The sequence below is a fragment of the Schistosoma haematobium genome, chromosome 1, assembly GCF_000699445.3.
Source record: "Schistosoma haematobium chromosome 1, whole genome shotgun sequence".
Lineage (NCBI taxonomy): Eukaryota > Metazoa > Platyhelminthes > Trematoda > Strigeidida > Schistosomatidae > Schistosoma > Schistosoma haematobium.
This window is the reverse complement of record NC_067196.1, coordinates 74,402,612-74,474,700: the sequence shown is the minus strand read 5'-3', so window position 1 is coordinate 74,474,700 and position 72,089 is coordinate 74,402,612. Positions and strand designations below refer to the sequence as shown.

Below are 72,089 nucleotides of genomic sequence, written 5' to 3'. Positions count from 1 at the left end.
GCAGCAGCGAACAAGCTGGTCTCTAGCTGAAGAAGAAATTAGGAAAAGACGCTGGAGGTGGATAGGACATATATTGCAAAATCCACCAAACTACATCACGAAGCAATCCCTGTCTTGAAATTCTCAAGGCAAAAGTGGAACCAATAGACCAAAGGACGGACCTGGTCGAGAATCGGAAACAAACATTGAAAGAATGATTAGCTCTTGGCAACAACTGGAGAGGAGAGGCCAAGACAGGGTCGGTTGAAGAATTCTAGTCTACGGTCTATGTTCCATGAGAAGTTGGCAGGGGTAAATAGTATAGGGATAGATATATCGTATTGTTTTATATGAACAAATGCCACTAAGTATTTGGCTAATGTTCATGTTTATCCTTGATCACTCAACAATCACTAATTAGATCTACAGCTATTCAAATCTGAAGTTAGTGATGAGCATAAACATATCAATATAGAAGTAACATAAATAAATTATAAGACGTTTTATGGTTAATTAAGCTTTATTTTAGAACACAGTTGTTCTACTTAACAAAGATTTGTCAACATTCAAATCTAACTCAAACGTCTTAGCAACCACTTCGAATATGAAACTAGATATTTGAGTAGAAACGAATCTGAAAATTTATATGCCTCGTTGAAAATTAGTAAATTGTTTGTTCTTGGAAATTAGTCATCATATTTATAATTCTCACCTATATTTATTCTTCTCATATTCATGAGGAAACCGTTACAAAATGGAGAAAGCAGAGGAATCTATAATTTATTAGACTTTAAAAAACGATATACATGGGTTTTCAGTAAAATAGACATTATGAAGTAATACTTAAAAGTGGTAAAATATAGAACGTGTATGTGTACACTAAATTCTGAAGTTGAAATTAATAATAATGTGATAAATGCTTAAAACATCAATTCTATACAAGTCACTGTAAAATGGGAATGAATAATAACAGTGTAGTGGCTTTGCTTTGTTAATCAATCACCTTTCTAACCTTTATGATATAAATTTCAACGGTGTTTGAAATCAGAAGGCAAAGAGAAAAGGCAACTACAGTTTTTTTGGCGAATAGCATACATCGCAAAGCTATAAGCACATCAATTGAATTTGAATCAGAGGGGCGAATATATGTATATACGAGCGAATACATAAGCAAATTTATAGTCAGATTGCATAAGGGCGAAGCAAGGCAAAGCAAAGGCTAATAATAGGATTTGAGTACATATGTACATGGGGAGAAGAATGAATCGTCAAGTGATATTTAAGCTATCAAAATTTTCGCTAGAGTCTGTCATGTGATCAAGCGTATACGTTTATGCAGATATGATAGTGATCATAATAGTACAAAGAAATATGCGAATTATCACTGTTCAAACAACATTGTCTGTTAAGTAAGTTAATAAAAGAGATTAACCAAAATTAACCATAATCGAAATTGGTTGTAGGATAGTTGCTATAACAGTACTCAATATATCCAGATTGTATATCAAAAGTTATTTATATGTTCAAGTGACGATCATTTATAACAAGGACAAATGATGTGGTACATTTTAAATTTATTCTTCAAGACCTTAAATACTTAAACGAAGTAGAAGAAAAATTAAACTTTATGTAAATGTGTTTATATCCAAAACTGAATACTGTTTTAACATATCAAGAATATGTCATTTGTAAATTCAGTCTTTAATCAGTACACAAGTTCACCAGTTTGTTGTGTAACACATTTCTAATCAATAACCCTTTCTAATCTATGTTTCACAAGTTAAAAACTACAGGATTTTAATGAAATAATTTGAGACAATCGTTTACACAATTACATTTTCTACTTTAAATCCAAACAATTTCATATTAATATACAATCAGTTTAATGATGTGCTTAAACAAAATCAAAAATCAATTCGAATTCAAACTATCCCAATCTCCCAATTTTGGGTAAGCTGTCATTTTATAGAAATGGCACAAAAATCCCGAAATTTCAAAAAACTTTTCTATAGCGGCTTCCCCATGCAGATTTAACACATATATTGAAAACAGAATATCCAATAGAGAAATAGACCACCGTTTGATGATAGTTTACTTCTCAAGATTTGGGGAAATTCCCTAAAATAAGATTAGAATGCACTATGTCTCCTTTTCATTTTTTGTTCTTTATATGTTTATATGAATCGTATTTATTTTAGACTTTCAATGTAATTCATTATTCTTACCCAAGCTCCCAACTTTGAGGAAAATTTGGAGCTTTTGTGCCATTTCCCCAAAATTTACAATAGTGGCTTCCCCAAAATTTCCCCAAAATGGGCCAAGATTTCCCCAAAATTGGGAGCTTGAGTATTAACATAGTTCATGACTAAAATTTTTTTTCATTTATCATATACACATGTAGTGTCGGTTATTATGTTAAGCCCATATACCTTATTCTAGCATTTGGACAGCACATTCTATTCATTCTACTTGAGTCACATTCTGACCTTGTTATTTATTCGCTTATCAATCTTGACTGCTTTTATATGAGCGTATATGTGTGTGCCCTTCTTATCCTATTAATCACATGTCTGTAGCTTTATTTTGTCTGACTATAAATATTGAGTAACGCTTGACTAAAATGGAGTTGGCTTCCCAGCCATCTTCCATACGTGTCACTTTTGCTTTGCTATGCTTCATTCGCTTCATGTGCGAAATATATGTATTCTCAAGTCAATTCTCGTTATTCGACTTATTCAATTCCGTTATTGGCTAACGCGATTTAAATCGATGATTATATACGAGAATATGCGATATATGTATTTTTTTTATAACAAACATTCATACGATCTAATTAAAGTCAGATCCACGGACCACTAAACACATACATATGTAGTTAAAGGTATATTCCTTTACTTTTTTTTCTCAAATCTTTCTTTGATAATGATAAAATATTTAGCTTAATTGATTAAAATCTACTTAGTGATTGCATGTTATAAAATTAATCAATTTTAACCATTTGTTTAAATAAATCTTATTATATTTAAAGATTATTATCATTATCATTATTATTATCAATGATCCATATTGTTCATGAATTACTTTCTATTCAACCAAATTATTTTATGTCATTAAATCAAAACATTTGAACATCTGTCTTATTGAAGTTGATGAGTAAAATGATTTCAAGTTATTTACAGCTGATTAGTTATCTCACGAAGTAAAATAAATAATTATATTAGTTAAAATAACACCATTATTATAATTTTAATAAAGGGAATATTTGTTTCTAAGAGCACTTCTGTTATTTGTCTGTTTGTTTGTTTGTTATTCAGAAACCATAGAAAAATAAATAATTAACTATCGAGAAGATAATTTATTGATTTTATGGTTGGATTCATGAGTTAACTGAAGCTAGATCACCATGGGAAACCTGGAAATACTGTATGGCCATTTCGTCCTATTGTGCGACTCCTTAGCAGCGCCCGTTCACGATCTCGCCTCATGTGATTCGAACCCAGAATCTGTAGGTCTTGCGCGTCCGCGCTTAACTACCTGATCATTGAACCGATATTCAACGGTGTTAATGTCCAAATTCAAACAAACCACGAAATTGCGCCACCGTCTATCATTGTTCTCAATGAGTTACTATCTCACAACTGACTCGGTTCAACTCCACTGGTCACGGTTTCTCAACAGAACTCTAGGAAATACATCTTGCAGCCAGACACTAGTGAGCATACGATGACTATTATCAGAAGGGGTTTTGTGGAGATATTGTTGTATTGCATTTTTAAAAAAAAAATGATTTTAGAGATATACTTCAGTTTATTGTCATAATGAAGAACTGAAAATGTGATAATGACAGATATAAGGGAAGTGTTTATTAATTCGTATTTTGATGTGTATTATTGATGAATAACAAGAATGGAAGAGAAGAAAATTTATAATCCTACTCCTAGCTGAATTGTAATTGTCAATCGCTGAATGAGAAGAATAGTATACCTGGAATTTGTCAAAATGTTAAACACTAAGAAAGTTGGTTTCTAGTAGCACTTTTTCATTTAGCACATTTATTATGTTTGAAATTCATATTTTTAAACATAGTATATATGCTCTTTTTTCTAGACAAATAATGTCACTAGATGATATAAGCTATTAAACTGTTAAAAAATAGTAAGCGTTAGACAACTGTTTAATTTTACGTTGATAATACTTGGCAGTTCGCAACCAACAGTTCGCGTGGATCATTTTATTTAGATAATTAATTCTGAATCCAGTCGTTCAAGTTTTCTACTTCGGTTATTTTGCAACACAAGTCAAAGTTTCAAATGTGGACTTTTGCATTCCGACGCCAAGACATAACTATTAATGAATCCTCTAGAGACCTGAATCCTTACTTACATGAGGTTGTGTCTTTACACTCACGATGAATCCTGATAAACGAAGGAATGTCTACTTAGTTATTTCTAGTTTTGTAACGATTTCCAAGTTTTTATTTATTTATCACTGCTTTTACAACTGTAGTTATTTTTGATTATCCCAAGAAATGAATAACTTCTGTGCTTTATCTAGTGTGCTGAATGAATACATACATTGCAAAATCTCATAATTTAAAATGGCATATAACATAGACTTAAGTTAATCAAATTTAGTGAAATTGTTTGAACGTTCAATGTTTTTTTTCAGTAACCGAACACTAATGTGAAAGCAAAAACAATATGTGATACAAATACCTGGAAACACCTATTGACACTGAAAAGTAGGTCTTTTCAATTGTGCAAGTTCAGTAATAAAAACTAAGATAGCGTGAAAAGTAAAATTTGGATAACTCACATTATGTGTTAATAGTTAATAAAAACGAAAGGTGAATAGATGTTTGATATTTTTCTCGCTATCTTTACTGAAATCTTGACTGTAGTATTCTTGCAAAATATATTCACAGATGTATCATCAACGGACGAAAAACCTACTGAACGAAATGCGCTTACCATTTTATTTTCATACTAATCAAAAAGATTAAGTAGCATAAAATAAGAAAATATTGAAATAGGTTACACGTTTTTCCGTATGTAAAGTTGATTCTACTACTAATGCAACCACAAATGATTGACCCAAACAGACATGTTTTATAGTAACTCACCATCAATTAATTTATACTTTGAAGAAAGTTAACTATCATCAAACGGTTGTGTATTTTTCTATTGGATATTCTGTGTTTTCAATATGTGTTAAATCAGTGTGGGGATTTGGGGGGATTGTTATATTTACACAGATGAATTCACAAGTCGACTTAAACTAAGCCACCACTGAAAACCTAGAAGCGATAGACGGCCGCGACAAGCGGAGTCCAGTCATGTCGGGCGTGAGACAGGTATCTACCTCAGACAACAGATTATTTGTTCTTGCTCTTTTCAAAATGATAAAGGGAACTATGTGTATGGAATAGATTAAGGGTTGAGCAAGATCATGTACCGTTTAAAGTGCAGACATTAACACTGTTGGATATCGGCTCAGTGGTCTAGAGGCTAAGAGTTTGCGTGCGAGACCGAAGGTCATGGGTCCGAGCCTCACGTACGGGGTCGTGGATGCGTACTGCCGAGGAGTTCCATACTAGGACGAAACGACCGTCCAGTGCTTCCAGGTTTTCAATGGTGTCTTAATGTCCCTGTATCTGGCTCCATTTAGATCTTATGATTGATTATTATTGAAATATACATTGCGCCATATCCTCTCATAAAATTATCGAGTTAACTCGCATTAATAAATAGCGGAACTAAATAAGTCAAATACAAGAGTGAATTTTTAAATACATATATTTTGTACGCTCATTGATCTTAACAGACAGCCAAGGGGACGGAGCAAAGGAAGCGAAGCAGAATGACGTGCGGTGGAGAACGCATATGAGCCAATTCGATTTGATCAGCCGTTAATCGATATTTATCGTCAAACAAAAGTAAATTAGAAACACTTGATGATTAAGATAAAAAATACACACTCATACGCTTACATAAAAACAGTCAAGGTTAATAAACGAAAAACTGACAGCGTAAAAATATGGTTTGAGAAAAATAAATAGATTGAATTGTCCAGAGGCTAGAATAACCTATGTGGATTTAACACGTATCTACGACCGCGTACATGAGGCTCGAACCAATGATTTTAGATTTCGCGCGCAAACTCTTAACTTCTAGACCACTGGACCGATATTCAACAGACTATTAGAAAAACTGGTAAATAGTTGATAATCATATCACATTTCATTTCATCATATCATTGATTTACAATAGAATGTTCATAGTTTGTTAAACTGTTTTTAAGAACAATAATAATTTCTAAATTAAGTCTTTTTATCAGTATTATGACAAGTGGAACATTAGATTTTCCAAAGTTTTAAAATAAAATTTTTCTAGTTTCATTTTTAAATTATTCAGAAAAGATTTCATTTATATATAAATATATATAAGGCTTATCTAAAAATGATTTGATTATTACTATTAAAACTATTATTATTCATAATAATAATAATAGTAATCAGTCTTTTGCCTGAATAACGAACAAATAACTGTTTATAGGAAGAATACAGAAGAAAAATTCTGTTATGGTTCATTATTCCTTTTCTTTTTCTTCTTCTTATACAACTCATCTATTTCATTAGTTCATTCTTTTTCTCATTTAGTTTTATTCATAAACGATATTTTAATTTTAAAAATAGATAATAAAATGTCTTAATTCACCCATGCAGAACATATTCATGTCTTATTATTATTATTATGTAATATGATTGTATAAAACTAGATATAAACTATATAATGAATCCATATTAGGGATACTGTATTTAGACGAACGTTTTCATTAGTGAAAAATATAAAAACAAGTGATCATTGAAAAAAGGTTTATCCATATCAATGTATATATATAACAAATTAATCAACTATATATAGTTCAATATATTATGTATAAAGAATTTCATGACAAGACAAATCAATGAATTGCAAAATTTCAAAGTAATTTTTTTGTTTTATTCACTTGGTGTTGTTTCACTTATATCTTCCGATTGTTATTTAGGACTGCAATTGATCAGTATCTTATTGGCATATGTGCATCTTTTGCGGACTGCCTTGATATAACCTTAAGTCACAAGCTTTATAAGCAAAGATGGATAGTGGCTAGCAATGGAATCCACGACGCACATTTCATCTTATTTGGGACTTGTCAGCTGGATGTACCTACATCTCAGAGTTGATGATTGTTTGTTTTTTCTTCTTTATATCTAAATAGAACATCTGAAAGTAATCCCAAAAAAATTTTTCTTTAAAATTCATATATTAGGAAACTTGTAAAACTGAATGTCTCGAGTTTTTCGAAATAAAAGAAAGATCACATAATCTTTATTTAGTAATATTTTTGTGATTAGTTAAAGAAAAATATCAGGTAAATTTATACATTCCATAGGAATTTTTTATTCGAGTGAAACTTGACAAGATTTCACATTGTAATTGGTACATGACACTTTCTAAAAAAATAATGTAAATTCATGAATTCGTGGATGAAACTTCAATGTCGATAGAGAATATTTGTTTGTTTGACTCAATATATGAATACTGTCAATGAATAAAATGAAGATACGTTCAGTTGATAGGCTAAACACAAAATATGACCCATAACTAAGAGTATATTCAAGTAAATTATTAGACAAACGGAATTAGTGATTGTGATATTTTATGAAGCAAATAAATAACTTGTAATGTTTGTAAAAAAGAATTTAACTTTTTTTCGATAGTGTGATAAGAGATGGTAGAGAAGATTTGTAGCTCAGGTGGATGATTTTGATGGAGTTTTGTTCTCTGAGCTGGATGGTTTGGTCATGGAGCTTTCATCGTTCTTCTGGACGACATCATCAGTACAAACTTCAGATAGAAGTAATGAGATGATTACCAGAACTATGTTATATTAGCGCAGTACATTTCGAGTAATCTGATCACAAATAATATACTTGTTAAGAACATTTACATATAAAAATAAAAGGTCAATGATACTAGAAATGGATAGCAAAAGAAGACAAGGATAATAAGGAAAATAATGTGAAAATAATTTGAAACCTCATCGCTCTGGATAATAAGCTCAAAATTAGAGTGTGTGTGAACACGTACCTAAATAGTTGCAGAAACAAATAGAATCAAATGACCCAATAAGAGTAGAGGATCTTCCTCTATTACCAAACATATAATTGAAACAGGTCATAAGATTGATCTTAACATTTCTTTTGTGGTGTTGTACAAAAGTGTAAAAGGGTGTATACTAAGGTTTATTGAAGCCTTAGCCATACGAACATTCAAAAAGAGTTTGTTCTTACCTTAAAACTACCCTTGTAATATTAGCAATTATCCGGAGTGATTGGGTTTCAAATTGCTTTCACATTATTATTTTCTTTATTATCCTTATCTCCTCTTACCCTCCATTTCTAGCCTCGTTTACCTTTTATTTTTCATATATAAATGTTCTTAACAAGTATAAAATGTGTGATCAAGTTGTTCAAAATGCATTGCACTAATATATCACATAGTTCTGATAATCTTCGTCTTCTTATTACATTATCGAAATTTATCAAAGGGACTAATTGCCTTCACTTTTTTGCAAAAATAGCAAATTATCATGATTAGAATGCTTAAACAATAGTTGGTTAACATAATTATTGGTTCGTTATCGTCAGCTTATTTTCGTTACTAAAAAATTTCATTTTCATATTAAACATTGAATATTTAACAATGACTGAGTAAATTAAATATATACAACTATATAAAACTGAAACACTATTGTCTCACTTAAATCAGATGAAAATGTTACGGAAGAGAAGAATAAAACTGATTATTATTTAACTGTTGAGAATGGCTACGGTTCATAAATTCAGTTTTTCAGTAAAAGTAGATAAACAACAGGACTACTGGTAGAAACTACTTATTTTTGTCTTTTAAACTTAGTCATTAATTTCTTATCACCGATAACGTAGGATTTTCAACTAAACTACAGTTTAGTTAAACTCACTTGGTATTGTTTACTTGAATATTCTCATTGATGTTTAGCACTTCAATTTATCAGTCTCTTATTGGCATATGTGCATACTGTGCGTATTACCTCGATATTATCTGAAGTCACAAGCATTCTAAACAAAGATGTATAGTGACTAGCAATGGAATCCATGATACGCGTTTCATCCTATTTGGGACTGATCACCTGAATGTACCCGCATCTCAGATTTGATGTTCACTGTGGGACTCGAACACAGTGGCTATCAGGACTCATTTCATTATTTCATATTTTTATAAATTAACAAAGGATAGATTTAATTTAGTTTTATCTTTATTGAAACAACGTTAGAAAGTTATGAAAGGTTCTTCTAGGACAATATGCCAAAATATACATTTATATCGACAAATAACTGTGATGTTTTCATTAAAACAATCAATACATATTCACTTTACAAATATTGTTCAAGTTTATCATTATTTTTTCTCTTATTATTTAATACTTAATTGGTAACTCAGTATAAGTATGAATAACCTGGAGAAAGACACTAAAATCTGGATTTGAATTAATGAAGCGATTGATCAATAATTCATTTAGGTTAAAATAAAAATTTTACTTTTATATAGAAGCAACTGTTCATTTATAAGATCTATGTCAATAATATTAAGAATTTTCCATCAAAAAGTACATTTTTATAAATTACTTTAGTACGCGGAGATTTGTAGCTCAAGTGGATGATTTTGATGGAGTTTTGTTCTTTGAGCTGGACGGTTTAGTCGTGGAGCTTTCATCGTCCTTCTGAACGACATCATCAGCATAAAATTCTACCAAATCATCCAGCTCAGAGAACAAAACTCCACCTAAGCTACAAATCGTCTTCAGAATCTTGAAGTGAATATAGTTAAGTGTTTCGATCACTCCATTTCTCTCAGAAATCTCAATCGTGGTGGGCATTAATTCGTAAAGTACAATTGGCTTTTGCCAACTTCGCTTATTGTCAAGGCGAAATAGCCATTGGCTAATCAGAGAACAAGTATACTGCTCATCAACACTCTATCTTCTACTATGTAGCTGGAAAACGTGGTCCTTAAGAATGGAGGATATTCGTAGGTTGTTAGTATTTGATCATAGGTATCTTTAAGGCATCGCTCCTATATTTTGAGACTACCTAATTAGTTATGAGGTTAGTTGCAGAGTACTAGGTAAAGAGGGCAAATCGATTGATGATGTAGTGAATCTTCATTGACTGGGATGGTTAGGATATGTATTAAGTAATTATATCCAATGACAAATTTAGGGTCGGTAAGAACCAATCAACGTCAAGGTGTACACAACAAGCTGTGAAACGCATGTGGAGAAATTCGAACACTTCACTTCTATCTGAAGTTTGTACTGATGGTGTCGTTCAGAAGAACGATGAAAGCTCCACGGCCAAACCATCCAGCTCAGAGAACAAAACTCCATCAAAAAATTATTTAAGTACGTCTTTGGTTTTAGTATCATCGAATATGGTCAGTTAATAGACACTTTAAAAAATTGTAAATAGGAAGCCAAACATTTATACGTTCAACCAGATGGTTGTCCATTAATAAAGGTTCTCAAACGAATCGTAGTAACAGTTCTGAATCGGTGAATAATCCCTATTCAAATAGTTGGAATGAAATATATTTATTAAAAATTATTTAAATGTTTTACTGTTATATGAATAACTGAGAAAACTTCCTTGTAATCAAAAGGCGTTTTGAAGAGATTTTGGTAATTTTATAATTGAATTCATTAGTCGATTGAAGCTAGAGAACTATGGAAAACCTGGAAGCATTGGACAGCCGTTTCGTCCTAATGTTGTGTTCTGTGCCTGACTCAAGTACCTAACAAAATAGATTTAAATTTTCTGGACCAACGTTGTTTGAATTCATATATCTAAATATCAGGAAACTACCTGAGGGTGTGTAACTCAGTCCTTCCATGAACAGTCCCTTTTGAACAGTTTTTTGAGCACTAATAAACTTCTAGAGAAGTCGCACTGCGAACAAATCAGATATTAAAATAGAAGGATTTAGCTGTTATGATGTAAAAATATATCTGTTTTGGGTCTGTTGTCTAGCAAGACAATGTAAGTTGTGCAGTTTCGAAAACATATCATTACTAGATACATTCAATACACCTATTACTAATTGACGATTCGTTTACAGACAACTTGCATGGTCAGTAGACACATTTATTGAAAAGTGACTTACCAGTTAGCTATATCTTTGTGTTCAGAATCTGTTTGGAACATAAATATATCTAAACAAACGGTGTATGTGAATTTTATGGAAATTCACGCCTTTATTGGAGGCCTAATTTTCATAAGTCAAGTATCGGCTAAAAAATAGTCATGCCCTTGGGAACGTGAAACTTTCAGTAGCCAACATGGAATACATATGACCTAAGAAAAACCTCAGATCAAGAAATCACTTGCTATTTTATCAATCATAGTGACTTTGTGCTATTAAATGTCAGTTACTAACTCCCCCTGGTGCCCCTCTGTGGCTACTGTCGCTCCCAAGCCCGGATAAAACAGGAGGGTTGGGTATGGAGTTAACGACCCCATCTTGTGGAAAACTAACTCGCTAAACAACGCTAACCAGAAAAGAAAATAATTCAAATGTCAGTTATTATAAAAACCTTTCTAGATAAAACCGGAAACTGTAGATTTATCAACAGATATTTACCATGAATAAACCTAATGAAAATGATTACTTTCTATTATTTATTCCGATTATCATTGAATCAATTCATTATTGACTTAAAGGTAAAGTAATATTTCCACACTAATGTCTGTCGAAATAGATAAATGGATTAAGAAAATTTATTATCCTTCTCTTTCTTGTTAGCCACAAATGGAGTGGATTCAGCAGTGAACAAACATTTGGAATATTTCATCATGTTTGTTTACAGACGTATTTAACCCTGATTTACCTGTTATTAAATTATTTAAATTATTTTTGTCTCAATTATAATCGATAATGAGTTAAGAATAAATGTATTTCTGTTATATCCCAATGAATGGAAAAACAGTTTTCCTGACGTTTCGTGACTTTGTGGACTTCAGAAGAAGAAAAGTGGCTTACATTAAGTCACGAAACATCAGAAAGACAGTTTTTTTCACTCATTGGGATGTAATAAAAATTTTTATTTATTATTAACTTTCTACCCAATGTTCAATTTATTTGAAACTATCAGGTCCAACCTTGACATTAATAATAAGTATTTTGTAATTTAATCATCATTCCTCATATTTTACACTTTAGCCTATTTAGGTAAATATACCTTTACTGTTATTTTCATTACTATTAATCAAGGGCATACAAAACTCTCAGGTCGTATATTCGTGAACATTACTATACACAATTAGTCCTAGTGTTACCAAACTATACATGAATTAATGTAACATTCATAATGATCATTGTATAATAATCCAACTAATTGTCAATGTTTTACTTCACTGTTTTTTTTCTTTAGATTTTTAAATTGTTTCAATGATCACTATATTTATTTTGAATTTATTCTTCAACTTTTTCACATTTTATACACATTTGATACTTCATTTAATTGTTTTCTAATTTATCCTTCATTCTGTAATCCCATTTTAGACACTAGAACACATTATTATATAATCTTTGTTCTATTTATATTAAAAGAATTTTGTGGAGATTATAGTAATTTCAATGGTTGAGGAGTCTCACAATAGGATGAAATAGCCGCCTAGTGCTTTCAGGTTTTCCATAGTGGTCTAACTTCAATTAACTCATGATCTCAACCATTGAAATTATTTATTCTATTTGTTTTTAAAAGAGATTATTTTTTTAAATCGTTATAGATGCGATTTTACAGTTTAAGTAAATAATATCATTCAAATAAATAATTTCGTTTTTTTTTATTTCGTCTTTCATTCATCTTGAATAACATAATCAGATAGTTCTGTCATTGAATAATTGGTATCATGGTGGTGTAATGAATTCATAAGTTCAACAGCAACAACAACAGAAAAATACTTTTTTTCCTAATCCTATGTATAATTAATCCAACATAGAAAAAAATCGTTCCCAAAACTTGTCAGAAAGCTATCAATAGAAAAGTTATTACGGTTCGTCAGTATGAAGATATCGGGCCAACGAAAAGAAGTTAAAATGTAAATGTAAACTTAAAAGTGTTTTCTTTTTTTTTGAGAAAAAAAGAAGAGCATTTAAGGGTTCATTAATAAATATATGAAGTTGACAATTAAGATCATCAATTAATTTCTTTTGATGTGAAATTAAGTATATTTTATGGGGAGACAACAAGTTATAGATGAACCAATCAGATAAAAGATAATAGGTGTTAGATTTTGGTGCCATACCGTTTTGACATTATAGCTGATGTTAGTATGTGCTGAAAACCCTGAAATCTAATTTCTAACCTTAAACATCAACTGTAAATTATAATTTTAATTCCTCACACAGGTTTGTAATTTTCATTTAGTTCTAGTTATTAGATAGACAGTTTCGAAGTCACTTTAACGTTGCTCAAAGGTTATCCATAAATTGTAGTTTCATCCTACTAGAAAAATCTTTTAATGAAGATGATCAGACATTAGCTATGAAGTTAAAGAAAATACTAGAAGAGTAACAAATCCGTACAAATAATGTGATTGTTTATAAATGAACTTATCAGTTTTTTTGAAGAACTAGCTATTTGAATTTATATGTGTAATTCCTTAAGACTATTATACGTATACTGTTCGTAATGAGAAAGAATGATATTAAGAAATCTATTGCACTTCATATACCTTTCAGTTTGTTTACGTTTATTTTTGTCAAACCTTTCAATTAACTTATTTAAGTGTCATTGGAATGGTAAATGCCTATTTCTTTGTATTATTATTATCATGTCAGTATGAATATGTATACTTGATCATATGTTACAGCTTACACATACATTCCCCTCTTATTAGCTTAAATGTTAATTACTTAAATCACTCAACAACTCATTCGTCTTTCTGTATACGTGTAATTGAAGTGTATAAGTTCATTCAACTCTCCCTTTGCCTATTTATTCGCTCTCTCACATTCACTCTCATTTGCATTTCTGCTCGAATCAGTTTTGTGTGCTTGTATCTTAGTGATATGCGATCTACAATAATAAACCATTGTCTCAGACTTCATTGTTCCTTCATTTACACAGCAATCATTCATTGCTCTCGTTCCCTTTTCTTTAATCTTCTTAATCTTCTGCTGCCTGGTATTTCACTTTCGACTGATAATAAATACTACTTATATATGTCAACATCAGTAGTACACACTAAACAACATGACACTTTAAAAAACATTAATTATACTAAGATATTTAAAAAAAAATTATTTGAAGTATCTTCACATAATACTGATTTACACTTACTTCAACAAACAAACCATATTATTTCTTATTATTATATGGTAAACTTATAAATAATTAGTAATTGTTGATATTTTTGTAGTAAGCCCATTCAACTATTTTACTATTTGTCTGCTCATTGTAATTTAGACACTTAATTTACTATGTAAATTTATGTGTGAGTATGATTGAGCGCTTATCTGCACTTACTACATTTCAAGTGAATGAATTGAATTCATATTCAATTTGTTTGTCTATTATCATGTTGAAATTCATAACAGTCATTTATTTGCCTGATATCTATCTATATTTATTTGTAACCATAGAGTTCTTTTCTAGTTTAAACTAATTAATCGGTAATAAGACGGTTTAAACTGGACGTTTATTTAGAATATATCTTTCTATTAAAAGTAAAGCAGTGCATAACAAAATGAAAATATATTTAGAAATATTTAATGTTTTACTTCTATTTCTATCATTTTGCACAACTGACATATATAGTTTTTTATCCAGAATCTTAATGTCTATGGTATAATATTTGGAAAATGTAGAATTATATGCTGATTGTATGCCTTGGCTGTTATTTCTAAAACATGAATATATATATATATATATATTGGACTCAAGTGGTTCAGTTTTCTATTATCATTTTTTTTTACAATGAATGCCGACAATTGACGGTTTCCGTTAATTCATAATTTCTTTTTTTTTTCAAATTTAATATGACTTAATTGTAGATAACTGAGGAAATGATGTTTTCATTTTTGAAATGAGTCAATATTATCATAATTATTACTGAATAAGATGTTTTGTTTGTAAGAATAATGTGTTTTCATCTGAATATGGTCTCTCTTATAAAATGATAGGAACTAATGAATCGTTAAATGATTGAGGATGATTGTTAAAAAGTTGGTTATATAATGATCCTGTTAAAGATTTTCCATAGGGAACGGATCTAAGTTTTATAGTGAGATCATCACCTTTGACACGGTATGTTGGAGTACAATAGTTTAAAGTTTTTAATGGAATTTTGTTCTCTGAGCTGGATGATTTGGTCGTGGAGTTTTCATCGTTCTTCTGAACCATGTCATCAGCACAAACTTCAGATAGAAGTCTTCTAGTTTAAAGTTTTTTCCAAAGCTTTTACATTTGCAGAACTTCAAGCCAACGGAGTCATTTTTTAAAGGAAATAATTAACCATATGAAAGATTTCAAATGACCTAGTTATTCTTTTTTAACGAAACAAAAATGTTTTGTACTAAAAAGAAATACTCTTTACTATTTGACATTGTGATTAAGTTGTCACTTACTTCTAATATCTGCAGAAACATTCAATTGTTAAAACATTTTGTTTAGTCAAATAGCTTAATTTATTCGACTTCAATTTTCTTAAACTGATACAAATTCTTTCGCCTTCATTACATTAAGTAGATATGTGATGTGAGATACTTATATTCACATAAGCAGTATATAACGATAGTCTGGAATAGGATGTATTTCAGTAAATGATCGAGAAAGAAAAGTAATTGGTATGAAAATACAGGAACAATGAAATCTGAGACGATGGACTGATATTTACAAAAGAGACAGTCAAGTTTAAGACAATGGATTAATATTTTGCAAATTAAATATTTACTGTATGGTTCTCAGATTTTAGTAAGATATTCTGTAATTTTGTGTTCAAATGCATTTGGTTGTCCCCACTCGTCTTCTTATTCACTACATATAAACGTTTAAATAATTTATGACCTTTATTTCCTTGTTACTTTTAGTGGTATATTTGATATTGATAATCATTATTATGGTAGGTTTTCACGAAAACTAATTTCACTTGTAGAACATCTTATGATTCTTTATTCTAACCGATATATTTTATTAACTCTATTAGACTTGTGATAATTAAACAGTACGGCATGAAACACATTGATTTCATACTAAATTACTTCAGTTGTTTGCGCTAACTCTGATAAAATTTATTTATAAAATATGTACTTTGGATATGTTTAAGGTTAGTTAAAGAACTAGATAAAATAAAGTAAAATTATACAATCCTCAGTAATATGAACATACAGCTCCAAGTATGATTAAACCTAAGATCTTCATCAATCACAATGTTTAGGATATGTTTAAACTAATAACTGGAATTAAAAGCTAACTAAATCAGTGCTCACAGTTACATGAATTAGAGATGAGGATGGCATATAAAAATGAATCTTAGATTTGAGCTTATTCACCACTATATCTGTATACTCCAGGTGAGTACTTGATATGCCATGATTACAAGGCAAAATTTCGTTATTTTCTTCTAAATTCACTTCAACATTACTTCCGTTTTTAATTCTATATGATGATTCAGTGTAATATTTGTTTTATTTTCAGTGTCCTATTTTACTCAATACACTTTAGTGTGATAGTTATGGCATGATATTGTATGATATTCTTGCATTAAATGAACGTGAACTATGTTCAGCATGACATGTTATGTACAATTTTGCTATCATTACATACATATAACTTTTTGCAGGTGAATGATCAAATGTGTTTACAACCCAGTATATAAATGAGTGCATTTTGGGTTATTTTGTGTTAATAAATCTTCACTTGTACGCGTCTTTCATGTTCTTACTTGACGTTGTAAGAATTGCAGTGGTTACTTGTTTTTTTTCAAGTACAAGGAATAAGTGATGCGGATATAACGGTGCTTATCACCAATCCAGATAAACATAGAAGTGAGTAGATTGACCCTTATCAAAACCAATCACTAGTATCTTAAACACTAAAATAGAGTAGACAGCATGAACAAACCATAATGTTTTATACCTGGTAGTATTCTTGTGAATTCTAATAAGATAGGATATATCATTAATTAGTCAACGAATACATCATATGTAGTGAATTTACACTAAATGTTTATCATTGAACTGTCTTATATCTGATCTTTAGCGTAATGCATTGAAAGGGAGTGATTTCCACTTAACTTAGTTATTCGTAAGACCATTACTTCATAGTTTATAATATACTTTCTTAACATATTTTTAAACACGAATTCTTTTTTAAGCTGCAGATTGGATTTCAATGTAAAATGTCTATCAAGTGTCAAGATTTCAAGGTTAGTTTCTGCAACGATAATAAATATAAAAGAGTAATAATGTTTCATTTATTTTTGTTGCCAAAATGAAAAAAAGTGATAGGGTAGTTTCTTATTGAGGAAAACAAAGCATATATCTATACAATAATAACATGAATGATAAATAACTTCCGATACTTGTAATACCGTTATAAGTCCATAAAACACAGAAGGAACAAAAATTGATCGAGATTTCTTAACTAAGAATACGTTGTTTGTTCATTAGTAGATAAATAATTATTATTTGGAAATATTCCCGGATGTTCATTAGTATATCAATCTTACTTCCGTATTTTAACTAAGGTCTATAATGCATTTGTTATTAAAATGTTACAAACCAGTAAAAATATCTAACCTATTTACTTGTGCTTGGATAGAATTGTGTTATATTTCAATAGTTTGCGATGAATAAGAGTAGTAGATAATTAACCAATAGTTAGATGAGTAAAATCGAGAATCATTGGCCATTTCACGAGTTGTTGCTATGAATAGCATTAATTTCCTTTTTGAAGTGTATGCATAGTTAAAAATAGCTTCTATACATTTATTTTAGTACTTATTTACTTACTCATGCCTGTTAGCCCACGAGAGAGCATAGGCCACTTGTAGTCTTCCTAAGTTCACTGCCAGTTCCAGGTGCGGATAGAGGAGAAGGGTTGGGGATGGAGTAAGTGGCCCCACCCCATAAACAATAACCTTGCTAAAAAAGCTCTCACCAAGAAAAATCATTTAAACCATCTTCGTTAGCAACAACGTCAAATATGATCGATTGATCGAATGATTGTGGGAATTATTGATTTCATAGACTTTTACATGCGTTAAAGATGTTGTACTGTGCATACTGATATAGACGAGCTTCTAAAAACAACCAATAACATTTAATTGTATTGGAATGAGGTCATTTAACAAATATGGTAACAATCCACCTTATGTCCATGTCATCAAGTATAACAAAGTAACTATCTGTTTTAAGAAGGTTTAACATTGTCATAAACCATCACTGTTTTCACAAGAAACATAGGTTGAGTAAATAAATGCTGGGACAACTGGAAAACAGATAACAATTTAGAAGAATTAATATGTGCTTTGTCCAAGTGGTTTGTACATCATAAAGTACATTTCTTCATTATTTCAAAATGAACTTCATATTCAGTTTGCACGAAAATTACAAGATATTTAGCATTAGCACAATAATAATAAACGTATATTGACACATAACCAACTTTGAGGTGAGTTTTAAAAGTTTTCGTTGGAAGTTATGATCTTTGTTACCAACTAAATCAGCATTATAGTGGTTACTTGACAGTGATGTTTGGTGGTGGGGACCATGCCTCATTCTGAAAATATAGATATTGAAAAATCTAGATCATTTGATTATATCATAGTAGTTGAAAAATGTTGTGCACATTATGGGACCTAACGGCGGTTGATTCGATCACATCTACAGCTACAAGTACATAGTCCAGAATATGGTTTTATTTCTATTATTTATTATTAGCTTTATTCACTATTATATTCCTGGTACAATATAGAATTCTCAGCACAAAATATTTCAACAAGTTTCCGTTTCTTACTTCCTGATCGATCCAGACGACAAATATTGAGTGGTCGCTAATTAAATGTTTGCAGTTCAGGAATCGACATGTGAATAATGTACATTCTTTTCTCTGTATATTGCCAGTAACCACGATATTTCTGATTGAGTTTTTTTTGTAACTTGTACAGTGGAAGGTTGTAAACCTTTCATAAACTCACTTTGATAGGTTATACGATTAATAAACATAATGATATGTTAAAACAAACGAAATCAGATAATTTGTTGAAATATCTATAAAGCAGAAACAGGTAGCCCAAATGTTCAAACAGGACACCAATTTCATAATATTATCTAGTTTTCTCTCGTTTTAATTGATTATCTAGATTGAATGTTTCCTTATGAAATCGAAAATACACCTCATCTGTTATAACATTGTATTTGTTTCTAAATGTACGTTTCTTTTTATTTCGAACAAATCCAATATTCGCTTAATCAATTATTGCCAATTGAAGTGTTGTTAGTTGTTACCATCGTTGGAACCATTGAAATAAGTGAAAATTCAAGGAAAAACTAAAAAAAAAAAAAACTAGTCAACCACTTAAATTACATTAGAGACAGTGAATTATATTATTCTGATTATTGATTTAAGAATATTCAGTTATTTCACATATATCAATTTAATAATATGTATCCCACTTATTCACATATACTGTGTATTATTCATTTATAGAAAATCCTAGTATTATTTACATCATATTTTTATACATTACCAATGTGTTGTATTTGTATGATATTATTATAGGATTTTCAGTTTAAAAGCACTAAATGCATAACTTTGTTAGTTTAGAAGATGAAAAGATGGATGTATTCATTGATATAGAAGTTATGTAACATGAAATATGAAATATGTTATCGAGATAAGTGGATGTTTTCAAAGAATTCTAAACATTTCATATAATAAATTGACTTGGTATTGTATGTTTGAATCGTCCCATTGATGTTAAGGACTGCAATTGAGTCCCAGAGTGAACATCAACTCTGAGATATAGATACATCCAGCTGACGAGTCCCAAATAGGAATAAACCCACGTCCTGGTTTCTACTGCTAGCCACTATCCATATTTACATTTTATACAATAGGCTTAAGTATTTTTAATCATCTTTTAAATTGTACTCAAAGTATCAAATACACGAAATTAATTGTTTAGTTTTGCTACTTCTGTCCAAGTAATAGGGTTACAATTTTTCTTCATTCATAATAATTGGCAAAATTTACTTCACTAATTGGAATTAATCTTCATACAATAAGTATTTCTGCAAATGAATCCTATTTAACGAGTTCATTTTCAAACCTGTACAGCCATAAATATATATATTCATCAGTTACATATTAATAAATAATTATATCGGTTAGAATTCGATTGGTTGTTGTGCAAAAGTTGACTACATCATTTCAAATAAACTAGTTGAAGTCAAACAATAACACAATTGGATGGTGGCTCAGTGGTCTAGAGGGTAGGAACTCGCATGCAAGGCCGATAGGTTTTGGGTTCGAATCCCGCAAACGGGATCGTTAATGCGCACTGCTGAGGAGTCTCATAATAGGATGCAGCGGTCGTCCGGTGCTTCCAGGTTTCCCCTGGTAGTCTAGCTTCAGTTGACTCATGAATTCAGCTATTAAAAAATGTAAAGGTCTCTTTGGATTACAAACATTAACCATTTCAAGAACTTAAAACCCCAATTATTTATTATGATACCTAGTGTGATTATTTCAGTCTATTCATCAAAATATTCTGTAAATTAGATTAATGATTGTAAAAACCTGACGAGAATTCACACACTACATTAATGAGTTTATATTAGATTGATTTAATAGTTATTCTTACTCTCTTAAAACATGATTGACTTATGGGACTGCAATATAATCAATAAAAATAGGACACAACTGACCAAACATACAACATAACATTTTAATAGTGTTATCGATCGACATTGTAAATTATATTAATACAAAATTAGATAGAATTATTTATCACTTTTACATCCAAACCTTCATTTTTCATGTTACGTCTTGAAACAACCACTAATTTTCTTTTCAAAGTAACTAAGGCATTTTACAAATTCAAGATTGAAAATTAATCTCTGGATATCAGAAAATTCTTAATCAGCTTATCTTTGAATATTATATGAGATACAAACTTAAGACTCATTACATTGATAACTAATAGTTAGTAATAGTATCACATATACCAACGAAGGTTAATCAAAATTCATATAAGATTACAAACAATTCTATAACTTATTGTTATATCTAGAGCTCAGATTCTTAATGTGCCAAGTATAACTTGAGCAGTCGAACGCAAATGAGTAGACAGAAGACAAATGGAAGGAATACTATTCCAAACAGTGTCAATTATGGTACGAAACTGTCAGGTATTTATAGTTCTCAGTAAGAATGAAATCATGATTATAGTCCTCCAATCCGTGTACTGGGGGTTATTAGCATTTGTCCAATAGGGAAGCTACACGTAGGGATTCTGAAATAGCCTTCCAAAAGATGATTGGATAGGATAACCTGGGCTCTTTCTGAGCTTCTTAGAGCTTCTCCGAGTTCACCCATGGACCGTCTTCACAGTTATACCCTTATTTATAGTGATATAAACACGATACACATTGAACAAGTTACTGATTATTTCGACTCGAACACTTAGTTGGTAACGCTGTAGCATTTGAAGTAAAAGATATTTGTTTTGAGTCTCAATATCAACACTGAGATATAGACACAAAAAAATATATAGTCATAAGTAAGATGAAATGTTAGTGCAACATTTCAATGTTAATCATAAACCATCTATTTTATAAACAAACTATTGTTCACTGAATTATACAATATCTATTGTACATCATTTAAGGACAATAATCTTTTCCAATTTCCTTTTGTTATTTTTTTTTCTCTGTTGTGTAATTTTTATTTAGGAATTCATCAATAAGTAATCCTTGTTACCGCCTAAGAAAATAACTTTAAACTATTACTATCTGAAATAATAAGCAAAACTATAGAAATAAAAATATTTTTTTGTAATTAATTCATATAATGAAATTATATAATCAGTTTAGGGGTTGTGGAGATTGTTAAGTTTTTGATTGAGATCATGAACTGATTGATGTTAGACCACCACTGAAAACCTGGAAGCACTGGTTTTCAATGGTGGTCTAACATTAATCAGTTCATGATCTCAATCAAAAATTATATAAGAATTATCGAGGTCAAGTGTCATTTATTTGAAAAACTTTCAAATAATGTACGATGATTTGTTATGTAGTTAAAATGAACAAATCAACAAATATTTAGGTTAGTAAAAAGTAAAAGTAATAATCATTTATTATTGATCTAGATGACCTCGATTTTTAATTGTTAACTATAAACAGTTGTTATCTATTCTGTTATTCTATATAGATATGAATATTATTCTTACAAATGATAGTTTTTATTCGTTATTACATAGTCAGTTAGTTGGTAAATGATTCAGTTTAGGATAGATTTCATAAGTAAACAATCAATTTCATTAGTTGTCATTTTATTGTACTTTATAAAAAGTAAATTCAATGAGTATGATATACTTTTTTTCTTCAGATTACTCTGAGTTGATTAATGTCAATTTTATACCTTGAATCATTTTTGAAATGTCTGTTAAGTTACATGCAAATAATTAGAAGTTAAAAAATTATGTTTCATAATTTCAAACTGCATCACGAGGTAAGCCCTGACTCGGAATCCTGAAGGGAAGCAGAAAAGAGGAAGGTCAAAGAACACATTACGTCGGGAAATAGAAGCAGATATGAAAAGGATGCATTACAACTGGAAGGAGCTAGAAAGGATTACCCAGGACAGGGTTAGATGGAGAATGCTGGTGAGCGGCCTATGCTCCTTCACGAGGAGAAACAGGCGTAAGTAAGTAAACTGATCTACTATGTTATTCTCCCAACCGATTTATAACAGCTTTTTTTTTAAAAACCGCCAATTGGTATTATTATTATTATTGCAGTTTATAATTGTATATATCTAATATTTATATGTGTACATAAATTTCTACTGAACAAACACTTTGAAATCTGGAAATCGAGTAAATTAATATCTAGTTTCAGTTAATCTCCTATCATAGCTGTTTTATATACATTTTATAATTGGATATAGAATTATTATCACTTAGAAGTTCATGGATCAGTTAAAATTATTCACCAAAACTATCCAGATATTTGTCATAGGTGTTTACTACATATGTTCCGAAATTCCACAGTTCATGCTATTTAGTTGACTTATTTATTCGCAAATCTTTAAATCTTCTCATTACCGATGTCAAGGATGAAAGAGGGTCTCGAATTGCACAAATGGTCACCAATTATCTTTCCTTAAATATTAATTTGACTATCTCATAAACCTTTTCAAATCACTTACTCATTGTTAGGAAAGAATTTCCAGTTTTATTTTATTTAAAAAATAATCCATTTAAATGTACAAGTGATATATTCACCTGCGGATCACCCATCCCATTATTTCCCAATGAAATCACTATTATTTACACAGATAATATTTAATGAATTGTAACTGAAAATGTCCACAATTTCAATTGCAGTTAAAACTGTCCATCATCTATTATCACCAGTTAATAACTCCATTATTGTCAAACTTCAAGAAATTCATCTGCAAATAAGTTAACAGTGATGATACACTTTTTATCTAGATAAGTTGTTTGTTAAAATGCTTAAGGTAATGTGTATCACATATAATGCTTAACTGAATTGAATTGTTTTCAAAAAGTTGAATTCCTTAAACCGGATGTTTTAATCGTGGTCTTCATTCTCCTTCTTGACATCTTCAACACAAACTTCAGGCTACACCAACATAACAACTTGAACACGAGAGTAAAGGAGGGAAATGTGGAAGAAACGCTTTACTCCAAAGGTTTGTTTATGTACAAAAAATTTAGGGTTTTTGTAGTATTTTAGACGGCGTTGGGTTTTCGGAAAATTCCGGAACGCTACTAAACATACTAGCAGTATAGGTAGTCATCCAATCAGAAACTTGACATGTGACTTTTCACTTTCTAGATGTTTCTGACAAAACGTCTAGTGAATGCTGATAGGATAAGATGCTTATCATCGTTTCCAGAGCCTTTGTTGGCTTTTGTCGAGGAGTCTCCTCGATCTCCCCAATGATGTTACATCTATTTTCCATCATATCAGTGTAGTCGAGCATAGTTTTACACTGGAGAGCAAAGAGTTTTTGATGAATATTACTTAACAAGAACATCAAAATAGATTCGTCTAAGGCAAACTATCAGCTTGAAGTGTTAAAAATCTTACCGAATTTCATTGTGATAAGTTAGTTTCCTTCAGCGAATTTCCTCAGTTCTTAACAGAATATCCTGTATTCCCTAGCAGATGTAGTAACCTACAAGTTGCAAAAATACGTTTCAAGTTTAATTCATGCTGAATACTACCACAAAATTATAAAGCTTAGTCAAGAAGTCATTATTCTAGAGCTTAAGAATGTAGATAGTATATTTCAGAATAAAATTTATTAAAATCAAATCTGTTTTGTATGATAACTTATCATTCAACTTGCCTATACAACACAGAATCATATCAAATTTCATTATTTAGTAATTAAATTGTAAATCAAGTTTAACTAGCACTAAGAGCAAGATACAATTATGTAGAATATATTTTGTTGAATAGACAATCAAATAAGTGAATCAAACGTAGTCAACATCATGTTTATTAATTAAAGATTTGAGTTTAGAACGTATACTATGTCATGGTAACATTAATATAGGTCAAAACTATCGAATCAATTTTTCAATATTTCAGTAATATTTTCATCATACCTCTTAAAAATCTTGTCACTTTCCCCACCACCACCACCAATATAAGAGTTATAAAAATGTATAACATTATTGTCATTTACAATTATCCATTATACTTACTTACTTACACCTGTTACTCCTCGTGAAGGAGCATAGGTCGCTCACCAGCATTCTCCATCCAACCCTGTCCTGGGCAATCCTTTCCAGCTCCTTCCAGTTGTAATTCATCCTTTTCATATCTGCTTCTATTATCCGACGTAATGTGTTCTTTGGCCTTCCTCTTTTCCGCTTCCCTTCAGGATTCCAAGTTAGAGCTTGCCTCGTGATGCAGTTTGACGATTTGCGTAATGTATGTCCTATCCATTTCCATCGTCTTTTCCTAATTTCCTCTTCAGCTGGAAGTTGGTTTGTTCTCTCCCACACAAGGCTATTGCTGATGGTATCCGGCCAATGGATGTTGAGTATCTTGCGTAGACAGCTATTTATAAATACTTGTACTTTCTTGATTGTGGTTGTTGTAGTTCTCCAAGTTTCAGCTCCATACAGTAGAATTGCCTTGACGTTCGTATTGAAGATTCTCACTTTGATATTGGTTGAAAGTTGTTTTGAGTTCCATATGTTCTTCAATTGTAGGAATGCGGCCCTTGCTTTGCCAATCCTCGCCTTTACGTCTGCATCTGAACCTCCATGTCTATCGACGATGCTTCCCAGATATGTGAAGGATTCTACATCTTCCAGAGTTTCGCCATCAAGGGTGATTGGATTGCTGTTCTCCGCTTTGAATTTGAGGACCTTGGTTTTCCCTTTGTGTATGCTGAGGCCTACTGATGCAGAGACTGCTGCTACATTGGCTGTCTTTATCTGAATCTGTTCACGTGTACGTGATAGGAGGGCTAGGTCATCTGCGAAGTCCAGATCGTCTAATTGGTTCTGAGCTGTCCATTGTATTCCGTGTTTTCCTTCAGATGTCGAGGTCTTCATAATCCAGTCGACCACCAGAAGAAAGAGGAAGGGAGAGAGTAAACAGCCTTGTCTGACTCCGGTCCTTACTTGGAATGCATCTGTCAGCTGTCCTCCATGCACTACTTTGCACTGTAGTCCGTCGTATGAGTTCCGGATAATATTGACAATCTTCTCAGGAACTCCGTAGTGTCGAAGAAGTTTCCATAATGTCCTCCTATCTACACTGTCGAATGCCTTTTCATAATCAATGAAGTTGATGTATAGTGACGAGTTCCACTCAACTGATTGTTCGACGATGATCCGTAGTGTTGCAATTTGGTCTGTGCACGACCGATCCTTTCGGAATCCAGCTTGTTGATCTCGAAGTTGGGCATCTACTGCATCCTTCATCCGGTTCAGCAACACCCTGTTGAAGACTTTCCCTGGTATTGACAGTAGTGTAATGCCTCTGTAGTTTTCACATTTGCTCAGATCTCCTTTCTTTGGAATCTTGATGAGGTGTCCTTCTTTCCAGTCCATCGGCACTTGTTCCTCCTCCCAAATCTTTTTGAATAGAGGGTAAAGCATGCTTGTGGTTACTTCGACGTCTGATTTCAGTGCTTCAGCTGGTATGTTGTCGGGTCCTGCTGCTTTCCCGTTCTTGATTTGTCTGACGGCCATTCTAATTTCTTCCGTCGTTGGTGGGTTGACATCTATAGGAAGATCTGTGTGTGCTGCTTCGATGTTCGGTGGATTCATTGGAGCCGGCCTATTCAGGAGTTCCTCGAAGTATTCTACCCATCTGTTTCGCTGTTGTTGAATTTCAGTGATTGGCTTGCCTTCTTTGTCTTTGACCGGCCTCTCTGGTTTACTGTATTTCCCTGATAGTTTCTTCGTTGTATCGTAGAGCTGTTTCATATTTCCTTCTCTAGCAGCTTTTTCTGCCGTCGTTGCTAATTCTTCCACGTATTTCTTCCTGTCGGCTCTAATGCTCCTCTTCACTTGCTTGTTTGCTTCTATGTATTCAGCTTGTGCTTGGACTTTCTCTGCTCGTGTTCGGCTGTTGTTAATTGCTGTCTTCTTGTTCTTCCTTTCTTTGATCTTGTCCAGTGTTTCTATAGAGATCCATTCCTTATGATGGTGTTTCTTTAGGCCCAGAACCTCTTGACACGTTGAAGTCAATGTTTCTTTGATGCCTTTCCAGTTGTCCTCCATGGTGGTTTCTTCTTCCTTCAGTAGATCTTGAAAGGCTTGGAATCTGTTGTTGAGAGCTATCTTGAATTCATTGAGTTTGTCAGTATCTCGAAGGAAGGCTGTATTGAACCTTTGTATTGCTGTTTGTCCACTTGTCCAGTTCTTTTTTAGCTTCAGTTTTAAATTGGCTACAACTAGGTGGTGATCTGAAGCTACGTCAGCTCCTCTCCTGGTTCTCACATCTTCCATTGTCCTTCGGAATTTTTTTGATGCAAATATGGTCTATTTGGTTCTCTGTAGTGTGGTCCGGTGAGATCCATGTAGCCTTGTGTATACGTTTGTGTGGAAATATTGTGCCTCCTATGACTAATTTGTTGAATGCACACAAATTTGCAAATCTTTCTCCATTTTCGTTCCTCTCTCCCAGTCCATGTCGTCCCATAATATCTTCATATCCAGTGTTGTCTATTCCGACCTTGGCATTTAGATCTCCCATCAGAATGGTGAGGTCCTTTCTTGAGCATTTCTCTATGATTGACTGCAGCCGCTCGTAGAATTGATCTTTAATGTCGTCGTTGCTATCATTGGTGGGTGCATAACATTGGATAATATTCATTAAGATCCCCTCCTTCTTTGTTTTGAATGATGCTTTGATGATTCTGGATCCGTGGGATTCCCATCCTACAAGTGCATTTCGTGCTACTTTGGACAGCATTAGAGCAACTCCCTGTGTGTGTGGAGCATTTTCCTCTTCGTGACCGGAGTATAGCAGCATCTCTCCCGTAGCTAGCCTTTTCTGTCCAGCTTGAGTCCAGTGGGTTTCGCTGATTCCCAGTACTGCCAAGTTGTATCTCCTCATTTCCGTTGCTATTTGGCTGGTCTTCCCGGTTTCCCACATTGTTCTAACGTTCCATGTACCTATAAAAATTTTTGCTCTGGTTGTTAGAAGGGGCATCGGCCTCGTGGCTTCCGAAGGAATTCGGCTTTCACCATGAAGCGTCATAATTCTTCTAAATGAAGACCTTCTAACTCTCAGGGCAGAGTTAAAATGGTTTGAATTATTTTTTCTGGTAAGCGTTTTTTAGCGAGTTAGTTTTCTACGGGATGGGGACGCTAACCCCATGCCCAACCCTCCTCCTTTACCCGGGCTTGGGACCGGCAGTAACTCTAGAAGAGCTACAGGCGGAGTTAATTATCCATTATAATCAATAAATAGTCTCGGTTCACAGCATGATTATATGAAACATGACATGATGTATTATTTTACAAACTATTGACTAATACAATATTATACCTTAATGAAAACGAAACAAACTTTCAAGTCATATATTATTCATACATTAACAACAACAATAATAATAATATAACAAAATATATTTTAATAAGAATGAATAGTTAAGTAAAAACAACTATTAGGAAATAGATTTCTCATAACAGTTGTTTCTATGGCTTATTTAGTTAAATTATTTGTACGCTCTTGGTTACAGATAATATTACTAGAAATCATTATATATATTTATATATATATATGAGTAAATTCATTGTGGAATAATTAAACTACTGATTCTAGTTACTATCATGTGATTAGATTAGTAAAGTTTCTTAAACGTTAGTAATTTATTATGTACAGGTTAATGCATTCAGTGCTATATCATCGTTTATGATATAATAGCTTGTGATACTACTCAAGTCAAAATAGGTGAAATGAATTTAGACGAATAACTTGATCACTGAAGATTATTACTGTAATCATTAAGCTGGTAATTTTGTACGAATATCACTAATACTAATCTAAAAGGAAGAATCTAACTTGTTTAAACTAATATAACAGATAAAGAAGATACTATCCAGTCATTTGACAAAAATCAACCTCTTTCAGTATTGAAACGTTAATATTAATTAATCAATGAACGTTAGCTGTTTTAATTGAATTCCAAGTTCTAGACATCAATTACCTTTTCTACATTAAATTACTCCCCAAATAACATACCATTAAAACATATTGAATAAGAAGACAAAACAATTATCCTAGTAATTTAGAAATCTCTTCACATTACAAAATCAATCTTTTATATATACACAATGAAAATTGAAACATTTAAAAACCACAATCATAAACGAACAGCATGAAATCTCATAAATCTAATCAAGAATCCTCATTTCATGAAATTTTCTTCTGTATTGTTCATAAGCAAATTATCAGTTGTATTATAAATCTAATTAATCATGGTCAGTTTAAAATCAATTTCATAAAACACTATAAGGTTTTTGCTCTTTATTACTTAATGAGTATATTATGTAATGCGTCCCTTCATTTTGACATCAATTAGACAACACGATATTGTCGAAGGACTCACCACTTTAGTGGCCCAGTGTCTGACTCCAGTGGGATCATTTCTGATCGCTATTCAGATATACATATCGTTATTCCTCGTATATGATTATCGTGTTAGTGAATAAAGGAGATTAAATAAGCCAAATACGAGGATGAATTTTGAATATGTATATTTCATGTACTCATTGATTTGAACAGGTAATCGGGGAATGAAGCGAAGAGAAGAGAACGAAGCGAAGTGACGCGTAGTGGAGATGACATGTGATCCAATTCCATCTAACTAAGTGTTAATCAATATTTACAGTCACACAAAATTAAACTACACACATATGTACTCATATAAAAATTGTCAAGATTGATAAGCGAATAATTAATAAGGTCAAAATGTGATTCAAGTAGAATGAATAGATTGGCCTGTCCGAAAGCTAGAATAATGTATACGGACATAACATAATAATCGACACTACAATTCAACTGCGTAAATTGACAATCCTCTAATTTAACACTCAATAAGTTAAATAATAACAATAATGAAGAAATCTATTTCAGGTTAGAATCGTTTCTTTCATCTCATTAAACGGTAAATTGATGCTTCATATCACATTTTTTTGTAACAAAAAATCTTTATTCAGTATGTTTTATGTTGTCAGTACAACAAAAAATATAGTTACATAACTAAAAATACTAACTAGAGTAATCATGAGGGAAATGAATTGCCGCAATAAAGTAATATAGTTTATATTGTTTCCTAGTATAAAAATAGATATATTCATTTAAAATTCATTAGTACTATGTATAATCTTGAAAAAAAATTGTTATAATTCTATCCTCATCATTCAGTTAAAACAAGCAAACGAACAAACAATAAGACACTATCTTTTATTGTACAATGAAAAATTTACCTGATATAAGTGAAGAATGATAATAAAATGTTACAAGTTTTATAAAGTAATGAAAACCGATAGTTTGTTCAACTGTAAAATTGTAATCAGTAAATTTTATACGATATATCATTGACTTCAATTAAAACACAAACACTATGGTTTTTTGATGGATAAAATAAATTAATAATCACTTTTAGAAAAATTTAATGGTACTTAGTCCAAGGATTATAATCAATATCTCTTACTTACTTACTTACGCCTGTTACTTCCAATAAACCATAGGACGCCGATCAGCATTCTCCAACTCACTCTGTCTTGGATATTCCTTTCTAGTTCTATCCAATTGTCGTTCATTCTTCTCATGTCACTCTCTGCTTCTTGGTGTGATGTGTTCTTTGGTCTTTCTCTTTTCCTTTGGCCTTGAGGATTCCATGTGAGGGCTCATCTAGTGACGTCCTATCCGCTTTCAGCGATTCTTCCTGGTTTCTTTCTCCGCTGGGATCTGGTTTGTTCTCCCCCACAGTAGGTTTTTTCTGATAGTGTCTGGCCAACGGATCCGAAGTATTTTGCGTAGACAACTGTTAATAAACACTTGTATCTTCTGGATGATGGCTTTCGTAGTTCTCCAAGTTTACGCCCCATACAATAGAACTGTTTTGACATTTGCATTGAAAATCCTGATCTTGGTGTTGGTTGACAAATGTTTTGAGTTCCAGTAACTTCATTATAGAATGAGGTCGATAACTCCATGCCCAAGCCTCTTCCCTTATCCGGGCCTGGGACTGGCAGTAGCCTCCAGGTGGAGTTATCAATATCTCTACAAAAATATTATTTGTATGATTCTTCTTTGACGTGTAAAATCTTGAAAGTGATGATTAAATCATTCGAATCAAAATAACAGTTCAAATCTCTCATTTCATGAAACTTAACTCAATAAAATTGAGGACAGATTTACTTATTTGTCTATTTCAAAAATAAATTGCAATCGATTACTTCGTTAAAATTACGATAGAATGCCTGTTGAAATCCATAACATTTGGCAGTTACTAATCGTTGATTACTTTAGTCTGGTAGACAAAGAGGCTAGATGATAGTTTTGTGGCATACGGTTTATGTTCTACGGTTCAACAAATATTTTAGTGTATAACCAAACTCGTGAAAGTGTTTGGTAGTAATACTTTACTACCTTTTGTTTTCTAATTACATTCTAAAAAGTTTGGATTAGCAGAATACAAATGATTTTCAAGTGTTCATAAAAGATATTTATCTAGCAAGAAGTAGAAAATAATGTGTCAATAATCGATGAGTTTTTATTTTATTCTCTGAATACCCTTGATAGTTAAAGATATACATATTTCTATCCTTAAAAAACACTATCAATATGGAAATATTTAGTTCGATATACATCATTGGAAGTGCATTGGTTAGAATGAACTAACAACACGAATACATAATTTACACATTGTTTTATATCTTTCAAATATCCGTAAAACAGATAACAAGACTCATTATCTTCATAATTTTTCAAAAGTTTTGGTATACCAAAGTGTTTACTTTACGCATAACATTTCCCTTGGGTCACCTAATTTTCACGTTCAGAAACTTTAGGTCGTATTTTTATCAGTAATTATATATATATATATATGTCATTACCTATGTAGGTCATAAAACGTTTGGTATCAGAAACATTAATGTTTGTGACTTATTGATTATTTCAGTTCAGTTTGGCCTTGATTATGAAATGAAAAACTGATAAACTGGGATTATGTGCTGCCGTTTGCGTTAGGCGTTTATAAAAATATATTTCTCATCATTTTGGTTTCCTCTCAGCACTCATTGTATAGGGACGTTTAGAAACTAAGACAAAACTTCCAATTCATACAGCAAACTTTGTGTGTTTCTCGGCTATAAAACAAAGTCATCAATCTAATAAATTGTTTGATGAAATGAAATTTGACATTAGTAAATCATCGTTGACAAATTATTAAGTTTCAGCCCTAAATGTTTTAGATGTTAGTGTTTTCACATACAAAAAGTCCCACAACTTTGTAAATTTTGAAACTTGAACCAATAAAAAGAGAAAATACTACAACTTAACGTTTGCTTTAAGTTCACTTAAGTTACAAAAATGAACGATTATTTATACATTTTTATAAACAGGGATACAACTGAGAAAATTTTCAAAAAGTGATTCATTACATTTTATAAGTAAGATTAATACTGATATTCAAGATTCAATCCTCAAACTTAAAGATACTTCTTCAAGGATGTTGGATTTACACCACTGTATCATGATCTAATGGGGTAAACACTAAGCAACGTTGAACTTTCGGAGCGATCCTATCTGAAGTTATTGTTGATATTTTTAATGTATAAACAAGCAGTATTTAAACTTCTGTGTTTTGTATTTTCCTACTTACATTCTTTCCCATAATGAATAAACTGTTGTTATGTGTTGTACCTTTCTCAAATTATTGTTAACTTATTACAAACCTGTTACTCAGTCCTCTTCCGCTTGTACATTTATTGTGCACATATTATAATTTCTTGATTCCGTCGATATGTGGTCAGTATTTTGCTTTATACTATTGTTTTATTGATACGTAGATTCGAACGGCATGATTAAAAGCTATCTGCTTTTTTAATTTGCTCACTATTCTTAAATAAGAGATTGGCTTTCTATTCTGGTTATCGAGTGAGCAAGGGTGAGGAATAATATTCTGAACACAGTCATTTAGTGTTACTCTTAGCTATTATCCCACATTTGTTGTGTGATTGGTTGGCTCATTGGTTAGTTCATTCGTACTAGATAGATAGTCTAGATGAACTGATCAATACTTGGATTAGAATAATACAACTACTCTCATGTCCTACGATCAGATCTCACGGGCCTTAAGTAAACTAAACAGGAAAATCCTGTTTACTTTTACCATCACATAGGATTCATACTTCTATTTTCGGCTAGTTAATGTTAATGCACGATCATTATTGTATTTCATCAATTATATTTATCTCATGGATCTAAAACATCATTGAGCTAAGCTTCTTACAACTGTCATGTGCTCCCTAGTTTCAATATTTATTTTATTGCAATGATTTCTTAATTGATATAAACTCTGAACTTTTGTGTAACCATTATATCCTAATAATTAACTTTGCATTGAATTCCCCTAAAGAGGTTTCTTAAATTAAATCATATTTAAAAGCTTTTTACTGTAAGATTAAATAGGACTAACAGTTCAAATTAATTAGTAAAAACTAAAAAAATATTTTAGGACTAATTTCATTAAATAAAAATGAAGATTTTAATCTATTTTATTAAAATGATACTTTATTTGGTTACTAACCTAAAAGATGAAAAACCTTTTGATTACACATAATAACATAAAATGGTTACCAAGCCCTACAGTCACGAAATTCGATTAGGAGGATTCTTTCCAAGGAATTTATTACTAACCAGTACAATTATCTATGAATAAATGAATTTTTAAAGTCCCACAATAGGACGAAACGGCTGTCCAGTGCTCCCAGGTCTCGACTCATGATCTCAATCAAAAACTTAACAATCTCCACAACCCCTTGATGAAAAAAAAGATTAATTAGTTGAATAAAAATATCCTCTCAATGTACATTATGACACAATAGAAAGGCCTTAACACTAATTTATATATTGTGAATAATAATGATAATAATCATAAAACATTATGTAAGTTCTACAGAATCTGTGTATACCAAGAAGGGACGTAAAATTAATAAGTTCACATTATATTACAGTGAAAATGGAGCAAGCCAACTAACATAGTTTCGTCATTATAATTACATGTATTGAATCGGTTAAATGAAATTATATCAGAAACAATTATGAGTATGCTAGAAATAATTATAGCGAAGGAGATAGCTTGAAATACCAAGTTAATGGATTAAACATAATGATACAAACATTGAGATAAGGCTACGGCATTTACGAAGATAAACCATACCTTTTTATTTAAAATTCCAAACTTCATTTCATGATTAGTAAACCATAAATAAATTCCTTCCTTCAAACAATTCGACAAGAATTAACGAAATTTTATGGATTTTCATATGGAAAAGAAAACAAATTCACATATTTTTTTAGTTTAAAGTATACCAATGTGGTGAATGAAGTCTTGGTAAGTAAGAGAAATTTATTGTTGAATGCAAAATGACAGGGTGCCTTCATAAAGTATGAAAATCATACACTAACTACATTATTTACAAATCTTCCTTCAGCTGTCCTACACGTGCTTCATGATTCTTCCAATTCTATTTTTATTACAATTACTCTCTATTTCCTTTTCTGTCCTCTTCAGTTCAATCTTCTGTTGTCAGACACTCTACTTTTGATTGTTGCCATATACTACTTATATCTGTCAGCATAGATAGCATACATTACACCTAGAGTAAACAAGAAACTGTGAGTGTCCAGTGAATCAGCTAAGAAAAACGACAAATGAGTTATTGTGGGATGATCAGTGTTACATTTCCGCATTAGTATTGGAAAACTACTGTTAAATGAATATATTGTGTAATCTATGAGATGAATGAAAATGCAAATTTGTAGTAGAATTACGGAATGTCATCATCGATGTATTTGAAGCCAGATGGCAATCGACTGTAAGCCTACGATCTGTTTATCATGTTTTTTCATCATTCTATTAGCACTCATTGGAAGTGTAAGTTACTCATTGATATTCTCTATGAATATAGGTCTCATGTAGGTTTAATATTTTTTTCTGAACACTGATAAATATCATAATATGTTGAAAGATTTCCTTGACTAAATCTAAATTGTGATAGTATAATAATAATAATCATTATAATCATAATTTCAGCTGTCTGAATGGATTCAGGAAGCTGTTAATCAAATGAACATCTACCATCAGATAAACAAAACCATAGTTGTTTAGTCAGTTAAATCAATGATTTAATGGTTCAATTCCTCATCTATATGTTATGATTAAATAATAACACATACATAACACATGAATAAATGACTCTATTATCTTTCACAGTAATCTCAAAATGAAAAAAAATATTTGGTATTGTAAAACACTGAAGTCACTCGGAATCTAAGTTCATTTCCTACTCATTTAACTTTCTTCTTTCATCTCTGAACTTCAAAGGACTCACATGAAGTTTTGTTTTTCGACATATCAATGTTATCGAAAAGGTCGTTAACTTACTGACATCAAAACCCTTCATAAACTTTTAATGTTTCCTGAGTATCTTAGTTTATCAATTGATCAACTTATAAATGACCTGAAGCATAGTGGTTGTACAACGACTGATGTAATATGAACAATAAATGAAGAGTTTAGAATTAAGTCGACTTGTAAACAATATCCTAAGAGGAATGGGATTGTAAAATAATATAATGGATTAGATTAAAAACGAACTCGAAACGGTATATCTATCTGCAACATTGTATCCACAGTGTGTAATATATATCTGAATAGCGGATGACATTTTTTTACTCACTTCAAACAATCTATAAATTTACATTTGCAACTGCCACTTATATTAGGCGATAGTTATATATTTTTTAACTCTGTATAAGGGAGCGATAATGTGGAAAGAGAAGGTGGATTACTGGAAGCTTCATTCTTATATTATCTAGGTAATTGATGTGATGGCTTGACCGACTAGTCTCTGATGATTGACCATTGTTTAAATCTCAGTTCTTCTTCAATCACTCAAGTTGTTCATATATTTTGTGTTACTCTAGTTTTCACTAAATTGACTCTTTCGTTATTTTTATGACACCTTGTTAGCTCAAATAACTTAAAAATCTCCACTCATTTAACGAATAATCTTCTTCTTGAAAGATATTTGTCATTTTTTAAATTTCGTATGTCTACATGTCATTACATTTCCATTTTAATGTCATCATTCTCATAACATGTAATCTTATGATTTAAGTATTGCTTTGTAATGCTGTTTATCACGCATTAAATACTTCATTTGCAAATCTTCCATCAATTGTATGATTCATCAAAGTCACGATTCCTTTCTATTTCCTGTTTTTTTTCTTCAACTCGTTCTTCTTAGCCTTCTGCTCCCATGCATTCCACTTCTGATTGGTGTTACATACTACTTATGTCGACAAACATAAGTAGCATACACTGTAGTACCATGAATAAGTCGAAAAAACTGTTGATTCCTACTCTTTTTGTGTATATTACCTATTATTGTTGCATTATTTATTAAATACTTTTCGTATGGAACGAAATCTATATTTCACATTAATCACCAAATTTCATATTTCTCTTCCTTATTCCATGATCAATCCGAATACGAATTATAGAATAACTCTTATTTCTTTGATTAATTTCACAATAAACACCAACATACAATAATCTAATACTAATAGTTACTTTAATGATCAATTTACATGGAACAGAGATCGGCTAATAACCATGATGTAATTTTTCATATTCACTCTTTTGTACATTATACGATTTCACTTTTGTGAAGTTTAGAATTTTTTCTGATTTTTTTTACATTTTATTTAGTTACTTCACATTTCAAAGTCTCATTTTGTTTCTTCTCTTCAATACCACAATAATTTCTATGTAAAAATTTACTTTTGTACTAGTTTTCTGTTTGTTTAAAACTTCGTTTTAATTCAAATAATAGACGTGAAATAAAGTCAGTTTATTTTATTCTACAAAGTCATCGTTATTCACTAGCTGTTTTTTTGGGGGGGATAGGGGTGAGGAATAAGGAAATAAGTGACTTATTTTATGAAACAAATTATCTGTCTCCTTACTCAAACGATAAAGTCGCCAAAATTAATTGAGTTGTTATATTGAAGTTATGTTTTAAATGTTGAATGCCTTCTATTTAACTCATCTTATTACTACTCTTGTTAGTTTTTTTCCCAGATAATTTTGCATGCTTAAATGTTGGAGGATTTTCTAAGATCATCCAAATGACACTCACTTGTATTCTAATGACATCTATATATTCTAAATAATTTTTGATATAATTTCAGCATTATTCAATGTACTATTGAACGGTAGTCTTAATGCCAATACACACATATTTCCATTTATTGATGAGTATTTGTTATTTGAATGAAAAACAATAAACAGCCTCTAGAAAGCTTAATTTAAACAAAGTCTTCATATAATTAAAATTAAATCATGAATACCATCAACGGGATAAATCAAACCCAGTCTAATAATTAGTCTTCTTATTATATTTAAAAATTTTAATTATCGAAAGATTGACCTGAAAAATCTTCTAAGATCTAGTATAGCAATTCACTATAAGACTGAGTAATTACAGTCAAAATTATTTTGTTCATAATAGGAGTGGCCTTATTTCATAATTATACGTTTATCCCTTAACTAGAATCAGATGCATGGTGCATGTTTATAAAATTCATGATTGTTTAAGCATGATAACACAAGATAAGATAGATGGAGAGAAAAATGAAGTTTATTGACAAGGAAATAGATAATCAATTTATTCCATCGTGACAACCATAGATTTTGATTACATTGGTATAAATCTACTTTTTCTTTAGCTTCTAAGTATTACTTCTTTTGGTTGTCATCAAGTTTGAAATCCCATTTAGAAGTTAGTTTTCATTGGACCAGAATTAGATCTTAAGAAATTTCTTTCTCAAAATCAACTTTCCAGTGATATAATCAGTGTAGCTAACATAAAAGCACTTATAAAAGCGCAACATTTGTATTGTAATGAAGAAGATCTACATTCACTTGAACCTTGAGATTTTCTGTACTGATGCTATATAATATATTCGGAAAATAATAATCGCACAATTCTAAACTAAAAGAAAATACAGTCAATTAGAGAATCTGCATGTAAATGAGGGAAGTATGAAGTAGTTTAAAAGAAGGCTTTCTTCGTACATCTTGGATTCAAAGAAGATAGAACTATTTAATTCATAAACCAAAGAATAAATGCTGGATTAAAGCCTATTCATCTCACATCAAGGAATATTATCTCTTGTGACGTGAACAGCTTTCCAGAACCAAAAATTTGATAAATCTTTTTTTATTAGTACCTCCAATTGCGTTTATCAGTCGAAGTGTACTTACCGATTATCGCCATACAATCGACATTTGCCAGTACTTTAAAACAATTAATATACAAAATCAAATCTAAATTCTTTACTCTTCCCTGAAGCAGTAGCCGGTGGGGTAGCTCAAACCGGATTTATGTATTCAGATAGCGAAAGTTGCTAATTTATCACTACCATGATCAACTCATATTTTTGATTAAATCGTCCCCGATTATTATTTTATTTTATCATCAGATCTCTGCTTTATCCACCATCTGTGATTCTCATTCACCCGATTCTTAAACTTATACAGACTATATAAGTCTTTTAAAATTATCAAGTAACACATTTAAGTCATTCTTAAATTGCCAAAAATTACGGCCTCACCTCCTTTTAGCTTTCTATATCTGTCTTTAAATGACGTACACCTACTGATTCTCATATATGCATATCAATACAGATGAGGCTGTAACTAAATAATAAGTATTCACTAAGCAAATTCAAGCTCAAAGTTTTGTAACGATTGTAGTTCTTGTTTTATTTAAACTCATTGACAAAATGTCTATTTGATTTATTTTTTTTTCAAGTAAAACTAATGAGCCATTTCTGGTGAAAATCTACCACACACAACTGAAAAAAAAGGTTTCTCAAAATACCACTCAGTTACTTTATTTTCTCTTCTAAATTTCAATCAATAGGTGAGGTATTTTTCAAGTAGTTTCTTTCTCACTAATTGATAACTTAAAAAAAAATAGGAAATGGTAAATTGAGTATCGATTGAAATGTTAATGATCCTATATATTTTAGATATCAAGATATCTCAGGTGGATCAAGTTCAACAAAGTTCAAGGTTATTGCATATTTTACCATTAAAAAGATAAGAAAATCAATGTTTCTTTTTTACGTGTTATGATGATAACAATTAAGGAGACTGAAAACAAAAATAATTAATTTAGATAAAAGACAAATACAATTGATTAGAGATAAGTTATATAGAGTTTAAAGTATTCATGAACTCATTTTAAATTTATTCATTTGGATTATTTCACTTAAATAATGTAAAAATGGATTTTGAACTCCCACAGTTTATTCAATGTTCAATTAGTTATTCTATAGGGATTCAAATATTGAAATACTTAAATATACTTTTTGTCGTTGTTGTTGTTGTTAAGACTTATTACTAAACCTGAATTATCCATTTCATCAAATTAATATTATATAATTCAAAGCGTTTCTTATAGACTATAATGAGGATGTATATTGTTAACTATTCACTAAAGTATTTACACATAAACTGAGGGTTATTCATAGTGATATTCTTTTTTAATGTAATAAAATAATAATTTGTTCCAAGTCATAATACATAGATTTACGAACAAATTGGCGGCCTGCTTGAATATCTAGACTACCTGTTCCTGCTATTTGGATATTTCAACATGTTATCTGTTTTCTTGTTTGGTTTAATACATCAATATGTTTATTAGTTGTATAACCTAATCAGTTGCGTTTGTGAAAATTTTACATTTCTCTGTACAAGTTACAAATGAGCCCAATGAAAGACATCATGGTTGCTAGCAATATGCATCGAAAAGTATATACATTAATCAGATGTCGATTCCTGAACTGCTAACATCTAACTAGCGATCACCCAGTATTTATCGCAAAGGTCGATCAAGAAATCAGAAAAGGGAACTTGTTGAAATACTTTGTGCTGAGAATTCGATATTGTATCAAGAATATTATATCGAATAAAGCCACTAATAATAATATTTTTGAAATTAGGTTCAATACCAATATTTTTCTCTAATCCTGAGATAACCTATACTCCCCATGAAGTTCGAACCCACTTGACTAAAGTTTTGTTACCAAGTTGAATATTCTTTTCCATCAATCAAATAGAAAAAAAGCATTTACACTAAACATATTAGTAATTAGTCATCTTTGTTGTTTCTTTGTATGTAGTTACTAATTCAATAACGGACATTACATACATAAAGTATATTTCTGTGATTAGTTATAGTAATAATGTATATTTATTCAGTTAACATGAGTTCATCATGAGAAGGACCTTCAAATTATAATCAGTTAACATACTGGTTATGCCCCGATAAGAATAAAGAGTGGTAATTTTTGGGATCCAATTTTGGACCAATACCTTACGTATATTTTTACTGTATAATTGTTAATTAACTAAACTACTTATAGTATTCGAATTATCGTATGAACGAGGAATTCCAGGATTAACGCAATTGAATTAAGAAGACATAGGCACAAACGAATGTATTGTATTTAGAATTCGAAATCGAGCATTCAACAAGTACAAAAGAATCATTAGTTAATTCAAACACCACATTCGCCACAGCTTAAATAGAAGTATGAGTGTTTGTAATCGGTTGTACGTCTTCTTGTTAAGTTCATCCTGAGTCTGTCCGACATTGTATAAGATAAAAACTTTGTAGTATCTAGAAAGTGCTCATTAGTATTGGAATTAACAAACGAAATCGGAACAGACTCACCTGGAATTGTATACAACCAGCATGTCGGTTTTGTAATGAAATCATTAATATCTAGAATTCAAACCATAGATTTTTCAACACTACCCTCCCCCACGAAATAATGTTGGATCTTTATATCCCCAAGTTATGAATAATGTGGTTTCGTTTAAAACATAATTCTCACATTGTTTAGAGTAAACATTAGAACTGTTTTTGTGATAAGGGTAAACAGCAGTTGATATGAAATCATCCGAAATGTAATCAAACTCGAGGTCACTTAGTACTCGTACTTCGCATTGAGCAGGTTTTTCACAAGGATCAAATGCATTATGAGGATAGGTAATATATGATATGACATCAGGATTTGATTCTTCTGAAATATTCTCATGAAATTCATTAGGACTGTCATTGCAGAGCGTAGGGTCGTTAGAAAAATCAGCATCTATCCAAACCACATCAGGTTTCCGATCATGATTAGGTTCATTTAACATATTTTCCTCAGAATTGCAAGTAATTTCATTAGAAATATGTGAATCATTAGGAAAAGTCATACCTGGTACAATAGCATGAGAATTCTGATAAATCGGTTGATTAGGAACTGTTGTCTCACAAGAATTCTGGATTTCATTTAACTCTGAACTGCCATATGACTCTACACTGTCTTTTGAAATCGCTGATAAAGATAAATGATCATCATGAATACTCGACTCAGTAGAATCAGAATTACAAGGCCTAATATTAGTTGCAGTAAGATGAACATTAGCATTACAAACTGACTGAACTTGTCCAATATCACGACATTTGAAGCACTTAGAATTACGAAATTTACATGAATTAGAAGAGTGGAACTTGCAACAGGACAAACACTGGCCAAACTTGTCCCCATCCTCGTGAACTGCATCCAAACTCAATGAATTGTCTGCATAACCTTGAGTATGCACTAGGTTGAGATGACGTAGTGATGTAGTGGACTTTTTTATATCCTCATGAATCATTTTACGAAATCTTCCTCCTTTACGACATTCGAAATTTGTATACTGAGCATAGTCTAGCAGTAGATCCTTGAGAGCTGTATAAGAAAGCGAAATGGGCTTTTCCGGCATAGCCAGAGTTCTTAATAAGCTGTATGCTTCTTTTCCAATGAATGTGAGGAAGTGTGCCACAATATTAACATCCTCATCATCTTCCTTGGTCATAGCCCAGATTTCGAACCTTTCAAAGCAATCTTCAAAAGCTTCCGAAGTTGAATGAATATCTAACTTTTCGATTGCAAGCTCCATCGCGACGCCAATATAGTATTCGAATTATCGTATGAACGAGGAATTCCAGGATTAACGCAATTGAATTAAGAAGACACAGGCACAAACGAATGTATTGTATTTAGAATTCGAAATCGAGCATTCAACAAGTACAAAAGAATCATTAGTTAATTCAAACACCCCACTACTCTTTAAAGAGAGCAAGAACAAAGGTTAGTGCAGAATAATGTGAATTCATTTTATTTCGTTAGGTTCTCATCAGCTGCTTACAACCTAAAATATTTGAAATTCAAAGTTATTATAGATATTGACATACTTATACAACAGAGGGTGATGAAGGATGAATATATGTAACATAACGTAGCAAAGATTTCGTTAGAGTTAGTGAGGTCATAAAATTTTGTTTCGAATATATAGAGTTTGGGAGGGAAAGTTCCAGAAAATTGAGATAGTGATTAGAAATCATGGAATTAAAACACATTAGACGATTATGTACTGAAGTAACTGAAGATAGATTAATGTTAATAAAGAGAGATATGAATTGAAATTGGTCAGTTATGAATGATGTAATTATAAAATTCAGAAAGAGTTGGAATGACGTAATAAAAATAAAAGGGGTGGGGTGAATGTTACCAGGGCAAAGAAAGATTTATTACTGTTTCTTTTTGTATACAAAGATCTGGTTTCAAACGTTTGATTGCTATTGCTTCGGCGAATTTCAAAAGGTTTGAATTTGATTGTTTGTCGATCACCTTGAAGGACTTCAGTATATCAACTTCGTGTCCTGTGTCAAGGAGATGTCTTGCGACAGCGCTGCTAAATGCTTTTAGTCCGTTTGATCTCAAACTCTTCGGAATATGTTCTTTGAATCGGACGTAGGCTCTCCTTTCTGTTCTACCAATGTAACTGCTCTGGCAGATACATATAAATTTGTATACACAGTTGGTGGTAACATAGAAGGGTTACCTGTCGACCTTTGATTGTGTCAAAGAACATGTCGTTTTGGACAGGACAATCAATTTAGCTGCAGGATATGTTTTTGTCAATGCAGTTTTTAGTCTCATATTGATTGACCCTATGACATTATCGCCTTTGAATTTGAGTTGAATAAAAACAGGTTTTTTATTTACTGTAGTTTCTTTGGGTATTTTATCTTCACGTTTGCCATATTTCTCAATAAATCTCAATGGGTATCCGCTAGTTCTTAAACACTTTTTAACATTCATAATTTCCTCTTCTATTGTATCGGCAGTACATATTCTTTCTGTTCTGTGAAACAGTGTTTTAACAAGTGCCGTTTTATAATTGATTGGACAAAAGCTGTTGAAATTGAGATAAATACCATTCCATGTGTCTTTCTTATAAACTGAGCGTTGAACTGTGCCATCCTTTCTTCGTTTTATCGCTATATCGAGAAAATGGAACATGGTTTCTTTTTCATGTTCCATAGTGAAATGAATATTTGGATGAGCTTCATTGAAAAACCTTAACAGATTTGTTGCATGTTGTTGATTATTACATAAGATGAATGTATCATCAACATACCTCGAATATTACATCATCTCATCAATCGCTCGTTTGAGTTTGGTTCTTTCGAGGCTAGCCATGAAAGAACATATTCCGAAGAGTTTGAGATCAAACGGACTAAAAGCATTTAGCAGCGCTGTCGCAAGACATCTCCTTGACACAGGACACGAAGTTGATATACTGAAGTCCTTCAAGGTGATCGACAAACAATCAAATTCAAACCTTTTGAAATTCGCCGAAGCAATAGCAATCAAACGTTTGAAACCAGATCTTTGTATACAAAAAGAAACAGTAATAAATCTTTCTTTGCCCTGGTAACATTCACCCCACCCCTTTTATTTTTATTACGTCATTCCAACTCTTTCTGAATTTTATAATTACATCATTCATAACTGACCAATTTCAATTCATATCTCTCTTTATTAACATTAATCTATCTTCAGTTACTTCAGTACATAATCGTCTAATGTGTTTTAATTCCATGATTTCTAATCACTATCTCAATTTTCTGGAACTTTCCCTCCCAAACTCTATATATTCGAAACAAAATTTTATGACCTCACTAACTCTAACGAAATCTTTGCTACGTTATGTTACATATATTCATCCTTCATCACCCTCTGTTGTATAAGTATGTCAATATCTATAATAACTTTGAATTTCAAATATTTTAGGTTGTAAGCAGCTGATGAGAACCTAACGAAATAAAATGAATTCATATTATTCTGCACTAACCTTTGTTCTTGCTCTCTTTAAAATACTAAAGGGAACTATATGTATGAAATAAATTGTTCTTATCGTTTAAGTGTTTAAATATTTCAATGGCAGTCGATTGACTAACTTATCGATTAAATGTTTAAAAAACTTCCATGGCAATATCGATTATATATATATATATGATTGATATATACGTTTTGAATTGCGTTTGTTGTGATCGCTCGTTCTGGCTGTTTTGCAGAATATACTTCACATTTTAAACCTGAACTTCTCCCTCTAGTTAGCGGTGCTGGGACGCATCAGTTGATAGCTTGCTGGTCTTTGGTCACTGAGTCTTTGTTCTCGTTCGCAGATTAAGTGAACTCGTGATAGCTTCAAACCTAGCAACACTTAAGATCACTTAACGTATGAGTGTTCTAACTAATTATAGGTAAATTCATATTATATTTCAGTAAAATGCTAACGAATCATTTCTACATACTTTTGACAGTTGATCAAGCAACATGTTAAAGTCATTTCCTTTCAGATATAATTTAACAAATAAAAAAATGATGTCATAACTAAAATTTTGGACAAGCATCACCATTTTTTCAACATCCAAATAATTAAGAAATTATATTAGATCAACTGAAACATTAAACATGAAGTATTAAGACATTCCTAATGAAATGTGATTGGATAGTATGATAGAAACTCATTAATTCATTTCTGAATATACCAAATAAAGCCAATTAACTACTTCAATATTGGGATTTAAAATGTTAACTTCAGAATAACTTCAGTTACTTGATGAACTGATGATAGGATTGACGATTTATATGTTATATTTATAATAATCTACCATTTAATGTGTTCTGATAACATAACCTGCAGACTCTGCAACAATAGGTCTCAACATACATAAAAGGAAAATCAAGATCCTAAAATACAACACGAAGGATACCAACCCAATCTCATTTGATGGCGAAACACTGCGACAGGTAGAAACTTCCACCTACCCGGTCAGAAACATCGATGAACGTGGAGGATCTGATGCAGACATAAAGGCAAGGATTGGCAAGGTAACGACAGCATTCCTACAGTTGAACAACTCATGGTACTCAAAACGACTGTCAACCAATATCAAATTCAGAATCTTCATAATGAATGTCAAGACAGTCCTACTGTACGAAACTGCAACTTCAAGAACAACAACCATCATCAAAAGGGTTACAGGTATTTATAAACAACTGTGTAAATAAAGTACTCAATGTCCGTTTACTGGATATCGTTGCAGAAACTACTAAACTGTATAATGAGGCAAGAGGTAACTTGAAATCCTGAAGGGAAGCTTAACAGAGTAAGAAGCAGGCATGAGAATGGTCAATAGCAACTGGAAACAACTGGAAGGGATTTCCTAGGACAGAGTTAGACGGAGAATGCTGGGGGTGGTCTATGCTCCTCTACGAGTGGTAACAAACGTAGGTAAGTAATTAAGATAACATAACCTATTTACAACGAGTAATGCAATTTTAAGCAATAGGGTACATAAAAATTTATTTTATAGACTATTTTAAACATCTGCCATGTTAGAATAAAATTTGTAAACATGGTAACTGACAGTTTAGACAAGTGAATAACAATAAATTGTAAATATCTATCACTGATCGAAGTCACAATATCTAAGATAAATTCATGATGAATAACATACCCATGACATGAAGCATCTTTTTTCATGGTAACTGTACATTCGTAAACAATAAATTTAATGTTTTGTTTCCATTATCTCAAATAACTAGACCAATATAAAATATTCAACATGACAAGGAAATGTTTTGTGTTCATTGATATGCAATAGGTTTGATATGAAGAAAAATATAGTAGTCTAGTTCACCTGTTTGCCAATACATACATTGTTTTACATTTCCAGTAAAAGAAGCAACGAATTTTATATAAAATGAAAATAAGTACTAATTTAATTTCGTTGATTCTTTTCAGAGTTATAAGCGATTCAATGAGGTAAACATACGGAATTCTATGTTTTTCTAAAGATGTAAGGAACATACTGTTTTGTGGAATGAGATAACCATAAACATTTCAAAACTAATTTTCCATAGATTCAACAGTGGGTTTCACTTAGAAGTACATTGATAAACAGGAAATGATTGTCTATTGTTTGTTTTAAGCCCTAAAATACATCATTTGAGACATGACCACACAAGGTAATCTCTAATAGTTTTCGTTGTTAAATCTGATAAAAATAATCAATTTTATGAATACATTTATTAACCTACCTGAATAATCTCATTAAATAGCAGTAAAAAGTTGTGATCTAATCTTTGTTGATTCGATCCACGAATCAAGGTTAATATCTGAATTGAAAATCAATTAGTAAAACAGTAATAGAATATCAGTCAATTTAACTGATGGAGTAATCAATTGTTTCATAATGTTTAAAGTTTGATAAATGAATTCAGATATTTCACTGTTTTGTTTCCAGGATCTATCTGTGTTGATTTCAGCTAGAAATGAAGTATGTTGAAGTTGGACAAATAGTTACACAATAAATTCCTCCACTCTATAAATATAATCAACCCTGATTGCTAGCAGTCGCAACAACAAATGCAAGAGAAAACGACCAGTGTAGCAGCAGCCTCGGCAGCAGTAGGTCTCAATATACACAAAGGGAAAAGCAAGATTCTCCGATACAACACAGCATGCACCAATCCAATCACAATTGACGGAGAAGATTTGGAAGATGTAAAAACCTTTACATATTTGGGCAGCATCATTGATGAACAGGGTGGGTCTGATGCAGATGTGAAGGCGCGGATCGGCAAGGCAAGAGCAGCATATTTACAACTGAAGAATATCTGGAACCCAAAGCAACTGTCAACCAACACCAAGGTCAGGATTTTCAATACAAATGTCAAGACAGTTCTACTATATGGGGCAGAAACCTGGAGAACTACGAAACCCATCATCCAGAAAATACAGGTGTTTATTAACAATTGTCTACGCAAAATACTTCAGATCCATTGGCCGGACACTATTAGCAACAACGTACTGTGGGAGAGAACAGACCAGATCCCAGCGGAGGAAGAAATCAGGAAGAAGCGCTGGAAGTGGATAGGACACACATTGAGGAAAGCACCCAACTGCGTCACAAGACAAGCCCTCACATGGAATCCTGAAGGTCAAAGGAGGAGAGGAAGACCAAAGAACACATTACGCCAGGAAATGGAAATAGACATGAGAAAAATGAACAAGAGTTGGATGGAATTAGATAAGAATGCCCAGGACAGAGTGGGTTGGAGAATGCTGGTCAGCGGCCTATGCTCCATTAAGAGTAACAGGCGTAAGTAAGTAAATAAGATTGCTAGCATATTTTTATTACGGATTAACTTATAACCTTCATTATGATCATTGTTAAAATGTTATTCTCGATTGATGACTTTTTCAGTAAATTTTTCAGTCTCACGGTATTTATATACATGTATCGGATGACATATACCCTGTCTTAGTACCAGTTTTCCGAAATTCGTTTGTATTATTTAAGTATGAGTACTTTAAGATCACTGTTTTGCTCCCATTTGTGTTGCGATAATACTTTTCCGCATGTAAGAAGACCAAATAAACGTCATCATTGTTGTCTTATAACTACCCTAACTTTATCACATGATTGAGTAATTCAACGACTAGTCTGAAAAATATAACGCGATTAACAAAAATCACTAGTGAATTTGTCAACTTTTTTTCTCCAAATAGAATAAAAAATCCCAAACATTCTGATACCGACCATATATTAGTTATATTCTGTTTAAATTGATAACTTCACTTGATACATAATATAGATTCCCTGATCATAAGATTTGCTTACAATACAAATAATAGTCTGATTAAAATTATATTTTTTAACTGCTACACAATTTGGCCATGTAATAGGTATGTATAGTATCACTGTACTACTCAATTTTTAGTAAGTTTTATGGGAAATAGTTAACCTCGATTCCACCAAACAATTCATGATAAAACATTTGAATGTATATCATACATACCTTCATAGTATGTTCAAAAAAGATAAATGCTCATGTCAAATAAAGAGTTTGTCGTAATTATCTATAATTGTCAATGCATTATAGAATTTGATACGTCTTGTCGATGAAACGCTATACACGATTTCTAAGCTATTTCGGTAACCCGCAGTCTAGAACTACACAGCCACTTGAACTCCAGAGAGAAGACACAAGTATGAAAGAAAATATTTATCCCAAGGTTCATTTTTGTACAGAACATCATAGGTATTTATAGATGTTGGCGTCTGTTAAATCAACATCATTTTTCAGTCAATCCGTTAACGACATATTATGCTACCTACCAATAGTAACACGCCACGTTGGAATTCCAGAACGTTCCATCATACTCTGATTGGCTAGGTCCCTTCTGCTCCTTTTGGGCCTCTGGAGGCTCCGTTAAAGTTCTCCGGAAGCCGACTCAACAGAATTCATTCGTGTGTTTTATGGCATTTATACAAACTAGAAGAGTTTGTTACTGTTTTTTTATAAAAAAATCGTTTTTTTAATCCATTCGTTAATATGGTCAAAACATGAATATTCGTCAATATTAGAACAAATAGTTTAACAAAACTTGGACTCCAAATATACAGAAAACATGATATGTGAAAATTGCATTTGAAATAGTCTTTGATAATAGAGAAGATTTGTAGCTCAGGTGGATGATTTTGATGGAGTTTTATTCTCTAAGCTGAATAGTTTGGTTGTGGAGCTTTCATCACTTCTACCTGAAGTTTGTATTGATGATTTCGTTCAGAAGTACAATAAAAGCTTCACGACTAAACCATCCAGTTCAGGGAACAAAACTACATCAAAATAATCTCAGTGATTGAAATTTCAACATTTTATCCAGTAAACTTGTATGGACTTCTTCAGAGTTATAAGTAAAATCAAAATAATTTTCATATTTATTCTTAGTTTATCAATAAACAGAACATTTTTAAATCAAGTTTTAACATTACTTAGTACTTAAAAAGTAGTTACTATTTTTAATTTGTATCAAATAGATTTTTTCGTTTTATTGTATAAAATGTTCGGTTTTTAGAAATTTTCAGGCAAACAAAAAAAGTTTTATGTAAGATTAATGGATAAAATAATTTTCAGACAAAAAACGAATCGATAATGTTTTCATTTTTGTTTTTCAACTTCAATAACTTTAAATTCTTTCATGAAGTTAGTTGCAGGACATCTACGCTTATCTAGATTTATTTAAACTTTAGTTTATTTCAAACCACGTGAATTTAGAAATTTAATTAAATATTTATTATTAGAAAAGGGTTTTGTGGAGATTGTAGTAATTTAATAGTTGAATTCATGAGTCAATTAAAGTTAAACTACAATGGAAAACCTGGAAGCACTGAACCGTTGAATACCGGCTCAGTTGTATAAAGGTTAAGCGCTTGCGCGCGACATCGAAGATCCTAGGTTTCAATCATGCGAGCGCAATCGTGGATGCACACTTCTGAAGAGTCTCATGCTAGAACAAAACGGTCGTCTAGTGCTTTTAGGTTTTCCATGATAGTCTAACTTTAATTGGCTCATGAATTCAGACAATAAATTAATCATTTATTTTTTATAAAATCTTTATTAATGATTGCAGTGTTGGTTTTTTATGAATTTACGATGAGGTTATAATTTATGGACAAATCAATCAGATATATGATAATGAGTCTTGAATTTTGGCTTAAAGTTCACTCATTCATTTGGCTAAATAGAGTTTTAGCGTTCTGGCTGATATCAGCTCTTGATGAAAATCGTAACTTTAATTCCTAACCTTAACCATCAACTGTAATTTATAATTATAATTCCTCATACTGTTTCATAACCTTCATTTGGTTCAATTTAGTAAGTGAACACTCTCAAGGTCACTTCAGCGTCTCCTAAATGTCATCCATAAATTATAATCTCACCGAATTTACCAAGATCATATTTATGTTATATTAACTAAATTACAAGCAACATTTTGAGTACCATCTTCTTAGTCACCTGAGTTATTGATCATTCTACTTATTAGTTACCATCATGAGGCATGGATTCAGTAAAATATCGGTTATTGTTTTCTCATTTCAGCATATCTGCTTATTAGTTGATACATAATAACTAGACTGTAATAACGTTTGATAATTTCCCAATCGTAATTTTTAAACTGGAAGTAGTAGGGTTTATTTATAATTCTCTATTGCGAAAAATATTACTTCTCAAATATCTAGATATACCTTTAATAACTAAATATTATATATGTACGAAAGACACTATAACCAAGTACCAATACTCCAATTTTCTGGTGGCTCTATTCTACGATATATTTTAAGCATAAACTTTAGACAGAGATTTAGCCAAAGTGTAGTTACCAGATAAATAATGCTTCCAAATTATGGTAAATACATCAATTATTCAATTACCTGTAAAAATATATCCCACAAGTATTTCTAATATCATTAACATGTATCTCTTAGTTCAGGTCCAAGAATGTTCCCTCCCAGGATTTGTCAGTGGACTCTTTCGTCTCTTTTAAATCCTTCTAAAATCATCCAACTTTCAGTTTCATTCATGTTTACATTTGTTATATGACAACAGTATAGAAATTTTTGGATAGCTACAGATAAAGATCAATATTATCATTCGATTATTCTATAAAACGATCATTTAGAAAATATATGCATTACACAGTAAACTAAAAGTAACGATTGTAGCAAAGTGACTAATAATTATGTCATAATTCTCGAAAAATACCACAGATAACTGATAGATTTGTCATATAAACTACACCTAATTATGTTTTTTGTTGGTCAACAAAATGACCGGTATAACAAAGCAATAACATGAAATTCGTTTATACAACTTTCAGTCTCATCCTATTTAGAATACTAAATTAATAATTTTTGACGTGAAAGTATATTTGAAGAATTTGTAAATGTTGAAAACAAAAGAATATTGACTGGTTGATTAGTCACAGTTAGTGAATTATTAGAAGTATATTGTCAGAATTTGTTATTGATAGAATATCGAATATGATCGAGTTACCTACCGGCTACATCAAATAGTTATCGTTCTATGTTGTAAATTAACTAAGATTAAAAATTTATTTCATTAAATCACAACTTAGTGATATGGATGTAATATACTCACTGTGAGACCTAAGGTTCCTGGGTACGATCTCTGTTGTAATATTTGATGAATAGTAGTGAAAAGTCTCAAACTGGGACATAAGAGCAGTCCAGTGTTCCATATTCTTCGATGATTAATTACCTTATATCAGTCTTTAGTTTAAATTATCTTTAAATCAGTAAATACCTTACCAACGTTATTTTAAACATATTACTCAACATATACCTGACGAGATTTACGTAAGATAAACTACAGAATTGTATTGCTCAGTTCGATGTTCATTGATTGCTTTGGATTTTTTGAAAAATCTATATCATTACCGTTATTTACAGATTACATGCCATTTTCGAGGAAAACCCATTCAAACTGACTACATCTACCAAGCCCCGAATTCTTGAAACATTTCAGTAAAGCTGAACTGTATGTTAATGCATATAAATTATCAAAATGATTGTTTGCTGAACTGTGACAGTTTATTATAATTCTAAGTGATTATAACTTGTAGCTCAATTATGTGTTATTCGGACAGATGAAGTAATGGAATCCGATAAAGAATAAAATGGCATTTTGTACCTCTTTTACTCTTGGGAATTTTTTATATTGCGTTAAGAATAAAGTTTGTGGAATAAAATTAATTCTATCTACACTTCAGTCAGTCAGTCCATCAGCTACAACGTAGGACCAGGCACATATATGCATCGGTCCAAGTTGCCACACCTCATTAGCACAACAAAATGAACACCGAATTCATAGTAGTTACTTCAATGTCTGTAATATATAAAAGAAAGATTGCATATAAGGATATAGTACAGGAAGAAAGAATTAGCTGGTAAAAAGAAAAATATAAAGCAATTTTAATCTCATAGTTTAAGGGAAGATAGAGAGTGTATAACCGACGCCATTATAATCTATTCTGAGCCATGTCACCCAGAGTCTCCAACCATTGGTTACGATAGTCACGCGGACCCCAACCAAGTAGTCTGCATCTACCAACATAACTCTAATCAGAATTTAGTGACTTCAAGGAGTGATGCCACATTTTGCTTTGACCATCCCTAACTTTCAACTGTCTCCAGCACTAGTCAGCAGTGCACGCCGTGGTAATCGGTGTTCAGGCATACGTAACACACGCACACGCACACACACACATACATTTCAATTTATGATGAAGTCAATAGATGTTATTTTTATAATGGAAAGTTTGATGGAAATATCACATAGCTTTATGTTTCGTAAAGCTTAAAAATCCGATCACTACTAGGCATACGTTGTAGAACCAGGGATTATACAAATACATTTATTTTTTTAAGCAAAAAAATACGGGATTATTTAAATTGTATGTTGATTATAAAATTTTCAAAAAAAAGAAGAATCTGAAACCTTAAAATATTCAAAATCAAACTAAAATTTTCTCTGCCTCTTCTAATTACATTAGAGATGGTTATTAGATTTGTCTGTCTTTCAGTTAGATAAGTTAACATGTAGGTTATTGTATAGCCGTATGTGTATGTTGATTGTATTTACCTTTAACAACTTTGTAATATGAATTATATTTAAATTAACTAATAATAATAATGTTCAAAGTGATTATCACGTTTACCTTTTTGTGTCTAGAAAACAACATCCATTAAATACTTTGAGTCTTTAAAGTTACTATTCATGTCTACTTAAAAGAGATCAAAATTGTGATAATCTTTTTAAAAAGATTTATTTTAACACTATTATCTAAAAATTAATGGTTGTTAACATCAACTCATCAGGTACTTACATCTATCTTTTTGACACAGTTTTGTTCTCTGAGCCGGATGGTTTGGTCGTGAAGCTTTCATCGTTCTTCTGAACGACATCATCAGCACAAACTTCAGGTGGACTAGTGTCTTCTCTGAAACTGGATCCCAGTAATGATTTTTTTAATCACTACATAGCTGTTCACCAATTAATTAGGTTACTTAAACCTCTCACTTTTTACTATGCCATACTTTTATAATGAAGATTGTAGTTAAATTTTTCAGGACTAATCGTCGCTTTTTACTGGTGTATGCTGTCTTCAGTGGGAATAGATAGACCCATATTGCTTCAAGGTTTGATACCATTAGTTGCAGTTAGAATCAAGACTGAATTTAAATATCAACACTTAGACGTATTTGTGCAGTAGACTTTGCAACTCTGAACCAATTCAGTGATCTGAAGATCAATCTCATGTTTCTAAAACCGAATGTCCTCGATTGAAGCCTCAGTGGGTTCATGAGTGTACATTACTGAGGAGTTTTATATACTAAGACAAAAAAGCAGTCCAGGCCTTCCCTGCCTTCAATCGTTGTCTAACTGCTATTAGTTCATGTTGTAATCTATGAAGAATTTTCGGCGACTCTATAATTTATGGACAAACCAATCAGGTATAAGATGACAGGTCTCGGATTTTGACGCAAAATTCGCCCATCCATTTGGCTAAATAGAGTTTTGGCATTATAGCTTATGTCAGTTTTTGATGGAAACTGAAAATTTAATTCCTAACCTTAACCATCAACTGTGAATCATAATTCGAATTACTCACACTGGTTTGTAACCCTCATTTGGTTCTAGTTATTAGGTGGACACTATCAAGGTCACTTCAGAGTCGCCTTAATGTCGTCCATAAATTATAGTTTCACCGAATTTTATTTTACCGGTTAGTTGGCAACTGAATACAACAGTGATCGTGATCATGACAAATAGTGTTAAATCATAAGTGACTCTTATGTTTAAAATGCTTTGTGCTGAAGAGTCATAATAATCGTTAAATTAAAGTTTATGAACCATGTCTGAATGGTTTCAAAAGTAGTTGACATAAGGATACTGTGCAGTCATAAAATCTATCACAGTGGCCACATTCTACTATTTCGCGGACAGAATTTAATTAATAATCAGAATATTAGTCGCTATGATCCCTTTTGATTCAAATTATCATTGTCTTTTGTTTTGACAGTCTGTTTTTCTTAGCCATTTTATCTTGGAAGAATACAATCACATATATACATATATTTTTATACTGACTTATGGTTTACGTCACGGACTGACTTAAGCTAGACACTCATTGGAAATAATAAACTCTGAACGGTTGTTTCATCCTAATACAGAGAGAGTTAAGCACTGTGCACACATAGTTCACCAGGAATCGAATCCATGGTGTTAAAGTCAGAATAAATTGATATTATGCCAGACACTATTTTTACTCTTATGAGAATGAAACCTTTGTAGGGCCAGTGAAATGTCACTGAGCCATAGCCAAATCATCTGGCAGTTGGATCACTGAATGTCGAACAGATCGTCGCTCCCTGCCAAGGTCATGTACAACAAACGCGCATTGGTTAATCATATGCCATGGACTGGCCCATGCGGCAGTGGTCTTACTTTCGCTTGTATCTACCTTAACTAATATATTTCTGTAATAACGTCCTCTGTGTTGTACAGTCTTCAAAGCATCTATGGTACCTTGATACGTCAATGGGGTAGTCCACGTAAGGTGCTGACCACGAGGTGTGACTTCGACGTTAGCTACTTTATCACACCATTCACGTCTAACTCGAGTAGGCCTCCAATCATTTCGACATAGATCATCTACGTTGGTGATCTACACTGGTGAGCAAGACTTCGAATAACGCATTCCATCACTATAATCTTTATTATTGCATTCTATACTTTTTTTTTTCATTTTTATCATCGCCTATGTTAATCTATCACCGTGAACTTTCGTTGCTTCATGTCAATGTTGATTAGTATTTAAACTTATATACTTAGTTCAATCGACAGAACTAACCAATCAACTACGATTATAATCGGCTATCGTGTTTCTTTAACAAGCATTAGCGGCATGTAAATGCTCCTGTGTAATATGTCTGTTAAAATATCAACCACTCGTGAGCATAGCCACAAGGCAACACGAACGCACATCTGTTTGTAACTTATCCACTGGTATAAATAAGACAAGATTAACTATCGACTATAAATTCATCTTTCTGCTTAACCACTATCCACTAGAATGTTTTGCTTTTTTTACCACTGTCTGCCTAATTTCCAATTGCTGAGTTCCATGGCCAAACAGAGGATACGAATGCTAGAAATTTACGGTGAGTTTGAACTATAAATTTCCTGCGATCTTAGATCTCGTTTAGACTGTTCGTCAGGTAATGCTATGTATTCGGCTTACATTAATTCTGGACTTATACAAATTCAGTCTACAACGCTGTGTTAATCGAAAAATTTAATCAACAGTACCTCGTACATAATCCAGATTCAAACTACTGCCTACTTCATTACTTAAAGGCAAGAGTAACCCAGGCGAGTTTCATAATTTCATTAGATTATTTCGTACTATATTTATGATGCGTGATAACATTTCGTAGTTGCTTTCACGTAAACTAGTCATATATTCTGTCACTGCCGTCAAGTTTTAGTCGAAATCATGTACATTTATGACTCATTAGTCGACATACTGTGGTAAAACATATTGCATGTACACGAGCACGCTTAGTCCATGTCCCAAGTACACATGTTGTCTCACTTAATATGTCACTTAACGCTAGGTAATAAGCTCTTTGTATCAGCCTTTTACGAAATGGCCACGTTACCTGGACCCTCTAAACCTTAGTTACGTTGGTGGTTACCATTTTTAATTAATGTTTATTATACCCCTTGTATTTGCTAATAATTCACACGGTAAATCATGGCTCGATTTCCTTATTACACGACAGTCATTTTAATTCTATTTTCGGTTTATTTACATGCGATACGGGTTTGGAAAATATCTAAACGTCCTCGAAAATTCTCCACGAACCCAACCATAGTTTTCGTATATGTTTTTATTCACACATCCAACTGTTACGCTAATAATGCTTAAACGAACGTTCAGTGCAACTGTCAGTATACGTAAGAACGATGTTATTTAGACTTGATATTGTAACACATCTGAACTATTGTAGTTATTCTACTTCGATGTCGTACCTTATTTTATGAAGTATTGTTTCCTCATGGCTGTTATTTAACAGATGATTTCGGTACATCAATCAGCTGTTCAACTACTCGACGATTTACAACCTGTCCAGTTCAATTGGTGGTCTGACGACAATATCATTCGCGCGAATCATCAGTTTATGCAGTCGAGCGAATCTCCTGCAAACTGAAAACGACATTGTCGCCTCTATCCCAACACTGACAGCGTTTTTCACGGGTATCATTGACATGAGTCCAGAGTGACACTCTTGTTTTCTTATGTTCTTTTCGATATTTTTCTGTTTACTAACCGAACAAACACGCAGCACTCACCGTTTATCATCTTTTAGAAACTTCATCGTGCCACCTTTGCTATGGATTTGTAGCCTTCAACCCTTACTGACTGTAACAGCAGTCATCGACTTTTCAAACTGTGACTACAAGTTGGTCAATAGCTTCGCACAACGAAATCACGACCACTCTTCACTGTTATACTTCTGTACTTACGGTTAGTCTGTTAGATATGGATATAACTAGAATTCGGCACTAATTAATAGCTGTCAACGACACTGTCCGACTTACAACTTTAAACTAATGACAGTACAAACAAGGACATCGATTGATAATACACTTATCCTACTATCGCTATAGCATCATTACTCTTGCGACAGACTTAACGTTTGTCATCGGAGGAACTGAATTACTTATCAAGGCTATATATTTCAGCGCGACTTGATGCAACATTAAAACGTTTTGTTCTTTTCATTATTTCTATGGTTAATCAATTTACATTTAAGCAACGTCCTACTAACATATTACGACTCGCTGTTTTCCGACCAGTTTCTGCCGCCTCCTTTCCATTTGTTTTACAGATAAGCAATACCTGGAGGATTTATAATATTCGCTTGGCATTCTCCGGCGCGCGACTGCTCCCAACATGTTTGGTACCGATTCAAACGGCCGTTGAATCTGGTGGGGGAGTATTGTAGGGCCAGTGAAATGTCACTGAGCCATAGCCAAATCATCTGGCAGTTGGATCACTGAATGTCGAACAGATCGTCGCTCCCTGCCAAGGTCATGTACAACAAACGCGCATTGGTTAATCATATGCCATGGACTGGCCCATGCGGCAGTGGTCTTACTTTCGCTTGTATCTACCTTAACTAATATATTTCTGTAATAACGTCCTCTGTGTTGTACAGTCTTCAAAGCATCTATGGTACCTTGATACGTCAATGGGGTAGTCCACGTAAGGTGCTGACCACGAGGTGTGACTTCGACGTTAGCTACTTTATCACACCATTCACGTCTAACTCGAGTAGGCCTCCAATCATTTCGACATAGATCATCTACGTTGGTGATCAACACCTTGTTCTTACCAATTTTTTCAAATAGAATTTTCCTTACAGTAGAATAATTTGAATTCATAACTAGTTGATACTGGACGGTAACTTTGTTCTATATCACCATAAGTGACTTTATGTAAAGTCGGAATTATAGACATATGCTTTCAATACCATTATATCTCTAATCAGCCACCCATTCCCAGTTTCTGTCATTTTTGAACTACTATTCACTGTTCTTTATGGATATTCATCCTCACCCCTGACTTAGTCCACGATAAAATTTATCTCAGGCTCTATCTAAAGATATGAATCAATAATATCAGGAACAGAAAATTGTTTGCTCAGTCAATGAATAGTGTAAGAAGCATAATTTTAGAAGGAAATCTTTCATGATTAATGGATTCAAGAATTCTGTAGATAATTTCCAATTGCCGTATCGCTTTTGTTTAACTCTCATCCTTATTCACTTATAAATGAATAACGTTTGTCAAACTTATTCCAGATATTATGAGTTGAATAAATAAGCTGAAAATATGAATCGTTTACTTACATACTTTTAGTTGGAATAATAATGTGAATGCCGTGATGTATGCTACTTATTTTGACAAATGTAAGTAGTATGTAGCAGCAACCGGATGTGGAATATCTGCCAGAAGAAGATTGGGAAGATTGAATTGAAGAGAAAAAGGGAACTGAGAGTTATTGTAATAACAACAAAATTGAAAAAAATCATTAAGCATGTAAAAGACAACTGTTTGAAGGTGTGCAAATAATGTATTTAATGTATGGTTTTCATATTTTATGGTAGTACCTGTAATTCCACATTAAACAATGAATTGGTTTTTCTGAGTCTTTGTTCAATGCGATATATTCATAATGTGTTCGTTTCAATGTTCATTCCCATTTGCGACGGATATATACACTACTCATAAGTAGTTTTGTTGAAAAGTTAAATTTCCATAGCCATATAATTTTATGCGGCTTTCCAGAAAAGGGTAAAATTTATCCATTCTTTGAACTTTAAACTTTACCTTTATGAGACACAAATTTTGTGAGTATCCTTAAAATATGTAACTGTTTATTGTAGATATGTAGGGATATGTGTCGATTGTATCAAAATATTATATTCATATCCCACAGAAGAGATTGCTCTTGTACGCCGCTGGAAACTAATAGAACGGTACTATATTCAGATCGTTATTTACGGTTTTGCCAAGTAAGACTTTTTTGTAAATGGCTGAATCAATAACTCTTTGAACTGAAATATTACAATAATGTGAGAAAAGTATTAAACCACAGAATACCCTGAAACTCATAACTCAATGAGTCCTAAACTCCGGTAAATGACGTAGTTAGTGTTGACAAACAAAACTAATTGGTAGTACATATCGAAGTCGACATCAGTTTGATGAATATCTACGTATTAGCGCGCTTCATATACGCTTCCTTCACAATCAAGAAAAACTTCGTTGTCGAGTACTTCCGTTCTCTAACAAATGTATTTTCTCGACACATGATAACTAACTTCTTTAGTTGTTGTTAATTGAATATACACTAAATCCTATGGAATTAAGCATGAATTGTTTATGTTCATAAGTTTTTGTAATCAGTCAAGGAAGTAAATATAGGTTTACTTTGTATATGTTTTGTCTCATGTATGAAACACATGAACAACAAAATGCACTCCGAATTACATTGAAGATCAACACGATGGTTTTGTTAACGTCATCCAGTAACTCTGTAAAACCATGCAGTTCTCTGAACTTTAAAATTAATGACACAACTGACCCTCAGAAAGACCTCCTCAATGGTACACATAGACGGCAACTGTAGCCAATGAAATTAGCCTTCTGTCAAACATCACAGATGTGATGATGAAGGTTCACTACCATTTCAAAACTGGCGCATAAGTTAGCATTTTTCTTGCAGATTTAAAAAATCGTCTGCTATGGTGGAACTTTAATCTACCGTTGGGAAACGGAAAACCGATCGCCATATTCAGTAACATAGCAGAAGGAAGTTAGTGGACGGCGACAGAGTTATATATTTGTCGAACTTTATTTCCTGGCCTGGGGTTATATCCATTTCAAGTCGAACAGATGATCGGTCCGTGTTTTTACAACTCCACCGACCTCCACAAACTACAAAAAAATAACCGAGTGTAATCAGCAAAGTCACCCGTCACGACTACAAGGTCACTCATATCCTCGAAAGCATGTGGACTAGGTACCTAAAAAAATGTAGATAACGCAAAAGTAAACTTGATCATGTAGTGGGTCTAAGAATAATGTGGTCATCAAATAGTCTATGATCATTCCTGTTAAATATGGTCCTTAAAGAGGACAACAGCGGTTAGGTTCTAATTGGATACACTAGACGAATAATCACAAAATCCAATTCTGACCATTATCAGTTACCCTGTAGCCACCCATGTTGAATAGTCAAATACCTCCTATTACTATGAGAATATCGTAGTGTGGTGGTCTGTATTCGATCTAATCCTTAAACTTCGTATACAGCTCGTCTTGATAACCGTTCTATATAACGTCCCAACGGTTTATTAATCAGAAGACAAATACGAAGTGTTGATTACGTTTATTACGAGACCACACACATATATCCAAATGTACAGATGCGTTAAACAAGCATAGAAGAGTTGTGCCGAAAGGCAAGCAAGCGAGCGAGAGCCATAGTAAGAGCGAGGCGAGAGTGTGTGAGGATGAATAACATGGACATATATATACCATGTGAAATGAATGAGTAATCGAATCAAATAAGCAGTTAGTAGTAAGAGTAGCAGAGTGAATAAATGCGCAGGCCGTAAGCAATATTCAAGCATACGTATTTCATACAAGCACAAAATAATAAGGGTACAATAAGTTGTTATAGTGCGGATGACTTTGTCCGCTAAATGAGTTAGCAAAAGGGGTTAACTGCGTTAGATGAGACTAAACTCATTTGCACGCGAGTCGCTATAGTAGATCAAATAGATATTTAATTCTCTTTTCCGTTAGACTTAACATTTCCTACTTCTCTACAATAAGCGATGAAATATTTGTTTCGGTTGGTGGTCTGCAACTCCACTCCTCCTTGTTGTTGTGTAATGAATAATGCTATCATCACCTTAAAATTTTCTGTAACTCTGCGACGATGGTTGAATATTAGCTCTACAACCTAACATTCAAGACGTGATAGCTACCTTGAAAGGTATAGCCGTCCTGACTTGATTGAAGTATGCAGAAAAGTTTCGATGGCTCCGAACGATATCCTTAGGGCTGAAATTATCACTTCTTACAAACTATGTGAGCTTCATGTATGCTTTTCGATTTACGGAATGTCCCCAGACTTCCCAACAATTCATAGATTTCTCCAAATGTCTTGACTTTGTGCACGCATGTAATAACGAATGTATTGTCCCAAATATAGATCGAGAGTCCCATCATCAGCATTTGGAATTTGGTTTTCAAAGACTACAATGATAGAGAATAGCTGTAAACATCCATAAGTGTCAAACTGCAACTGACTTCACAGCCTTTTGCAGCAGCACCAATAAATCGCGAGCTGTTTGGGCTCTTTATGGACTAGAGTAAAGTAATTCGTCAATTGTGCTGATGTTGCTCTGCTATGATAGCTATCTCTCTAACTCATGTGTGCAACCCTAAATTGTCTTTGCTACGTACTCTGAAATCTAATTTAAAACAAAACAAGATTTTTACACTGAAACTAGGTGCCTTGTAGGAGTGTTGGATCTTGAACACGTGATCTTCGAAGCTGGACATATGATTACTGAAATTTACAGTCAACATTTAACACATGGAGGATGTCAGCAATATTGAACGCTGGAACAATTCTTCGGCATGGCATAGCTCGGTCTTTTTGATGTGGTCATTCTGTACAACTTATCCCTACTCACACTAAAAATATTATTCTATTCTCAGCCAAAACGTGTTCCTCAAAAGTACCAAGCATCATTTTACTGATTATCACGATAAGACGAGTCAGTAAAGACAATGATGTGGCTTTCATGTAAGATCTTTTGGATCAGATAGTCAAACCATGACAAATCTGCAATTTCGAGATCAAGTCTGTGCGATGTTTTTATGAACTAATGATTCCTCTGCACTTGACGACTGCCTGATTTTGAATTCTAAATACAATACACCTCGTTCTTTATGGCTTGAATTGGGTTATTTCGGAAATTCCTAGTTCGTACAACTATTTGACCAGTTCTAATTATCAGTCTATTGTTTTAGTAACAAAGATAAATGTACTAATGCCGAATTACATATTACTTCAACAGTCTCACTTATGTTTCTTTAAAAATAAACTAGTCATAAAAGATATGACAAGAAAAATTGAATATTCAAATACTGTACTCCTTTACTATATATTTAAGACTTTTGTAAAAACTTTATCTGTTTCTTAACTTTTAAATCTCCTTTGTCCATACACCCCCATGCCCATTTGTTGTCCTAATATCAACCTCTTTTCTTCGGTTTGTTTGAAAACGCCTGCGTAAAAATCTATGCGACAGAAGTGTTTCACTTTAAGTTGTCATCACAAATTGTCAGAATTTGCAAATCGTATACAGTCGTCCGCTCTGCTGATTACTTTTTGCCCCTTCGTTCGTCCTTTTCAGCATCATTGTGACATAATACCCGAAATACATATATGTAACTCCATTCTGTGTCTTACTTGACACTCCTGTAAAATTTCTAACAACTTGGTCTCGCCAGTATACTGTTATGCCTCATGTAGCTTTTTATTATTCGACTATAAATTATGACCACTGTTACTATTGTTTGAAAATAAATTAGTCTATTTTGTGTTACCTGGATCCATCTACAGTCAAGGAACGGAGTATATTTGACAAACTGGCAAGTTTTCATCGATCGTCTATACCGAATTATGCTGCACTCATAAGACCACTATCAGATTATGTTTATAGGAATGGGAAAATCATCGAGTTTGATAACGGTGCATAAAAGGAATTTTCAACAGTGAAAGACATCTTTGAGTCAACTGTGCCTGCATACTACAACACCAAAGCCGTCATCGGCACCGCTGTAGACACATTCAACTTAGAGATCGCAGTCTTGCGACAGTGAATAGACGAAACTTGACAACTCTCGGTATTCGTATTTGGATTGTTCGACGAGACTGAATCGATGTAAAGGCGTTTCGGAAAGGAGCACTCTTTTGAAGGCCTAGAATTCAGTCTTTTTGCTGACCATGCACCTCTAACGTTTCCGCTTGACATATCTTTGGACAAGTATTCTCCTTAAGAGATCAGACGACCGGATAACATCATGCAGTTCACTTCACATATACAACATATTACTATGGCGATTTATATATATATATACATTTTTAAACTCGTCAGTTTTAAAAAAGAGACAATGATCTTCAGCATCAGTCATCGACAAACCTAAAATAAAAATCAAACAGATAGTAACAGTTAAAACAACCATACTACATGACACATTTACTGATAGGGATCAGTCCACCGCGTCTAAACGTTATTGTACGAATGTCTAGAATATAGGGCGCAAACTATCTTATCCATGTGTTTTGACAACCACAAAGTTTATAGCAGAACGATTTTTCTGACCTAGCATCAATAAAGACGTGCGAGAATGTATATGCTCTCATGTGAGTTGCCAAAGTTTAAATGTAACCAGACATAATAAATGTTTATGTGTTTTGCAACTGAGGCTTTCTCCGACCACATTCATCGTGATTTATTATGACCCTTACTAGTATAAAACGGATACCATTAGTCCGAGATGGAGTAGCCGACACTGAATTTAATATAGCCAAACTAATGAACTTCTGTGTTTTGTTTAATCCCCTCCTCCATAGCTGGAGGCCTGCTTAAATATCAGTTCCACCTCTTCCTGCCATCTAGATGATGAGAATGATTTATTCCCAATAACTACAAGTTACATAAGGCATTGTAATTTGAAGGCAAGATCAAATTGTTTTGTTATTTATTTCGTTAGACCTATTGGCCCATTCCTTCGGCGCATTATAACCAAAATTCCACTGCAGAAGCAGGATGAAAAAATTTTGGTTCTTAAACAGAAGATTGATGAACTGAGATTGAATCGTATTGCCCAAAAGATGAATGCTGCGTTGAAATGAAAGACTGTTCATTGGTTTTTCGACGAGTTATCTTTTTTGTGTGTTTTAACACACTATTATGTTCATTCATCACGTAACCTATTCAAGTGCATATATTTAAAGTTTACAACCAACCACTTTGCTGAGTACAAAAATGTACAATAAGAGATATCGTGTTAGTTAACAATGTGCTTTGAAAAGAATGAACTTCGAACATATGTCGATTCCTGCAGATCGTTAACTTGCAAGGTGGACTATTTTCAGTTCCTACTAACTCTAAACATGTATTGTAATGGTGAGGTTATCACATTTTAAGAATCCTCATATCAAAAACACTTTGGCTTTTCTCAGGATAGTGGAAAACCTATTGCTACTTCCATTTCAACCTGCACCAAACGAACACATTGATCTATATCAGTTTGTCTACAAAATGCAGAAGAAGCACCTTGGATGCTGCTGTTGTTCTTAATCACTATATGGTACTCTGTTTGGGAAAGGGTAAGAAGTATGTTTGATGCACATCTCAAGACTATACTTCTGCTCTATTTCAAGACCACGACGACTTAGCACGTTTGTCGGCTAACATATGGATTAACAACTTCCATAGTCGTCACTGATATCATTGGTGGGTACATAACTTTGGACAACATCTGTTGTTATTCTCTCCTTTGTTTCGAAGGATACTTTATGATTCTGGATCGGTAAGATTATCACCCAATAAGTAAATTACGTGCTTCTTTGAACAGCATCAGAGCAACTCCCTGTGTGTCAAGCGTTTTCCTTTTCGTGACCGGAATACACCAGCATCTCTCCAGTATCTAGCTTTTGCTGTCCAGCTTGTGTCCAATGGGTTTTGCTGATTCTAAGAACCGCCAAGTTGACTGGAACTCCCGATCCCCCACATTGTCAGTACGTTCCGTGCACCTATGAAAGTTGTTTCTCTGGTTGTTAGAAGGGACATCGGCCTCGTGGCTCAGTGATAACATTGTAGTGTCGGTTATAATGTTGAGCCTATGTACCTTAGTCTAGCTTTCGGACATCCCATTCTATTCATCCTACTTGAGTCACATTTTGACCTTGTTAATTATTCGCTTATCAATCTTGACTGCTTTTATATGAGCGCATATGTGTGTACACTTCTTATCCCATTACTCATCACATGTCTGCAACTTATTTTTGTGTGCCTATAAATGTTGATTAACGCTTGACTAAAGGGGAGTTGGCTTGTCCGCCATGTCCACTGCGCGTCGTTTTGCTTCGTTCTATTCCATTCACTTTAAATACAAAATATATGTATTCACAAGTCTGTTCTCGTTATTTGACTTATTTAATTTCGTTATTGACTAACGCGATTTAAGTAGCTGATTATATACGAGGATAGGCAACTTGTATATTCCAATAACAATCATTCATTACGATCTCCTTGGAGTTAGATCCCGGGTCACCGAAGTGGAGATCCCGTCAACAAACATTGTCCGATCTAAATAACGACAAAAATAACGGGCCACACAACATCTTTGACTGTGAAGGCCTGCGATACGTGATCGAATCCGTCAGGGAGTGCCAGTTCTCTCAAGATTATAGGTACACCTTGCTGACGAGTGCCAAGTAGCACGAAACCTAGGTCCAGGGTTTCCTGTTGACTACCTCCAACCACCATATAATCCAGAGTTAACACTTAAGGACAATGGAATACAGTCCACGTTTGCTGTGTCAGAGTTTTTTTAGTAGGGCGGTGTTGTGACCTTGGATCGCCTTTACCCCGTCGATACTTTGTTATGACTTGACCTTGATCTGTCTAGTCTAGATTGTGACCTTGGCGCAGTAGACTGCGGCTTAACCTTGAGGCTAATACGCGTGAGTTCGAGAGAGAGAACTATTCCAGAATCTGATTGGTTGGCAAGCACGCTAGTGAGAGAAGACAAGACAGTTGGAACACTCTGAATTCTGAACTCTCCGAATTCGGATTCGTGCGAAATTGTACATGAATAAATAAGTTAATATCCTGACCACAATGTACGATTATTTGGAACAATACAATTGTGCCCGAAACTGTGAATTAGGGTAGAAAAAAGATACAAAATATTACGTTTAAATTATAATATTTTCGGAACAAAAAAAAGCATGGCAGTGAATAATACATAGAACGAAAGCTCATGTTATGTAGTGTAGCGGTAAATAAATCCCCAAAATAAATAGCACTGTAAGTTTTCGACATTGGATGCTGACCATATGTTTTAGTGGACTCATCTAGCTGAAGGCGCTCGGTCAGGCATCCGCACCAGATCACGTGTGGTAACGCCGTGCTCAACATCAACCGCAATCGCTAGCCAGATTAGATCAGAGAATTCCGATATATTGGTCATCGCCAAATATACTCTTCCGATCTCCTCGACTCTGTCTTTTGATTTCTCTGGGTGGGAACGAAATACATTAGGTGTTACTGGTAGAAGCGTTGTCAAACACTGAATACCTGTGACATCATCATTGGTGAGACCGACGTGATCTGGTACACCTATTTGCAACTGTGAGTCTGTTCCTTTTTGGGATTATTATATATCATTGCCTTATTTTTTTATTTTTTTAAACATTTTGATTTTTTTCGTATTTTTTCTTGGATATATATATATTTCCCCTCGTTCATTATCGTACTTCATATTTCATCATGACTGAACAGATACCTAAAGTACTCAAGCTTAAGACCTTGTCCCCACCTTCGTTTCAACTGATGCCTTTCTGGCCCGACGACATCGAAGCTTGGTTTTGCTACGCAGAAGCCGACTTCTCCGAGCACGGCGTGATCGACACACGTGCACAATTCCTCGCAGTAGTCAAGGCACTACCGCGCGAATTCAACAGGTACGTAACACCTAGTATGTTTACTAGTGATGTTTCCGATCCTTACGAAATCTTAAAACGCTCGATTCTTAAACGAGGGGACCTAACCGATCGACAAAGGTTAGATCAACTCTTCAACAATATCGACCTGCAACACGGTTCTGCGACAGACATGTTGCAACGGATGAGAGAGGTTATAGGCCCAAGAACTTTCGACGAAGGTCTATTCAAACAACTCTTCTTGTCAAAACTTCCCCAACAGGTGCAAGCAGTTCTGGTCTCGTTCCAGAACAACGCCTTAGACGAGCTAGCTGCATCTGCCGACCGCATTTTACAAATTACGAAACCTTCTACTACCGAGGTATTTTCAGTCAAAGAAAAACCTCAAACGACTCAGAATGATATAACCGACTTATGTCACACACTCACGCGTTATCTTAGTCTTCGTACCGACCGTAAGAGATCGCGCACACCACGTAGAAGCATTTCTCGTAAGCGATCTGTCTCTAGATCACGAGAGACAGATAACGCCGACTGGTGCTGGTATCATAACCAGTATGGAAAGTTTTCCAGAAATTGCAGAAAACCCTGCAATTTTCCCAACACGAAACCGACTGATTCGAAAAGCAATTCGGGAAACTTCCAAGCCGGCACGCGTTAACGGCAACCGTAGCCGGCGAACAAAGCCGTCTGTTATTCGTCACAGATGTGACAACGAGAGTTCGCTACCTCGTCGACACTGGCGCAGAAGTTAGCGTTCTCCCAGCAAATCCTAACGACCGACTACACGAATCGACCCTAAACTTACAGGCGGCAAACGGAAAACCGATCGCTACGTATGGCAAAAGGTACGTTTACCTTAACGTGGGTTTACGCAAACCCATACACTGGATTTTCGTTATTGCAGATGTTTCTATGCCAATCATTGGTATGGACCTTCTACAACACCACAATCTGATCATCGACACGCGCAAACGGAGGCTAGTAGACGGAAACACTGATTTGTCCGTTTGCGTAACTTCCTTTTCTGGTTGCAGATTATCCCCAGTCACAGTTAAGCATATGATCGACCCACTTTATCAGCCACTACTCGATAAGTATCCTGGGATACAACAAACTCAACCGAAACTACCGTGTGTAACCAGCAATGTTACACATCACATCACGACTACAGGACCACCTGTATTCTCTAAAGCACGACGACTAGCTCCTGAAAAGCTAAGGTTAGCGAAAAACGAATTCGATCACATGATAGATTTAGGAATCATACGACCGTCAAGTAGCCCTTATGCATCTCCGTTGCACATGGTCCCTAAAAAGGACAGCAACGATTGGCGTCCAACTGGTGACTATCGGCGATTGAACGCGAAAACCATTCCCGATCGTTACTCGTTGCCTCACATTCACGATTTGACAGCTACCTTGAAAGGTACAACTGTTTTTTCGAAAATCGACTTGGTTAAAGCGTATAACCAAATCCCCATGGCCACAGACGACATACCGAAAACCGCCATCATTACTCCCTTCGGACTCTATGAATTTTTGCGAATGCCTTTCGGTCTAAGGAATGCTGCTCAAACATTCCAAAGATTCATAGACGACGTTTTTCGAGGTCTCAACTTCGTACATGCGTATGTTGATGACTGCTTAATAGCAAGTCTGGACAGAGAATCACATCTCAAGCATCTGGATCTTGTTTTCGAACGATTACAAAAACATGGCATAACTGTAAACGTTCAGAAATGCCAATTCGGAACCGACTCGTTAGACTTCCTAGGACACACTATCGATGCTCAAGGGATTCGATCTCTTAGGACCAAAGTGGCGGCCATTCTGGATTACCCAGAACCGACCACCGTCAAGCAATTACGCACGTTTAACGTCCTCGTAAGTTTCTGTAGACGTTTCATACCGAAATGCGCATTACTTATGAAACCTCTGACCGACCAACTTCGTGGAAATGCGAAATCCATTAATTTGGACGACACCGCACGAAAAGCATTCTCCACAGTTAAGGAACTGATTGCTAAAGCAACAATGCTTGCACACCATGACACCCGAGCACCCATTAGCATCGCAGTAGACGCGTCCGACTCTGCAATCGGAGGAGTCTTACAACAAAGGGTTAACAACTCCTGGCAACCCTTGGCATTTTTCTTTAGAAGGTTGCTAGACACCGAATCAAGGTACAGCACATTCGGTAGGGAACTCCTAGCTATGTATTGTGCTGTACGGCATTTCCAACACTACATCGAAGGTCGTGAATTCACTCTTTTCACGGACCATAAACCGCTCACTTTCTCGTTTAGCTCTCCTTCAGACAAGTACTCTCCCCGTGAGTCTCGACAACTGGACTACATTTCGCAGTTTACTTCAGATATTCAACACATCTCTGGAGCAGACAATGTAGTTGCAGACGCTTTATCTCGTATAACTTCCTTGAACAGTTTCCAGGGAATCGACCTTCTTAAACTCGCCGAGCTTCAAAAAGAAGACAGTGATCTTCAGCACGAGTTATCGTCCACAACACTTAAACTACGCATCAAACAGATGGGAACAGGTAAAGAAACCTTACTTTGTGACACATCTACAGGTAGGGATCGCCCAATCGTGCCGAAACATTATCGACGCAATGTCTTCAACACATTGCACAAACTTTCGCATCCAGGTGTTCGTGCAACCATCAAGCTTATAGCAGAAAGGTTTTGCTGGCCTGGAATGAATAAAGACGTGAGGGAGTGGGCACGCTCCTGTGTAAGCTGCCAAAAATCTAAGGTTATCAGACACAATAAATGTCCCTTAGGCTCGTTTAAAACTCCCGATGCTCGTTTCGACCATGTTCATTTGGATTTGGTAGGACCTTTACCAGATTCAAATGGATACTCTTATCTCTTAACCTGCGTAGACCGTTTCACTCGATGGCCAGAAGCAGTACCTATCAAGGACATCACTGCTGAAACAGTGGCCCGCACCTTCGTCGAACGATGGGTAGCAAACTTCGGTTGCCCTTCAACCATCACTACAGACCGCGGACGTCAGTTTGAATCTGATCTTTTCCGTCGTCTGACCACACTTTTAGGAATCACTCGCTTCCGAACGACCGCCTACCATCCACAAGCAAACGGGTTGGTAGAACGTTTTCACCGACAACTGAAAGCTTCGCTATCAGCTGCAAACGTTTCACAGTGGACCGACGCTCTTCCACTCGTCTTACTAGGTATCCGCAATGCAGTGAAAGCTGACATTGGATACACTGCGTCTCAACTCGTTTATGGAACGACACTTCGACTTCCAGGAGAATTCGTGGATCCTTCATCCTCTTCAATGAACATGGATCTAACCTCCTACACGAACAGGCTTACAAACGCAATGCGTTCAGTTAAACCTGCTTCCACTCGACCTCAATCAACTGATGTTTTCGTTCAACCTGACTTACGATATAGTACACACGTTTTCGTTAGTCGAGACTCGCATCGACGACCATTCGAATCAGCATACGAAGGACCCTTCAAAGTTCTTCAACGTGAGTCTAAGTACTATATAATCGGTAAGGACGGAACAAACGATAGCATCAGCATCGATCGCTTAAAAGCAGCGTATTTAGAAGGAAATCCTATCCACGTCGATTTTCCTTCGGTACAATCGAACGATACGACTCCACTCATAATTCCTCAACCGACAACCAACACTAGCGATGATACTTCGAATGTATCTGAAAATATACCTAAAACGACACGTTCTGGAAGAAGAGTAAGATTTCCAGAACATTTAAACGACTACTGCACGTAAGGCACTACTCGACATTTTATATTATCTCGATCTTTCTTTTTAACGACATACGATTTTTTCTTAAAAAAAGACAATTTTATTATGCCTATATATTTATATTTTTATTTTTAAAAAAAACAAAACATAAAAAACATTTTTTTAACGCTATTACGTGTGCTTGAATATATTTTCCATTTTTTCGCCGACATTGTGTTTTTACGCACATACGAGTGTATTTCGACATGCACTTACACTTTCTTTTTTCTTTTCCAGGACGACTGGAAAAGAACGATGCAGTTTACGAGGAGTCGAAATTTTCGTTGTAACTCTTTCTTTTTTTACTATGTTGTACCTCGGTCCCATATAGTAAGGAAAGACGACCAGAGGCTGCTACACTTAGTAAGCTATCAGAAGAGTGTTTACCAACGACAAACTCGTTGGGTTTAAACTTCTGGCTGGCCACGTCTTAGGGTAGTCACTGCCCCACTAGGGGGGGCGTGATCTGTAGCGGTTAATAAATCCCCAAAATAAATAGCACTGTAAGTTTTCGACATTGGATGCTGACCATATGTTTTAGTGGACTCATCTAGCTGAAGGCGCTCGGTCAGGCATCCGCACCAGATCACGTGTGGTAACGCCGTGCTCAACATCAACCGCAATCGCTAGCCAGATTAGATCAGAGAATTCCGATATATTGGTCATCGCCAAATATACTCTTCCGATCTCCTCGACTCTGTCTTTTGATTTCTCTGGGTGGGAACGAAATACATTAGGTGTTACTGGTAGAAGCGTTGTCAAACACTGAATACCTGTGACATCATCAGTAGAATCAAATAGGGACAAAAATAAATATGAGTGTTTTACAAGGTTTGAATAAAATGAAATAACGTCCCGAGGAAATAGCTTTCGTAGTTGTCTGGGCTTCTTACTTCCCTGTTCACAACAGGCGGAATCAACCATGTCTGAACACCCTCATACCATGCTCAATGAATGACGTAGTACATTTTGTTGATACTGTAGATCACCAGCGTAGATGATCTATGTCGAATGATTGAAGGCCTACTTGAGCTAGACGGGAATGGTGTGACGAACCAGCTAGCTTCGAAGTCACACTTTGCAGTTACCATTTAACTTGGATCACCCCGTGTTACAGTGTCTTAACAAGTCGGATGGTTGATGTACTTATCAAGAATTTAATGGCAACACTATCATTACAACTCAATCTGACTTTTCTACAGAGTGGAAACCCCATCAGTTAGATTTCACTTTTATGTCAGTCATGTTCTCGAGATTGTGAAGACAACTGTCAGATAACATGGCAAACTGTTGGCTGTGAATAAGTTTAGACTATCAAATCAAGAATACTAGAGCTACCCAATCATCTAAATACTGAACACAGTTGAGAGCAAATCAAACGTAAATAATTTGTCACCTCAGTCTAATTAATTTAATTGCCCATTAAAATACTTTTCAGCTAATCACTCCTCACACCGTAGCACGATAGTGACGGATAATCACTACTAAATCATGGTCTGTCAACAAGAAGAATTTCAATATGACTAAAAGA

At 33.5% G+C, this 72,089-nt stretch overlaps 1 protein-coding gene across 1 annotated transcript; it reads right to left on the bottom strand.

The window, feature by feature from the left end:
- Positions 1–40,635: 40,635 nt before the first annotated feature.
- MS3_00000922 (uncharacterized protein) lies at positions 40,636–59,951 on the bottom strand. Its single transcript, XM_051208492.1, has 3 exons — positions 58,344–59,951; positions 50,774–50,967; positions 40,636–46,670 (listed from the first exon to the last, which is right to left on the bottom strand). Exon 3 carries the CDS (start codon positions 42,094–42,096, stop codon positions 40,918–40,920), a length of 1,179 nt encoding a protein of 392 aa, XP_051075128.1. The 5' UTR covers positions 42,097–46,670; positions 50,774–50,967; positions 58,344–59,951; the 3' UTR covers positions 40,636–40,917.
- Between the last annotated feature and the right edge of the window lie 12,138 nt (positions 59,952–72,089).

Bases quoted from the DNA above. Each gene is read 5' to 3' on its own strand.
- MS3_00000922 (XM_051208492.1), bottom strand. From the start codon at position 42,096: ATGGAGCTTGCAATCGAAAAGTTAGATATTCATTCAACTTCGGAAGCT.